We start from the raw sequence: 72,089 nt of genomic DNA on the forward strand, positions 1-72,089 counted from the left end.
TGTATTTCAAAACACTCATGGCCCTGGAAATCCTTTTCCTTCTTCATGGAGTTCTCATGAGTCTTCCATTTCTGCTGGGACCATAAGACGTACCTCTTTAAAGTTCACAGACAGAACACTTCTGCATTAAGAGCCACTGCCTTTCTGCCATCCAGGCATCCTTGTGTGAGTCTTTCCACCTCTATTTTCAGGCATTTACTCTTTTGTCAATCACAGCTACTGAGTCTAATGGATTCTGCTGCAAACACCAGTTGACGAAGAGATCTCTGATAGCTCTAACTTTTCTTTTTAAATCCCTACTTTATGTCTTAGTAACAATTCTAAGACAGAAAGGCAAGGGCTAGGCAATTGAAGTTTAGTGACCTGCCCATCATCACACAGTGAGGAAGCGTCTGAGGTTAGATTTGAACCCAGATCCTCTCAACTCCATGTCGGGCTCTCTACCCATTGAACCACCTACCTACTTCTTTCTTTAACTTTCAAAGTTCACAGGGCCATCACCTGATCAATTCCAACTCAGTTATTCATCCATCTAATATCAGAAAATCATACCTTCCATCCCCAAACAATGGTATGTGTCAAGGGCTCTTATAAGAGGTGACACTTGAGCTATTGCTTGGAAAGAGATGGAAAGTAGTGGTTATCTATAGGAGCTAAGTGATAAAATTCTTTCATGTCCACCTATCTAAATCCTGCTGATTTGCAGCTCTCACCTGCTCCATGACAGCGTACCCAAATAAGTCAGTCTACAATGATCCCTTTTCTTCCTGAACTTTAGACTGTGAGCTCCTTGAGGGCAGAGACTGTTCTTGCTTTTCTTTGTATCTGAAGCACTTACTCTGGTGCTGTGAGGGTGTATAGGGTGCTTAGGGAGGACTAGCAATTCTAGTCTTTTCAGGCTTGCTCATTCACCTTTGGTGTCTACCTGGGGCTCCATGAAGCTATAGCATATGCAGCAGCCACATTCTAGTAAAAGGCCATATTCTAGTCTTGGCTGGCAGGATAAACCAGGTTGAGCCTCAAACCCATTGGTGAATTATTGGAGTATCTACTCTAGGCATGGGAAGACTTCTCCCAACAGAATGGGTGAGTGAGAACAATTTGTTCCAATGACCGTGAAGGCAGCTAAAGCAGGTGCTACAGAATGCTGAGAGCTTGGGCAGGCATTGAAGATACCAAGGTCATTACTGCACCCTAGATTCTAATGACTCTGGAAGAGAGAGTGAGGCTGATGCCTTTGTGCAGCTTTGCCTCACTTAAATACAATTCATGAACAAGTTAAGGCATGATCCTGTCATGGAACATTCATTAATTCTCTTTGGAAAAAAACAAATCCTGCATAACACCAAAAATGTGTTCAATCTGCAATAAAATAAAAACAACTGAGGCAAAGTTCTGAGGCAATAATTGTTTATTAAAGGGATCTAGCCCCCTTCAACAAATATGATCACAGACTTTCCTCATCATCTGTGATCCCAACTTGCATCTGAGTATAGATTTTATGCCCTTCAGGGTCTACATCACAGGCTCTAAACCCTAGACAGTCTAGATACTGTAGTACAACATGAGTATTTTCACTGGTGGAGTGCAAGACCTTAGAACGCTCACTAGGCTCATTACCACAAAGCAACAGCATGGACACAATGGCAACTCGCCTTTTGCTCCCCATTCACATGACAACAACATTTAAGCAGCAGGGTATCGTCTACAGTCTAGATAAGGTTGCCCAGCCCTGGGTCCAGCTCCTGATCTGGACCTCTCTAGGATGGGTCACATCCTAGGAAATGGCAAAGGGTGGAGGGGCTTAAAATATATCTTGGAGACTTTCCACTGAAGCTTATGGCATCTCTATTATGCAGTACTTAAATGATCAAGCGTAGGGTGGAGGCCTTTCTGACTGTGGTCATGAAAAGGCTTGTTTGACAACTTAAAGTTTAACATCAGAAGAAAGAACTATTCATTTGTAAACCTAATCTGATTGCTCTTAATAATATTTGGCATTAATATTAGTTAATTATCTTTAACTGACTAAATGTATATTAATATATTTTAATACAAAAGGAACATCCAGGAAATGATCCCTGCCCCATGGAATCCCATTACACTTGATAATACTGGTTGAAAATAAATATAGGGATACAATTATTGATTAAGGATATTCAGGAATCTACTCAAATAGTGTAGGGGCAGGATTATACAAAACCTTCCTCCTTAGTCTCTCTTCCAGAATCATCAAGGTCCAGGGGCAAGACAAAGATCAGGATGAGAAGGGATGGCCGGGAAAACAGTGACTGACTTTGGCTTCTTTGATGTCTGACCAAGCTCTAAGCACTTCCTCGTCCCTGTTTTAGCTGCCTTTATGGCTGCTGGAACAAATTGCTCTCGTCCTCCCGTTCTGATGAGAGAAGTTTTCATATGCCTGGGTTAGACACCTCACTAATTTACCAACAGGTCCGAGGCTCATCAGTTACCCTGAAGCTGGTTTAGCTTATTCACCCTGATGATTTTACTGGGGTACAGCTTCTTACAGCCACAGGTAAGAGTTGAGTGAAAGTGGACAGGGTACCAAATGTGGATGAGCACCCTTAAAAAGGGCTCAGCAAGGGGAAACTGGGTGGCTCAGTAGATTGAGAGTCAGTCCTAGAAATGGGAGGTCCTAGGTTCAAATGTGACCTCAGACACTTCCCAGCTGTGTGACCCTGGGCAAGTCACTTGACCCCCATTGCCTAGCCCTTACCACTCTTCTGCCTTGGAACCAATACACAGCATTGATTCCAAGACAGAAGGTAAGGGTTAAAAAAAAAAAGGGCTCAGCAAGTCCTCACATCAGAGGTGTTAGTCTTCTTGTACCATCTGGTGCTCCCCCACCCTATCACCTACTTGGACAGGGGATGGAAGTGAACTGGCAGCTTTGTTGCTTACTTCTAAGTCATGTCAGAGAACCAGAGTAAACTGATGGTAGTGGATGGGGTGACCTGTGCTTTCTCCAGCTCCCCAAGAATTCTCCAGCCCTAGGTGTTATACCCTGAAAGGAGCCAAGTGTGTGTGGAGCCAGCAGCAGGAAATGTAACTTAGATATCAGAAGCAGAGTATCTGCCAGACTCTAGCCTAGCCTGACAACTACAGAGAAGAAACCATGGCAGGAATTTCAAACCGAACTTCTGTAACTAAACTAGTAAAGATTTCCAGCTAGGTGACAGTGGCTCCATCCAGCCATCATTGCTTGTTTCTTAGGTTCAAACTCAGGTCAGGAATTTGGAGAGCTTAGACCAGGAAGCTAGATATCAGATCACTTTAGGAACACTAAAGAGTTTGCAGTTCTGGAGTCTAAGCTGATCCTCAGATCCTGGAGCAACACAACATCTAATACACCAATAACATAATATTGTAATAATTAATAAGACCTTCCCTGCCGAAGTGCATGGATTAGCTTCAACAATCAAATCCAAAGTCAGGAAATAGGCTGGAAGAATGAGCAAAGAGAAAAAAGAATCCCACCATGAAAAGCTATTAGGGTGACAAGAACATACATGATAGAAACCAAGAAGAGAATGATTCCAAAACATCTGTAAGAAAAGTCTCAAAGAAAAATATAGCTTGGGCACAAATTCAGCTAGAAATTTCTTGGAAGATATGAAGCAAGAGTTTTTAAAAAGAGGTAATTTTTTTTTGTCAATGAAATGAAACTGCTTGAGGAAAAAAATCAGAAAAGAACTGAAAACTTTGAAAGAAAAAATTGGAAAAGAAATGAGCAGTTTTGTAAAAGAAGTACAAAACATTGCCTAAACCATAAACTCAAAAAATTAGGAAGGAATAAATAATAGATGATTCCATGAGATGCAAAATAGTAAAAACAAAGTCAAAAGACTGAAAAGAAAATGCAGATGTCTCAGCAAAAACAACTTATCTAGAATACAGATTAAGAGGAAAAAATCTATTATTAGACTACCTGAATGCTATGACTAAAACAAGAACCTAGACATTTTATTTTTAAAAAGTTTTAAAACAAAACTTTCTAGATCTCTTAGAAAAATATAGGGAAAAGGAGAAAATAGAAGAAATCAACTGGTTGCTTCCTGAAAGAAATTGCCAAATGAAAACTCTTAGGAATTACATACAAAATTCTATAGAGGTCAAAGAAAAAATGCTGAAAGCAATCAGAAAGAAAGAATTCAGATTTTGAAAAGCCACAGTCAGGATCATGCATGATTTAGCAGCTGCCACTATAAAGAAGTAGAGAACTTAGAATACCATATTATAGATGACAAGAGATACACGCACATACATGCATACATATTTTACTTGTGAGACAAGAAATATTAAAATATTCAAAATACTGAAATATTAAATATATACATATCCATATGTATGCATATACATATGTACATATTTATATTTATGGGACAATAAATATAAAAACAAAGTAAAAAGACAAGTAACATCAAAACAAAGTCATAAGGCTGAAAAATGTAGTCTTTCATATATATATATATATATATATGTCAGTAGTCTAGTTCTGCCCAATTCCCTCTAGTATTAATGGGGGCTGGGGGTCATGCAGAAAAGGCAGGGGGCTTAAATGGCCTTTTTTTGGCACACATACATACATACATACAAATAAGTTTACAGCTAAAAGTGAGCAAAACTGAAAAAAAATCCCATAGGAAAAAAAAAGTATCTTTAATGAAATAGAAGACTTCCAGGCATTCTTGATGAAAGGACCAGGGCTGTGTAAAAACTTAAAAGTTCAAACAAGAGTTAAGAGAAACAGATGCTTTGATTTCATCTTCTTGATATCTCTGTAAACATTAGCATTTAAAAAATGAGAAAACAAACTAAAAAGTACTTAAATGATCAGCCCTGGGTCATGTAGATAATGGGGTTCTGAGGTACTGCTTGAATCAGTCTTCTTGGAGCCAACTTAGCATTCTAGCCACTAGCCACTACCTTTTATATATAGAATGTCAGAGCTGGAAAGGACCATGGAGATCACCTGGGGCTTGATCCTTCTTTTTAGAGATCACAAAATAACTGAATTTGAGAGTTGAAGGAGACCTCAACAGCCATCTAGTTCAACTTGTATTGCCACCCTCAAATCCATAGTAAAACACACCTGACAAATGATCCTCCTGCTTTCACTTATAGACCCCAATGAGGGGGAATCCTTTGAGGCAGTCCATTTCATTTTGGATAGATCTAATTGTTAGGAAGCTTTTCTGACAAAGCCAAAATTTGGCTCTCCAACTTCCACTTCCACTCTCTGGGCTGAACAGAGAAAAAAAAAACTCCAGCCAAAAAAAAAATCCTAATCCTCCTTCCTTGTAACAGTTTTAAATTCTCATACAATAATTAAATAAAGAAATTAAGAAACTTAGTATAAGTTCTCTGATTAAGACCCTCAAATTGACATAGCTTCAAGGTCCTTCACTATCCTGGTTTTCTTCTAGACATTCTTCAGTTTATCACTGTCTCTTAAAAACTATGACACCCAGAATGGAATATAATACTCTAGGTGTGGTTTTACTAGATAAGAATCTAACAAAACAGAAAGACTAATAGCTCTTTCTTAGAAAGTATATCCCTTTTCATTCCTTCCACGATCACATCAACTTTTACTCCAGATACAAAACTCTGCTGACTCATAATGAGTTTACAATTCAGGAAAACTCCCAGATCTTTTTGAGACAAATTGCTGCCTTTTCCTCAGAGGAAGAAACAGGACAGGAGAGGTGATTTAGCTTGCCCAAATCTATAGTTCAGGTTAGTTCTGCCTCTACTACTGCATTTGAATACTATCCCTCAAATCCTATGTCTTTTCCAACACTGTGCTATATAGTCTGTGACAGAAGCAGAGCAGAGAAGTGTTTTTTGGTTTTATTTTTGTCGAGTATTGACTCTATCTCTTTTGCCTCTGGGGCTTTCTCCTTTATGAAAGCCTCTTCCTCCTTTAGTCTTAGGTTTCCTTTAAATTAAGTTGAGTAGTGTCTAACTTGAAGATAATGACTCTGCCAGAGTTAAGGATCTGCAAGGCTATCCAGAGCTTGAGTACATTTCTTATGTGGAGGTGTCTGATACCTGATTTTAAAATTCTAGTTCTCTCTGGTTCCTCTCTAAACACTCATATTTTCAAGCAATAAATAAATATCTTTCTAAATTGACCAGGAGACACTGAAAGTCCTTTATACTCCTGATCCATAATGAAATGACTGACCACTGACACCAGAATACAGAATGGGAAGCCACCTCTTGACCAAGAGTAGCAAAGGTGCAGAAAGACATACATTTTCTGAACAAATGAATGGAGGAATTTGTTTTGCTTGACAAATCTACACTTGTTACAGAGATTTTGCTTTTATTATTACTTTTTCTGCTGGAGGTGGATGGGTAGGCAAAATGGGATAGGGATAGGGGAGTAACGCAAAGAAAAGATGATTAAAGATTAAAGATCATCCCTGTTCAAGAAAAGGGAACAGAAGGAAGACCAGACAAGCAGACAGTCTTTGGAAGCTTTTGACTATCCTGAAATCCTTAAGGAAACAAGCAAATTGTACCAAACACATAAGGGTTTTACATAAAACTTAAAGTTTCTGTAACTGATGTACATTAGATTTGTCAAATATTCTGAATGCTGCTCCATCCAGTTTAAAAGGTAATTGGCAAATCCTTAGCAAAATAAATAAAAATACAATAAATACAGGTAACACCGTGTTTTAATACTAAATCAACATGCAGCCCCCCCCCCCCCCCCCCACTGATTTACAATTTGTTTTTATTTGAGTTTGACACCACTGGTGTGCAAGATAGAGACCTGTAGTTTTACAGAAAGTACTTTTTCTCGTCTAGGTATATACAAGTCTCATTCTCTTTAGGATCCAGAAAAGAAATAAGAATTAATTTTTAAAAAGAAGCTGAAAGTCAAGATGAGACACTCACTATGTGTTAGCCGATGTGTTAGCCGACGGTGGGAAAGAGGAGACATGATAAATCAGGACCGATGTGGGCCTTCACACCCCCCTCTTCCCCAGAGAATGCCAAATATTTCCGTGCCTGGGGCAGGGCTCTGGCTGCTCACAGCAGGAGCGCAAAGGGTGCAAGGTTCTCCCCTCCCACTCCGGGCGTCGGACCAGGGCCCGCACCTCCCATCAAGGCCCAGGCCGGTGGCTGAGCCTAGGGCTCTAGCTCCAGAGCGACCCGTTCGTGCCCGAGCCACCACGAACTGTTCACGCTCCTCCTCTGCCCAGTGCCCCTTCGGCAGCGCGCAGCCTTGGCCTTTCCCTCTGTAGTCATGGGCGCTGCAACTTCATCTACCTTCACGGGGCTTGTCTTCCCCCAGCCCCGCCTCGGCCTAGCGCTCCCAGCCTCCGCACAAACCAGGGCTGTGTGGCGGGTGGCCGTTCTGGGACTGGCTGCCGCCGCCGCGCTGACCGCAGCCGCCTGGAGCACAAGAGGCTGGCGTTGGCGTTGGCGGCGGCAGAGGCAGCGGCAGCGGCTGCAGCAGGTGGGCACCGTGGCTCAACTCTGGATCTACCCCATCAAGTCCTGCAAGGGGGTGCCTGTGAACGAGGCAGAATGCACGACGATGGGGCTGCGCAGCGGACACCTGAGGGACAGGTATCCTCTAGCTCAGGGCGCAGCTGCTCCAGTCCCTGGGATCGAGAGAAGGCGGGGTGGGAAGGGCGGATGAAGGATCCAGGGACCTATGTCCCAGGAGTTTTCTTTTCAGCCAGGAGGGACGAAAAGCACTGATTTGTCATAGATGTGTTGAGAGGTGTGACTCAGGGCTGCTATATTAACATGCAAAATGCAAAAATTTTGACAGTCCTCAGTTGCTGACTGTTTTGTTTTTGCAATCTCCCATGTGGCTGCTGAGGAACTGTGTGTCCTCCGATGGAAATTTCACTTTTATTAAATGTTTATTGAGCGCTTGAAAAATTATCCCAATCCCAAAAGCACCCTACACACACTGTGGTACAATGGATGGAAGACTAGAAAGTCTTGGAGTCCAGAGAATTCAAGTTATGCTGCTCATACGCACTAGGGTGAAGGGTGACCGTGGGCAAGTCACGTTATAACCCCAAGCAACACCGAAAAGGAGCTCGATTTTCTTACAGATTTGTTGAGGATATGCATTGGGGAGGTAGCCCTCAAAGGGAGTTCCTTGCAATGAAAGAGCAGCCAAACAAAGGAAAAAATGAGCACTGGTTGATTTTGTTAAAGTAAGTGGCTCTCCCAATCATACCACCAGCACCCCTGCATATAATTAAATCAATCAATAAGTTAATAAGCTATTGCTTTTCATTCAAATTAGGAGTTACCCCAGACACTTACTAGCTGTGTAACTGACCAAGTTATTAACCTTTTCAGACCTCATTTTCTTCATCTGTAAAATGAAGAGTTGGACTTGGCTCCCAAGGCCCATCCATCTGTTTTACATGCTAGGCATGAAAAGTAATAATAATTTGTAAAGAACCAAAGCAATTCCTGCCTTCAAGGAGCTTATATTCTACAGGGGAATTCAACCTTGATGCCACCTTAAAGCCCCTCTTTTGTACACTGCGCTGCACAGCTATCTTCTAAAATCCAATTATCCTTTTGAATGGAGATTTTATAGTTGAGGATTGGAAAGAGCCTTTATTCAAATTGGTTAAGTTCACAATTAATTCCTAGGCTCCTGAACTTTGTGAAACTTGGGATAATGACAAGTCCATAGATCCAGTTTCTCCTCTTACCCTTTATTTTAAATCTCCCTCACACCTTTGGAATAGGAAAATGGAGAGAGAATTGGTTTCTTCCCCCACCCCCCACTCCCATTCAATTGACTGCTAGAAGAGTGGGAGACTTGAAAAGTATGAAGCCTGGGGAAGAAGGAAAATAATCTGCTCTAGAAAATGATATTTCTGAACTTGAATAATGATTGATTCAGGAAACTGATATGGTGAAGTGGAAGCAACATGTTGGATTTCAAATCAAAGGATTTAGCTTACAATCATGATTCTACCACTGTGTGATCATGGGCAATTTAGTTTTCTCCTCTTGGTCTCAGTTTCCTCAGTAAAATTAGGGGATTGTAATTGTAAATTTAAAATTTGTAATTATAAAATTGTAGATTTGTAATTGTAAAAATTAGAGGATTAGCAGATGATCTCTAGGGCACCTTATGAGATCCTTTGATTATATTTATTTATCTTGGCTATCTGTAGGAACCAAAGGGAGTTTTTGCTGTTCAGCCATTTCAGTCATAAGTCTTCTGTGACTCCATTTGAGGTTTTTGACAGATACTGGAACGGTTTGCTATTTCCTTCTCCAGCTTATTTTACAGATGAAGAAACTGAGGCCAACAGGGTTAAATGATTTGCCCAGGGTCACATAGTGTCTGAGATCAAATTCAAACCCAGGCCCAGAACTCTATCCCCTATGTCACAAGAAATGTTCAAACAACACTAGTAAATATTTTGTTGGGAGACAAAGGGTTTGGATGGAGAGAATTAGGGAAAGGATTATATTCTTTGACCTTTCTGGGAATTATACAAGGCTTATCTTTTAGAATTCTGAATATATTGGCTATGTTTCCATTACATGAGCATTTACATGAGTAGTGTTGTACCAATAGCATTTTACATATTAAATGAGGCTATTTTCATCCAAATTACTTCCTCACATCCTTCTCAGGAATGTGTCCCTACAAATTCCAAGTGGGCAATTTGTATGTTCAGTGAAAATTCTCTCGGTCAATTTCTTCACTTTATTCTGCTTTCTCTACTACTAGGAGTTTTTTGGTCTCAAATGCCCCTCAAGAATAGCAGTGCTTCTTTATTTAAAAGAATAATAAATTCACTGAATTTGTATTACAAAATAGGAAAGTGAGATAAAGGGTATATATTGAATTGGAATGTGTCTTATTAATTTTCACATCTGTAAGTTGGTTTTTTAAAAAATAGACTAATGTGGTTTCTTCTGTGGTCATAATTTTGGAAAAGGCACTGTATATTACTTCTACCTGGAAACTCTATTTAGTAGAAAAACCATGGACAGTTGCCTATGTTTTAGGATATATAGTGAACTGCCCATGCTTGAATGTCTAGTGAGCCTCAGAGAGAGGATCTAAACCAGGTTCCTTTAGTCTCCAGGATCAGTACATTATTTACTGTTTTACACTTTGAAGAAAAAAAAGATTATTATAAGATTTTAATACAGGAAGTACCCACTCAGAGTTTTCTGTGAATTAGAATGTCAGCATTTCTTTAGACTATCTTTGAAAATAGTAAAGTTTTTGTTATTGTACTTGTTTTTGTGAAATTGAAAATTGATTTCTAATTCTATTTTGTTAAGATATAATCAAGCTAGATTTAAAATTTCCCTTAGATGTTCCTTACCCTAGTAATTTCACCCTCCATCCACATTCCAGAAAAACCTGATTTGACCAGAGGTCAAATCTCATCCATTTAAATTTTGCCTAGCAATTGCTATCATCTGCAGACAATCTCATTGCCTGAGGACTACTACCATAACCTGAGAACAGATCTCATCTCCCCATACTGCAATGGGGTAGAACAGAGAAGATGCTTATCCTACCTCTATTGAAATGACCAATGTGGATTGTTTTACTTTTGCCTCGTGACTGAATCATATATCTTGTTTGTGGTCAAGGAGTTGTTTCTTTTTTCTTTTCTTTTCTTTCTTTTCTTTTCTTTTCTTTTCTTTCTTTCTTTCTTTCTTTCTTTCTTTCTTTCTTTCTTTCTTTCTTTCTTTCTTTCTTTCTTTCTTTCTTTCTTTCTTTCTTTCTTTCTTTCTTTCTTTCTTTCTTTCTTTCTTTCTTTCTTTCTTTCTTTCTTTCTTTCTTTCTTTCTTCCTTCCTTCCTTCCTTCCTTCCTTCCTTCCTTCCTTCCTTCCTTCCTTCCTTCCTTCCTTCCTTCCTTCCTTCCTTTCTTTCTTTCTTTCTTTCTTTCTTTCTTTCTTTCTTTCTTTCTTTCTTTCTTTCTTTCTTTCTTTCTTTCTTTCTTTCTTTCTTTCTTTCTTTCTTTCTTTCTTTCTTTCTTTCTTTCTTTCTTTCTTTCTTTCTTTCTTTCTTTCTTTCTTTCTTTTCTTTCTTTTTTGGCAGGAGAGCAGAAACTTTTATTTTTATTTTATTTAATTAGATGATTTAGAATAATTTTCCATGATTACAAGACTCATGTTCCTTCCCTCCCCTCCCTCCAGTATCTGATGCTCACTTCCACTGTGTTTAACATGTGCCATTGATCAAGACCCATTTCCTTATTAATAATATTTGCACTAGGGTGATCTTTTAGAGTCTACTTTCCTAGTCATAGTCCCACTGACCCATGTGATCAAGCAGATGTTTTTCTTCTGTGTTTCTTTTCCCACAGTTCTTCCTCTGGATATGGATAGCGTTCTTTCTCATATGTCCCTCCGAATAATTCTGGATCACTGTATTTCCACTAATGGAGAAGTCCATTACATTTGACTGTACCACAGTGTATCAGTCTCTGTGTACAATGTTCTCCTGGTTCTGCTCCTTTCACTCTGCATCAATTCCTGAAGGTTGTTCCAGTTCACAATGGAATTCCTCCAGTTTATTATTCCTTTGAGCACAGTAGTATTCCATCACCAACATATACCACAATTTGTTCAGCCATTCCCCAATTGAAGGGCATCCCCTCATTTTCCAATTTTTGGCCACCACAAACTGCAGGCCTATGAATATTCTTGTACATGTCTTTTTCCTTATTATCTCTTTGGGGCACAAACCCAGTAGTGCTATGGCTGGATCAAAGGGTCTTTTAGTGCCCTTTGGGCATAGTTCCAAATTGCCCTCCAGAATGGTTGGATCAGTTCACAACTCCACCAGCAATGCATTAATGTCCCAACTTTGCCACATCCCCTCCAGCATTCATTACTTTCTGTTGCTGTCATGTTAGCCAATCTGCTAGGTGTGAGGTGATACCTCAGAGTTGTTTTGATTTGCATCTCTCTGATTATAAAAGATTTAGCATACTTTTTCATGTGCTTGTTAATAGTTTTGATTCCTTTATCTGGAAATTGCCTATTCATTTCCCTTGCCCATTTATCAACTGGGGAATGGCTTGATTTTTTGTATAATTGATTTAGTTCCTTATAAATTTGAGTGATTAGACCTTTGTCAGAGGTTTTTGTTATAAAGATTGTTTCCCAATTGGTTGCTTCCATTCTAATTTTGTTGGCATTGGTTTTGTTTGTACAAAACCTTTTTAATTTAATGTAATCAAAATTATTTATTTTGCATTTTGTAATTTTTTCTAACTCTTGCTTGGTCTTAAAATCTGTCCTTTCTCAAAGATCTGACAAGTATACTATTGTGTGTTCATTTAATTTACTTATTGTTTCCTTCTTTATGTTCAAGTTATTCACCCATTCTGAGTTTTTCTTGGTGTAGTGTGTGAGATGTTGCTCTAAACCTAATCTCCCCCATACTAGTTTCCAATTTTCCCAGCAGTTTTTGTCAAAGATTTTTGTCCCAAAAGCTGGGATCTTTGGGCTTATCATAGACTGTCTTGCTGAGGTCATTTACCCCAAGTCTATTCCACTGATCCTCCCTTCTATCTCTTAGCCAGTGCCATATGGTTTTGATGATCACTGCTTTATAGTACAGTTTAAGATATGGTACTGCTAGGCCACCTTCCTTTGCATTTTTTTCATTATTTCTCAAGGGGTTGTTTCAAAAGGGAAGGTGCAAACAATTTTAATGTCTAGCTGATATCAGGTCTTTACTTTCTGGCCAATCAGAAGAAGACATACTTATGTGGCTCAATATTTTGCTCTGTCCTGTTAATCAACATAAAAGATCCTTCCTTTCTCCAGGCTTTGATTATTGAGAAGGGATAAAGCCAATTTATTGGTTATTGCTAACCTAGCTAATGCAGATGGCTTAGTGGATACAGAACTGAGCCTGGAACCAGGAAAACTTAAGTTTAAATCTGGTCTCAGATACTCCCTTGCTGTGCTGACTCTAAGCAAATCACTTAATCTCGATTTAACTTATTTCTCTCTGGAGAAGGAAATGGTGCACCACTCCAGTATCTTTGCCAAGAAAACAATGATCAGTATTGGTATGCTATGGTTCATGGAATCATGAAGAGGTCACCATAGCTCAACAACAACCTAGCTAACTAATAAATTGATTATGTTCAAAACTTTGTCTCTCAGAATTTCTATCATTTCATGGTTAGGTGTGTCTTAGATGCAGAACTGATCCACTAACTAGAAGGAACTTCCAATGTGGAAATTTCTTCCACCAGTAAGGATTATGTTGTTCATCATTTTAGTCATGTCTGATCCTTTGTGACCCCATTTGGTCTTTCTTGGTAAAGATAATAGAGTGATTTCCCATTTCCTTCTCCAGGTCATTTTACAAATGAGGAAACTGAGGCAAACAGTTAAATGACTTGCCTAGGATCATATAGCCAGTAAGTGGCTGAGGCCAGATTTTAACTCAGCAAGCTAAGTCTTCCTGACTTCAGGAAGATCACTCACAAATCATTTTTACCCATGACTTATAGTTTTAGAATTTACTGCGGAGAACTGAGGGCTTAAGACCTTTTCCTATGGTTGTACATCTAGTATATGTAAGGAAAGAAAAGTATATGAATGCAGATCTTTCCAACTTCCTCAAGTGATTCTCTGCCCTACCATTATATACTGTCTCCATCTTTCAGATTTTCTTGTAATTGAGATAAAATTATACTACCTTTGAATTTCCATAACCTCAATGAGCTTGTAGTGCTTTATAATGATCTATCCATTAATGTATAATCATTAGGCCTTGAAATCTAAGGGATAAATTCAGCATTTCTGTATGGTACCTTATACTTTCTCTTCCTCCCTCATTCTTATCTTCTCTCTGCCTCTGTCTCTGCTTCTTCCTCCTCCTCCCTCCCTCCCTCTTTCTTCCTCCTTCTTGTTCTTCTTCTTCTATCTTCTTCTTCTCCTCCTTCTCCTCCTCCTCTTTCTCCTCTTCCTCCTCTTCTTCCTCCTCCTCCTCTTCTTCTTCCTCCTCCTCTTTCTTTCTTCTTTCTCCTTTCTCCCTTCTTCTTCTTCTTCTTCTTCTTCTTCTTCTTCTTCTTCTTCTTCTTCTTCTTCTTCTTCTTCTTCTTCTTCTTCTTCTTCTTCTTCTTCTTCTTCTTCTTCTTCTTCTTCTTCTTCTTCTTCTTCTTCTTCTTCTTTTTTTCTTCTTCTTCTTCTTCCTTCTCTTTCTAGCTCACATACACTGAAAGGGTTAAATTAGGAGTTTTGACAAAATAAGAGAGCAGCTTTTAATAACTTAAGCTTTAATGAGAATATAGTAGAGTTGTAAATTAATATTATCCCTTTAAGCCAGAGAAAAGAAAACTTCTAGCAGGAAAAGAAAAGTTCTAGCAGCTTTTAACAATTAACAATTTAGTTTTATTAAAATAGAGATAATAACAGAATATAGTAAAATGAATATAGTAAATGAGAGAAATATAGGAAAGAGGTAGAGAAAGAAATTGCCCAATATCTAACTAGCTATATCCTATATCTGACTATAACTGCTGTTAGAGAAAGTCCAGCTGATCATCCTTCAGCTCAGCTCACCAGGCAGAATAGATATATACACATATATGTATATCCCAACAACCAATCACCAACCCACACCACCAACAACTACCAACAACCAATGACCAATGACCAATGACCAATGACCAACTACCAATCACCTCCCAACCCCCAAAAGGTCAAAAAGCCCCTCTCAGTTTTTACACTGGCTTTTTATGTCCCCTTCTTACCTCACTTCCTGTCTCTCTGGTTTCTACTTCTTTTCACTGTGGGCTGGTATGTCTTTACATATCTCTATGGTAAAAGGACCTCCAGGTCCCTAGGTAAATTAGAAGAAAGGGATTAAGAATTCCCTTTCTAGCTCTCTGTCTCTGTCTCTGTCTCTGTCTCTCTCTGTCTCTCTCTGTCTCTCTGTCTCTCTGTCTCTGTCTCTGTCTCTGTCTCTCTGTCTCTGTCTCTGTCTCTGTCTCTCTGTCTCTCTCTGTCTCTCTCTGTCTCTCTGTCTCTCTGTCTCTGTCTCTGTCTCTCTGTCTCTGTCTCTCTCTCTGTCTCTCTCTCTGTCTCTGTCTGTCTGTCTGTCTGTCTGTCTGTCTCTGTCTCTGTCTGTCTGTCTCTCTCTCTCTCTCTCTCTCTCTCTCTCTCTCTCTCTCTCTCTCTCTCCAGGAAAATGAAACATAGCCCAGGGCTCAGTGCTCACGTGCTCTGATTATCACACTGTTCCTCTCATTGCTGTGCTCTGATAATTGCAGGTTTTGGCTCATCATAAAAGAAGATGGGAACATGGTCACTGCTCGACAGGAGCCCCGCCTGGTGCTGATTTCCCTAACCTGTGAAAATGACTCCTTGACCCTCAGTGCAGCCTATACTCAGGACCTGATTCTGCCCGTCAAAGCCCCCACCTCCAATGTGGTACGCAAGTGCAGGTAAGGAGGGAGGCCATTTTAATGTTCTTTCTTAGGGGAATTTATTTTGGATGTATATAATCAATTAGAAACTTTAGAAAAGGGAGATCACTGAAGCCCTTTTTGTATGCCTTTAGTAGGTAGAAGAAACACACTATCATCTCCAGACATAGCTAAAAAGGTTAACAGATAACATGTACCATAAAACAGTTTCTTTGGATTTTAAAGATTTGGAAAGCTGAGGTTAGTAGCTTCCTGAAGCAATATTATTGCTTCTCAAAAACAACAACAACATAGTTTAGGCACAGAAGTTCCTTTGGAACTGTTTTAAATGAAATCTGACCTCCAATAGCCCCTTTGTACAGGAAATCTTCTGGTTCTACATGGTCTCATGTAAACTTTTTGACCTGAAAGGTTAAACATTTATAAGCAGTCAAATGTTAAGACTAAGGATTTCTGTCAACACACAACTGCTTTGGACAAAGGTTGAATTTGTTCTCAATGGGTAAAACCATTCTTCCTCTAAAGGATTTGTAACATGAGTCCACACATAATTTCCTAAAGATTTTTAGTTAATTCATAAAGCTTGTGGGTATTCTTTTTGAGGTCACAGTCACTTCTGGCTTTGCCCCAATATTCTTTGTGTTCTTGTCTGGGAATTCCAAAGGAAATACTGCTTTCTAGTTACTTTTGCCCTACAATCATGTCTTTGCTACCCAAAAGATGTGGAACTCTAAATCCCAAATTTTTTAAATTCAAACTTTTTTTCCCCCTTTATTTTGGTGGTGGTGGCGGCACTGGGTGTTGTAGGACCTTGGGTACAATTGATTGAGTACTCAGCCTGGAGGAAGGAAAACCTGGTTTTAAATCCTGCTTCAGATATTTATTAACATTGTGAACCTAGGCAAGTCATTTAATCTTTCTGAGCCTCAGTTTACTCATTTATAAAATAATATTTACCTCACTGAATTTAAATGTTGGAGGAGACTTCAGTGGGTATCTGGTCCAATCCAAAACCCCCAAAGAAATCCTTACTATTACAATAAAATTATCTTGAGATACTGATTTTTGGGTGAGAACAGACGTTTATTGATTATATTGGGTCAATTGGTTGGGCCAGCATCATAGCTGATGAAATGCTATTGGTCTCCATGGCACTCCTATGACCAGGGACGACCTAAGCTGGGCCAGGCAGCTTAATACATAGATTTTTATGAGCTTATTACTCAGCCCCTCCCTTGAACATCCCAAGACATTTCTAACTGGGAGGTTAGCTACCATTATTATTATGATGATTATCATCACTATCATATATTATGGATATATTACATATATCATAGCCTTGACTTAATTTTTTTCTTTGCTAATGAAGTGTTGCTCTCCAACAACATAGCCAAGCTAGGGTAGAAGGCAGTCCTAATTGAGAGGATAGAATCTGTGTTCATTTTCTATATTCTGGTTGGCCCAGTTCCAGATGTTTTTTTAAGCTCGTGGTCCTATTTGCAGACCTCTTGGCATGTTTGTTCTATTTGGGGAAGTTTTATTTGTCGAAATCCTTCCTAATGATCAGAGTGGTCCAGTTGTAGTCCAGAGGTAGTAGTGATTTCCCCCAAATGAAGGATATTTAAGAAGAAATTGGATGACTATTCATCATGGATGTTGTGGAGGAGTTCCTTTTCTGGAATGTTCACTAAGTGGCATATGAAATTCCCTTTATCTCGAAGATTCTTTGATCCCCTAATTGAATCTACATTTGATTCATTTTACACTTGAGTTGGAGTTTGTTCATCAATCTCATTTCATTATGTCTGTATGAAAACAACAGGTGCCTACAAAGTGGTTACTATGGTTACCATTGACAAGTGGAGGGACTAGAAATTCTTCTCATTTCCCCCCTATTTACTCAAAATGAATGCACATCCTGCCAATGCAATTTTCTGCTGTCATTTCTACATTGCTTAATTACCCTTCCTAAATTACTCTGGTTCCCTTCCTATTCTCCCAAATCCTCTTTCTCCTCAAAATGAAGCTGCCCATTAATGCTCATTAATAGGTTGACATTTCATTGGCCAAGACAGTGATAGTTAGCCTCTTTGTCTTCTTTTTAAAAAATATGCTTTATCTTCTGACTTAGAAACAAAACTGAGTATCTGTTCAAAGACATAAGAGTGTTAAGGGTTAGGTAATTGAGGTTAAATGACTTGGCCAGGTTCACAGAGCTGGGATGTATCTGAGGTCAGTTTTGTCTCCAGGCCTGGCTCTCTATCCACTGAGCTATCTAGATGCCCCCCAATTTTAATTTTCTGAGGCAAAGAATAACATGGCCAATCAGCCTTGTGCTTTAAGAATAGATGGTTGCAAGAGATGTTGTGGGGGTAGAAATAAATGCCAAACACAGTTTCTGGCATATAGTATGTCCTGATATATACTTGTTGGTTATCAATCAGTATTTTATCCTCTCATTTTACAGATCAGGAAAATGATGCATAAAATAGTACTTGTGTAATGTGATGTGTTGTTCAACAGAAATTTAGGGTCAAAGTCAGGATTAAAATTTAGGTCTTCTGAATCCCCACTTGACCTCTCTGGATTATGAAGTTACTATTTTGAGGTCAGAGGATATAGTCAATAATCATAATAATAAAGAAAGCATCTTTGTTCATTATATTATATCTGTTTTTTTAAAGTACGTATTCTTAATTTAGAATTCTCATTTTTCCCTTCTATTGCCTTCTTTAGAATTCGTGGCTTGGATATTGAAGGAAGGGATTGTGGCGATGAGGCAGCCCAATGGATTACCAGCTTTCTGAAGACACAGCCCTATCGGCTGGTGCATTTTGAACCTCACATGCAGCCAAGAAATTCCAAACAAATAGAGGCTGCTTTCCGGTCTATAGATAAGGTTAGATGAGAATGGCTCTCTTTTGATATGTCAGTTTGTAAATTATTTTTCTTCAAGGTTCCTGAAATGAATGGTATATAATTTCCATTTATCCATTAAACCACTATTATGCCCAGGACCGAAGTTTGCTAAAGAAGCAGCTTTGCCTCTGTAGTAATTGGGGTTTATAGGAAATGGGTCAAAAATGTAATTTTTGTCATATTAGCACTGATAGCCATTTTGTATTTTGAACACCTCAAATTTTGTCTTCCTTAAAGCATCATTCCTGTTAGAGTTGTGATAATGATGTGGTTTAAAGACAAAGAAACTGGTCTTGTTTGACCTGTCAATGTTTTTTGTTCTTTGGTATTGGATACAGTTCCACCCAGAAGGTGAGGAGGAGTTGGACGGGAAAGAGAAGAGGGAGGGAAGAAACATTTATATGGTACCTATGATATACAAAATACTGTACTAAGCCTTATAAATATTATCTTATCTGGTCCTCAGCCGCCTTCCTTTCACCCCATACCAGAATATCTCTTTGGTAACAAAATTCTAATGCTGTGGTTGCATAAAACATGTGTTTTATATAGTTGTTGATGTGGAGGCTGAAAAAGTCACTGATCCTCAGGGAATAAGGCTGAAAGCAAATACAAAATGTAATACATAAAATTGAACTGGGGAAATTCCATGTGCTTGTCACTACAGATCGTTGCAATGTCTTGACTATTGGAAAAGATGTTGGACATTTTTCAAGCTGTTTATATATGTATATATATATATATATATGTGATGCTCTGACAAATTTTTAGAATGTTAGAGCTATAGATGACCTTAAAGATTACTTAGTCTAGAGGATTTGGGGTCCTTGGACAGATTTCAGGGGAGTCTGTGAACTTGAATGGGAAACAATTACATCTTTATTCTCACTAATCTCTAATTTAAATTGAGCATTTTCTTCAATTATTTTTTTTAAAAAACCCAAATATTATTATTATTATTCTGTAGGATGAATCAGACTGCCATTAAGGGTCCATGAAATAAAAATAGGTTAAGAACCCTTGATAGAGTCCAACACCCTTAGTTTAAAGATGAAGAAATAGCAGCTCAGAGAAGCTAGCTAATTTTCTCAGAGTCATGTTAGTGGCAGATTAAAAAGCGGTTCTTCTAGAAAAGCTTTTCTTTCTAGAAAGCTTTTCTTATTTTCTTATAGGATCTATAGAAGTAAATAAATAAATAAATATATAATTAGCTTTTACATGAACACTTGGGTGTTGTTGCTGTTCGGTAGTTTTAGTCTTGTTCAACCCTATTTGGGGTTTTCTCAGTAAAGATACTAAAAACCTGTGGTTTGCCATTTCCTTTTCCAGCTTATTTTATAGATGAGGAAATCAAGGCACACAGGGTTAAGTGATTTGCCCAGGGCCACACAGCTAATAAGTGTCTGAGTCTGGATTTGAACTCAGGTCTTCCTGACATTCCTGGCATTCTACCCACTGCACCACCTAGCTGTCCAACAAACACTGGTACTTTTGTGATAATTGTGTTCAAATTTGGGGCAGTTTATTTTTGAGCCATTCAGACTAATTTTTTTTTCTTCATTGTGCAGGTGGCTTATCCTGATGCCAGCCCTTTCTTGATTATCTCTGAGGCATCCTTGGCAGATCTCAATTCCAGGCTTGAGAAGAAAGTTAAAGCAAACAACTTCCGACCAAATATAGTGATTTCAGGATGTGGAGTTTTTGAGGAGGTAAAGATAAAATGCACCTTACTTGCCCTTTGACTTTCATCATCTGTTTGTTGTTATAGATCTCCCACTCTGAAGTGTTTGATTATATTATTCTGACTGGCATAACTTAGGGAGTGTTTTTTGTTTGTTTGCTTGCTTGCTTTTTGGTGCATTATCTCATTTGAGCTATACAACAACTTGGCAAGGCAGGTAAAGGGGAAGAAAGGGAATAAACATCTACTAAGCTTCTACTTTGTCAGGTGCTAACCCAGGGTGGTATCTCGATGGGAAGATAACTTGTAGCCTCAGCTTTTTTTCCCTTATCCATGTCTCCTAACTTCCAAAATTGTAGGAATATAGATTAATAGGAAGAGCCCTCACAGGCCATCTGTTTAAAACTACCATTTATTGCAGCTGAGTAAACAGCCTGAGAGACAAGGTTAAGTGACTTACCCAAGATCTTCTAAGCAATAAATGGCATAGAGGAATTCAAAATCAAGTCTTCTGACCTTTGCCATTGACTGCTTCTGCCCAAGTGTTTTAGGAAATTATTATTGTTATCATTTGCCTTTGGATACATGAAAAAGCTAACTTTGTCTCCAAGAGTACCTGCAACTTATTCTTTCATTTAAGCTGAAACTTCCTTTTGTCTTTGGGTTTCAACTATTTGGCAGCTGGATGGTATAGTACAGTGATGGGAAACCTATGACTTGGGTGCCAAAGATGGCACACAGAGCCCTCTCTGTGGGCACTCCCTCCCTCCCCACCTCTCATTCCCAGAGTTCATTACTAGAAAGGCAGAGGGACTCAGGAAGAGCTGCTCTCCTCCCCCTCTCCACCATGCCTGATGACATTTTTTTCACATCACTCATCCCTCTGCCCAGCAGCAAAATGGGAGTGCTTCCTCCTTCCTCTGTCTGGAATAAAGAGGGGGTCAGGGGTGAGGTGAGGGAGGTGAGGTACAGCACTTGGTCTCTGGTGGGGCAGGGCATGGCACTCAGTTTCTGGGGGAATAGACATGGCACTTGATCTGGAGGGCAGGGTGGAAGCAGGACCTGGCATTCCATCTCTAAAAGGTTCACCATCACTGGTATAGTAGATAGAGTGCTGGGTCTAAAGTCAAGAAGATGAGTCTTTCTGAGTTCAAATCTAGCCTTAGATATTTCCTAGGTTTCTTAATTTATAAAATGAGCTGGAAAAGGAAATGGCAAACCCTTTCAATATCTTTTTTTTAGTTTAATAAAAATATTAAATATTTTATTGTAAATAAGAGCAATGAAATTTTCACTTTGTAACCATCTTACTCTGACACATTAGTAATTGTGGAATTCCTTCCCAGGAGACTTTAAAAAAATTTATTTAGTCAATTGAGAACATTATTCCTTGGTTGCAAGAATCATATTCTTTCCTTCCCTCCCCTCCCCCCACTCTTTCCATAGCCAATGTGTAATTCCACTGGGTATTACACGTGTCCTTGATCAGAACCTATTTCCATGTTGTTGATGTTTGCACTAAGATGTTCATTTAGAGTCTACATCCCCAACCATGTCCCCCTTGACCCATGTAATCAAGCAGTTGTTTTTCTTCCGTGTTTCTACTCCCACAGTTCTTCCTCTGAATGTAGGTAGTGTTCTTTCTCATAGATCCCTCCAGGTTGTTCAGGATCACTGAATTGACACTAATGGAGAAGTCCATTACATTTGACTGTACCACAGTGTATCAGTGTCTATGTACATTGTTCTCCTGGTTCTGCTCCTTTCACTCTGCATCAATTCCTGGAGGTTGTTCCAGTTCACATGGAATTCCTCCAGTTTATTATTCCTTTGAGCACAATAGTATTCCATCACCAACATATACCACAATTTGTTCAGCCATTCCCCAATTGAAGGGCATCCCCTCATTTTCCAATTTTTTGCCACCACAAAGAGCTCAGCTATGAATATTTTTGTACATGTCTTTTTCCTTATTATCTTGGGGTACAAACCCAGCAGTGCTATGGCTGGATCAAAGGGCAGACAGTCTTTTATCACCCTTTGGGCATAGTTCCAAATTGCCCTCCAGAATGATTGAATCAATTCACAACTACACCAGCAATGCATTAATGTCCCAACTTTGCCACATCCCCTCCAGCATTTATTACTTTCTGTTGTTGTCATGTTAACCAATCTGCTAGGTGTGAGGTAATATCTCAGAGTTGTTTTGATTTGCATCTCTCTGATTATGAGATTTAGAACACTTTTCATGTGTTTATTAATAGTTTTGATTTATTTATCTGAAAATTGCCTATTCATGTCTCTTGCCCATTTATCAATTGGAGAATGGCTTGATTTTTTGTACAATTGATTCAGCTCTTTATAAATTTGAGTAATTAGACCTTTGTCAGAGATTTTTATTATGAAGATTGTTTCCCAGTTTGTTGCTTCCCTTCTAATTTTGGTTGCATTGGTTTTGTTTGTACAAAACCTTTTTTTTTGTTTTTTTTTTTAAATATATTTTATTTGATCATTTCCAAGCATTATTCGTTAAAGACATAGATAATTTTCTTTTCCTCCCCCCTCCACCCCCCATAGCCAACGCATAAGTCCACTGGGCATTAGATGTTTTCTTGATTTGAACCCATTGCTTTGTTGATAGTATTTGCATTAGAGTGTTCATTTAGAGTCTATCCTCTGTCATGTCCCCTCAACCTCTGTATTCAGGCAGTTGCTTTTTCTCGGTGTTTCCACTCCCATAGTTTATCCTTTGCTTATGAATGGTGTTTTTTTCTCCTGGATCCCTACAAGTTGTTCAGGGACATTACACCGCCACTAATGGAGAAGTCCATTACGTTCGATTATACCACAGTGTATTAGTCTCTGTGTACAATGTTCTCCTGGTTCTGCTCCTCTCGCTCTGCATCACTTCCTGGAGGTTGTTCCAGTCTCCATGGAACTTCTCCACTTTATTATTCCTTTTAGCACAATAGTATTCCATCACCAACATATACCACAGTTTGTTCAGCCATTCCCCAATTGATGGGCATCCCCTCGTTTTCCAGTTTTGGGCCACCACAAAGAGCGCAGCTATGAATATTTTTGTACAAGTCTTTGTGTCCATTATCTCTTTGGGTGTACAAAACCTTTTTAATTTGATGTAATCAAAATTATTTATTTTATATTTTGTGATTTTTTTCTAACTCTTGCTTGGTTTTAAAATCTTTCCTTTCCCAAAGATCTGACATGTATATTATTCTGTGTTCACCTAATTTACTTATAGTTTCCTTCTTTATATTCAAGTCATTTACCCATTCTGAATTTACCTTGGTGTAGGGTGTGAGATGTTGATCCAAACCTAATCTCTCCCATACTGTCTTCCAATTTTCCCAGAAGGTTTTTTTTTTTTTTTTATCAAATAGTGGGTTTTGTTCCCAACATCTGGGATCTTTGGGCTTATCATAGACTGTCTTGCTGAGGTCATTTACCCCAAGTCTATTCCACTGATCCTCCTTTGTGTCTCTTAGCCAGTACCAAATTGTTTTGATGACCACTGCTTTATAGTATAGTTTGAGGTCTGGGACTGCAAGGCCACCTTCCTTCGCATTTTTTTTTTCATGATTTCCCGGAATATCCTTGATCTTTTGTTCTTCCAAATGAACTTTGTTGTGTATTTTTTCTAATCCAGTAAATCAGTATCTTTTTTAAGAAAACTCTGAATAGAATCATGAAAAGTTGGATATGACTGAAATGAATGAACAACAAAATTTCAATTAGAGCAAAAAGTTCAATATTGACATGCCTATATTCTTCTAGTGTCATATCTACTTCATGAGAGGACAATGATCTCATAGTTAGGTAACAATAGATAAATTAAATGCTTATTAATGATCTAAAAGTTATGCAACAATTTTTAGCACCTTCTAGTTGTCCTGTTTGGTTATTCTGTCACTACCCCTGCAGAAATAGAAGCAGACTGCACAGACTTGAAGGCCATTCTACAAAGTCCTCACTCAATTCTTCATTGTGGCTTGGAGGTGATGTTAGATTTTTTTTTTAACCCTTACCTTCCATCTTGGAATCAATACTGTGTATTGGTTCCAAGGCAGAAGAGTGGTACGGGCTAGGCAATGGGGGTCAAGTGACTTGCCCAGGGTCACACAGCTGGGAAATGTCTGAGGCCAGATTTCAACCTAGGACCTCCTGTGTCCAGGCCTGGCTCTCAATCCACTGAGCTACCCAGCCACCCCCATGATATTAGATTCTTGAAGGCTGTGCCACTGGCACATAAATTCTAGTATCTTAGAAGATAAGGAAAAGCTTTAATACAGTACAAACAATAAATTGTGTTTATTTTTCAAAGTCCAGCCTTATTAAATAGAGAGGCTCATAATTAGTAGATTAGCTAATTGTTAACATTATTGACAATTTCTTTGGCCATGGCAATCTAGGAAAGAAATGAAGAAAAATATGTAATACAAACTGCTTCTACTAAGGAAATCTAAAGTCAACATTGGGCAGCCAAGTGGCACAGTGAATAGATTGCAAAGCCTGGAATCATGAAGATTCATCTTCCAAATTGAAATCTGGCCTCAGATACTTACTAACTGTATGGCCCTGGGCAAGTCACTCATTCCTGTTTCGACCTTAATTTCCTCTTCTGTAAAATGAACTGGAGAAGGAAATGGAAAACAACACTGGTATCTTTGTCAAGAAAACCCTAAATGGAATCTTGAAGAGTTGGACATGACTGAAAATGACTAAACAACAACAAAATCAACATTAGCTTTTTTAGTTGTCCATCATTGTTGATTAATATTGGTTTTGCTAATCACACTAACTCTCCTTGGATTTACATATATTATCACCTCACAGAATAGCTAAAAACAGCTGAAGGGAAAAGGAATCTCCAAAGAGTTTGGCTTTAAGGCATATTAACCATATAAAGCATTTTTGATAACACCAGCAGGACAACAAATAGACATGAAATAAGACAAATCTCCAAGTTTTTCTATAATGATCACCTCTTATCATTGAAAATTATAGCACCACTTCATTAGTACTCTCTCTCTCTCTATGTATATATAGTATATATGTCTTTATGATAATGGTGTATGCATATATCAAGTGTTAAAGGAATGTGGGAGAGATATATTTTCACAGTCATAAAATGGACTAATCACAAAATTGATTGATATTTAGATGATACAAAATCTGTGCCTTGTTCTTGATTTCAAAAAATGTATTTTACTTAAGAGAACCAAAAGGCAATCTTAAAGGTTTTCCTCAAATAAGATATCCCATGTATATGTTATTATGATACATATAATATAAGCTATTCATGTCTATAAAATTCTATGATAGATACAAACATGAAGAGAACATTGTTCAATAATCTACTAAATATCATCATCACAGAGGGAGATGCATTTTGCCAAGCGTGTTCTCCAGGGCCTTGAAAGGTTTCCTGTTTGCAAAGTCCAAGTAGAGTAAGCATTCTCTATTAGTGATGAGACTCTTCAAATGATGTCTTTTGTAAGTAACATTGTTTAATTGCATCTACAATGAAAAGTTGGCCAATAAAATCCACAGTCACTCAAAAGAGATTGGCTTGACCATCCACACAGGAAAAAGAATATCTATTTGTTCAGATGACTGTGGTTGTACAGGCAGCCTTTCATGTTAATTGATTACTAACAAGTGGACATTGCAGCTACTGCAGATGGACAATAAGTTGCCCCAATATTGAAGGAGAAGAGCGCAATGGGTTGGATTGCATTGGGAAACTGCAGCGCACTCTCAGTCATCCCAAGTTGCTCCTTGCTACAGTAATCAATTCAATTTAAATCAATATTTGTTTTTCTTTTGATAGTTATTTTTATTATAAATTTAACACAATCAAATTGTTTCTATATTCATAGGAAAATAGAAAAAAGATTATAAATGACACTGTGGCTCTCTCTTACATGCAGTTTGCTTTCCTTTTTAGTTATATAATAAATCTAACATATAGCTTTCTAAGCTGACTTGCTTGTCTGGGATTCTTTCTTGTCTTCCATCCACTTTCTTTTTCTGTGAATTTTTTAAAAAGATGCCCATCTTTTCCTTCTTTTTCTCTATTTTTATGTTGTTTTATTCCTAACTTCCCTCTTTCTCCCATTAGAAAAAAAAGGAAAAATTATTTGTAACATCTCAGTCAAGCCAATCAAATCTCCATATTAGCCATGTCCAAACATATAAAATGTATTATTTCATCTATTATGTATACAATATATATGTACTGCATATATGGGTATATATGTATACATATACATATGTATCTCACCTCTGTCTTAACAAGTGGGTATCATGCTTCATTATCAGTCTTTAAGGAGCTTATATCCATTGGCGCTATCCAGCTATTAATCATGAAGCACTATAATTCCAGAAAAATTAGAATTGCAGGTGGAGCAGAAGCAATGCAAACATCCATGGTAGGTAGGAGTTGGCTTTAAGATATTGCAAGATGACTTGCATTTGAGATAAGGCATAAATGACATCAACCAGGGATGTGCTTAACTAGAAAAAAGAGGGAAGATAGTCATGTAGGAATTAAAAAAGAATACTTTGATTCCTATATTACTACTTCCCCCCAATAGCAATATTAGAAGAACCACAGGAAGCCTTCCAAATCATAGGTAGATCCTCTCTGCAGGGTTTATGGAAAAATACAGTCAAGGATCAAACCAAGTCAAAACAACAAGCATTTATTATGTGTCAGGCATTGTGCTAAGTTAGTGGTAGTCTCTTGGTGACCGAGAATGACTATTGTCTTTGTGCATTATCCTCTATTGATGTACCCTCATGTGGCTTTGGAGTCCAAAGGCTGAGGTGCAGAGTTTGTGGCACATGGAGCATGGGACGCCAGTTGTTACGGGAGGTGTGGTTGTGGCCTGGTGTCGGTGTTCACACGCAGCGGCAAGACGTCGACGTCGCTCATCTTCAAAGGTGGTGGCGGCATGGTTAATGTAGGTTCACCAGCTGCTTCTGTCAGAGGCAGCGAGTTCTAGTTGCTTTGGTGTCATGCCAGCCTACTTCAAGTTTGACTTTAGCTGATCCTTGAATCTTTTCTTTGGTCGACCTTATTTCCTGAGTCCAGCTGACAGTTCACCATAGAATGTCTGTCTTGGTATTCGCTGTGAGTCCATGAGGATGACGTGTCCAGACCATCGTAGCTGGGTTTTGAGGACCATGACTTCAATGCTGGTGGAGTTGGCTCTGTTGAGGACTTCCTGATTGGTGATTCGGTCCTGCCATTGGATCCTCATGATGGACTGGAGAGAGCGTTGGTGGAATTGCTCCAGCTGTTTCATGTGCTTCCAGTACAGTGTCCATGTCTCACAACCGTACAGGAGCGAGCTGAGGACCACTGCGTTATACACTTTGAGCTTTGTCGCAGTGCTTACACCTCTGTGTTGGAGGACTTTGAAGCGCAGCCGCCTAAGTGCCTGACTGGCCTTTTGGATCCTGGCATTGATCTCATGGTCTAGGGACCCGTCGTTGGCGATGGTGCTGCCCAGGTACTTGAAAGTGTTGACGTTAGAAAGCTGCGTGCCGTCGATTGTAATGCACAGCTGGTTAGTTGGCCTCCCTGGTGCAGGTTGGAACAGCACCTCTATTTTGCTGAGGCTGATAGTCAGGCCAAACAGTTTTGTTGCAGTGGAGAACCTGTCCACAATGGTTTGGAGATGATTTTCTTGGTGGTCCATGAGAGCACAGTCATCTGCCAAGAGAGCTTCCAGGATGAGTCTCTCTGTTGTCTTTTTTTTTGCAGTCAGGCGGTGCAGGTCGAATAGTGAGCCATCCAGTCGGTATTTGATGTAGACGCCCAGGTCTAGATCCATCACAGCATGTCATAATACTTGGGTGAAGTATAGGTTGAATAGTACCAGAGCGAGGACACAGCCTTGTTTCACGCCATTGGAGATGTTGAAGCGATCGGAAGACTCTCCACCAGATAGGACTTCCCCTGTCATGTCAACATGAAAGAGCTGGATCAGTTTGATGAATTTTGCTGGGCAACCAAGCTTGCTGAGGATCACCCACAATGCATTCCTGTTCACTGTGTTGAATGCCTTTGTCAGGTCTATAAAGACAATGTAGAGACTTAGGTTTTGCTCAAGGCATTTTTCATGCATTTGCCTCACTGTGAATACCATGTCGATGGTGCTGCGATCTGGTCGGAAGCCACATTGTGATTCAGGCAGGTTCTGCTCTGAAAAAGATGACAGGAGTCTGTTGTACGGGCGAGGATCTTTCCAGCAGTGGAGAGTAGTAAGATGCCTCTGTAGTTGTCACAGGCTGCTCATGAGCCTTTGTTCTTGTATAGGGCTACGATGGAGGCATCTCTGAGTTCTGGGGGCATGTCTTGCTCTTCCCATATGCTGGTCAGCACTATGTGGAATGCCTGGAGCGCCTTTCCATTTAAGGCCTTGTACACCTTGGTTGGGATCCTGTCTTTACCGGGTTTAATGGCTTTTTGGACTTCCTCTATTGAAGGAGGGATGTCAAGTTGTTCAATGGTGCGGTTTTGGGGGATTTGGTCAAGGGTGCTTTGGTCGACTGAAGAGGATCGGTTAAGAAGCTGACTGAAGTGTTCTTTCCACCTGTTGATGATGTCTTTTTTATCTTTTATGAGAGTGTCATGGTCAGAGGATAGCAAGAGAGTGGTGGTGGGTTTTAATGGCCCATAGACAGTCTTGAAGGCACTGAAAAATTGTTTGTAGTTTTTCGTATCAGCAAAATGCTGGATTTCTTCTGCCTTTTTCTCCCACCATCGGTCTTGCATCTTCCTGATCTCACGCTGCGCCGTGGCTTGGAGAGACTTGAATCTGTCCTTTTTAGGAGCAGAGTTTGAGTTATTTTGCCACTCCATAAAGGCTTTGTTCTTTTTGCTCAATAGGTCTTCAATAGCAGTGTTGTTCTCATTGAACCAGTCCTGGTGGTTGCGTTGTTTTGGGCCTAGGACTGCCTTTGATGTTTCCTTCACTGCATCTCTGAACTGGTTCCATTTCTCAGTTGAGCTTCCAGTGAGTGGTCCCTTGGCAGACAGCTTGTCGTCCAGGCAAGACTGTAGTGTTTGCAAATAAGATGGATCTCTAAGACGACTCACGTTGTAAAATGCGCGAACTGTCTGGGCACGTTTTGGATGGCGAGGCGCAATGTGCATTTGAAGAGTCGGTGGTCTGTCCAGCATTCAGCTCCTCTCATGGCTCTGATGATCTTTACATACTGGATGTCTCACCAGTGTACAATGATGTAGTCAACAAGATGCCACTGTTTTGATCGTGGGTGCATCCACGTTGTTTTATATTTGTTTGCCATTCTGAACACAGTGTTCGTGATGGTGAGTTCGAACTCTGAGCATTTGCTGAGTAGTAGTAGGCCATTGTTGTTCATTTTGCCCACACTGTGTTTGCCGAGCACTCCTTTCCATCTTTCATGGTCCTGGCCAACGCGGGCATTGAAGTCTCCCAGTAGTATCAGCTTGTCATTTGTGGGCACTGAGTGCAGGACGGCACTCAGGTCAGAGTAGAACTGCTTGATGGTCTCCTCTGTGCTGGTCAGTGTTGGGACATATGCGCTGATGATTGTGGCATATCGGTCTTTGCTGAGAGGCAAAAGGATCTTCATGAGCCTCTCGCTGATGCCCACAGGCAAGTCTGGCAGCCGTTTGAGCAAACTGGTCTTGATAGCCAGGCCAACACTGTGAATTGTCTTCACTTGTGGCTCTACCTTTCCAGAAGAAGGTGTATCCAGTGGTGGGTTCGCTGAGTGATCCCTCTTCTGGTAAGCGTGTTTCACTTAATGCTGCGATGTCGATGTTATATCGTGCCAGTTCTTTACCGATTAGAGCTGTTCTTCTCTCAGGTCTTGGGGTATTCTCCCTGTCAAGTAATGTCCTGATGTTCCATGCTCCTAGCATGAGTTTATTTGTATTATGTTTCTTTTGATTTCGACCGCTTAAAGGGATGACCCGCCAGCCGCGGTGTGCTGACCGGGTGTTTGTAGGGCAGGCAATGTTTGGGACACCTTTTCTTGTCCCCTCCCTTGATTAGGGTGAGCAGTGCTGTCCTAGAGAGGGCTGCTCAGTCGCCCAGGATGCTGCCGAACGTCCCTGCTGCCCTACAGGGCCGAGCAACCACTGGTCCTTGGGTCGCCTACATGCAGGATCGTGACTACAACTGCCAGTGGTCACCTCCACCTATTGCGTCGCCACTTCCCCATCACCGCAGGTCTTGAAGAGGGTGGATGGGGTCAGGATAGATGAGTGTGCACAAAGATACTTGTGCGTGAAGGAGATTTAAGTGGAAAAGTCAATGCACAGAGACAGTCCCACTCTCTCCGCGTTGGAAGCCTGGGTCCAATGGCACGAAAAATTGTTACGTCTGGAGACTTCCTCAGCTGCATTGGATGGCTGTGTTGTCTTTTGTGCTCCAACACACCCTAAGCACTCCACAGTGCTTTGCTGTGTTGCCCTCTCAGCCGTTGAACCTTCTTGTTGGTTTCTTCCATCTGTTTGGCCGAAGCAGTCTTCACATGCTGGGTGAGCAAAGCCCTGGTTCACCAGGGGTTGATGAAGACCCGATGGCTACCCTCACAAGGTTTAGCCGGCCTGTCGAAGCTGTTGCCCGGGGTGTGGCCGCTGCCACATGCTAGCAGCTACTGGGAGCCACAAGTGAGAGCTAGGGGTCAGGTGAGGGTCAGAGGCTGGAGAGCTACCCTAGGAGGGCACGACAAGCCCTCCACACCAGAGATACTACTCCTCCCATAAATACAAGCAGAAAAAAAAAAAGATATACCCTGCCCTCAAGGAGCTTACATTTCTAATATGGGAAGAGAACACATAAAAGGATGCTGAAAAGGGGAACACAAAATGCTTTTATAAAGAGGCATGCTAGATAATGTCTGAAGGTTCAGAAGGAGAGCCGAGAGAGGAATGAAGACATGGTGGCCTGGAGGAAAAAGCTAATGAGAGGAAGGAGCTAACAAGAGTGGACTGTGCTACTAGGGTGAAAAAACTTCTGTGGCATGGTAAATAATGTCCTAGAAAGTGAGGAGTGTATCCTGGAGAGAAATGATTCACAGCCATTCTAACATCCAACCCTGGCCCCTCAAAAAGGACTCTGAGAAGGCACCCTTCTGCTTCTTTACAGAGTGGATCATGGTTGTGGAATAGAGTAAAATACTGAACTTTTTTTAATATGGTGCTTAAATTTTCTGAGCTTTTTTTCTTCTTTTTTAAAAAAGAATAGCAGCAAGTGCTTAGTGACTCAAACTTTTTAAATGAAATTAAAGCAAAGTTTCCACCAAGAATGAACAAAACAGGGTTTTGCTGTCTTCAGGCAGGGAAGCTTCATTTCAGAAGAGCTGAATTTTTATTCAGATGTAGTTTTCATTTTCATTTTGAAGAGTTCTACTTAGGCCAGAACACTTTCTATTCAATCAGATGTGAAAAGAGCTGAATGGAGAACTTGAAGTTGCATTTTGGAAGTTATGTCAGGAATATTAGGAATCTTCTTTCTACCAGTCATTACTGTGCAAAGATTTTTAGGATTATGAGACTCTCATCTGGTTTCTTTTTTGATCTTACTTTCTGCTTCATAATGAACCTTTGACATATTAAGCCCTATTTGTAGTAATTTTAAGAAAATTTTCTCAGTCTTCTTAAGTTCGTCCATAGTCCAGTGTGATTTTCACTTTCATTGTCCTTCATTACCAAATACCTCAGCAAATTTAATCGAGCCATAATCCTGTCTGAATTTTGGAGTAGATCTGTTTCTACTCCTTCAGGAAGCAAGAATATCAAATTGAGAAATGAGATCAACTATGGTCCTATAAACCAGTTATTTTCCTCTATTCTCTCTCTCTCTCTCTCTCTCTCTCTCTCTCTCTCTCTCTCTCTCTCTCTCTCTCTCTCTCTCTCTCTCTCTCTCTGTCTCTCTCTCTCTCTCTCTGTCTCTCTCTCTCAAAACCCTTAACCTTCTATCTTGGAATCATACAACATACAATACTGTGTATTGGTTCCAAGGCAGAAGAGTGGTAAGGGGCTAGGCAATGGGGGTTAAGTGACATGCCTAGGGTCACACAGCTAGGAAGTGTCTGAGGCCAGATTTAAATCCAGGACCTGCTCTCAATCCACTGAGTCACCTAGTTGCCTCCTCTGCTCTCTTTAATGTCATATTGATCTGATATTTTTATATTCTGAATGATAGAGCCTTCTATACACACATGATTACTTGTCTTCATAAAATACCTAAATGATCTATTTTTGCCTTGTAAATCCAGTGTGTCTATATCCAGCTATAGCATTTTAAACTCTTTTTTTCCCTCAATGTCTCAATGGGGCAAAGGGCCATTACTTTCACCAGCTTCTGAGGCACAATGAGGAAACTCCTGATTTCTAAGTAATGGTGTGGTAGACTGTTGTTTTCCATCCATAACAAACTGTTCTCCAATAGATCTTTTTCAAGAGAAAGTCTACATAATGGGCTCAAGACAAATGGAAACTAGTCAGTACTGATACGTTGCACAAACACAAGATAAATGAGCAAAATTATGGAATGTACTAACTGGCTATCATCTTCTTCCTCCAAATCAAGGTTTCCCAGCACATTTCCTTCCCTCCATGCTGAACAATCACCTTTGGCACAGAATCTCCAACCAGTTTTATACAAACTTGTATTTTAGATGCAAAAGATTTTAAAGGATCTTCTTCATTTTTTTTCAAGCACTTCAGTGAGCTGTGCTTGTCAGCAAGGGATATTTCAAACTTTTGAATCACATTTTTAGCCATTCTGTCTTCGGGTCTTCCTTGCTGTTTTCCAGGAGTGACTTTTTTTTTAAACCCTTACTTTCTGTCTTAGAATCAATACTGTGTATTGGCTCCAAGGCAGAAGAGTGGTAAGGGCTGGGCAATGCGGGTTAAGTGACTTGCCCAGGGTCACACAGCTAGGAAATGTCAGAGGCCAGATTTGAACCTAGGACCTCCCATCTCTAGGCCTGGCTCTCAATCCACTGAGCTACCCAGCTGCCCCCCAAATAAGCCTTCTTGCTCTGAAGTTTCTGAATCACTGTCTGTAATGGCTCAAGCAAGAGAAGAATTTCAGCTCTCTATATTCCAGAAGCCTGCCTCAATCAGTCTGAGCAAATCCAAAAGTAATTCCTTTGAATAGAAGAGCTTTTCCAGCAAATCAAGCATTTTCAAATATTTTTCTCTTTTATCAACTTTCTATTTATGATATAAAAAGCATCTATCAACTGAGCCAACAAGATTCCAATCCATACGCCTGAAAAGAGATGGCTCTCTGGGATGGTGAGGGGAGAGCAGGAAATGTAGGTGATAGAAAAACAAAACATATTAATAAATTTTAAAAATAGGATAATAGTGGGGATTGTGTTACAAGCAATACTCTTATTGGTGTAAGGGTTAAAATAAAAAGGTTGAAGAAAAATATATAAAAATGTGGTTGCCGAAATTATTACTCAAGTTAGAAGGACTTTTTATGATAGTTTATTTACAAAAGGAGAAAGAATGAAAGTAAGGAAATGAGAGAGAGAGAGTAGAGAATTACTCTGGCCTGGTCTGAACCAGACAGAGCTTCTTCAGAGGCCCCAGCAATGGGGGGCCCAGAGGTAAATTAAACAACAGTTCTATCCATGAGGCTTACTCCAAGACAAGGGGCCTCTCCAGAGGCTACTGCTTCCAGAAAAGCCAGAAAAGGAGTCATCCTTTTTCACTCATTCATGTGATAGTTTTAAGGGAAAATCCAAGAGCAGTTTCAAAGGTTCCAAGCTGGAGTTCCTCCAGGGTCAAGTTCCAAGCTGAAAAAGTTGTTCACAGGAAGTTTCTCCTACTTTTAAAGACCCTTCCTTTCATCACTTCCTGTGTCTTCCTTCCACTTTATGTGGACCAATGACAGCTATAGCTTTGCTTAGGACTTCCCAAGGGGCAGTCAGTTGATTCTGATTCATCACCCACTATAGCACATGTGGGTCACAGACCTCCCCATACTTAAGGATAAATGGGGTGTATATGCTTCTGGTGATTAAATCTAAAAGTAGGGGAGGGAGAGTTAATCCCATCTTCACAGAGGGAATACCATCTATCACACTATCCTTAGAAAGTCAGTATAGAAAGAACATTGATGTTGTAGTGAGGGAAGCTGGATTTAAAAACTGGTTTTTCCACTGAGGATCATTGTGACTTAGTGAATAGCATGCTACCCAACATTAGCAAGACATTTTGACTCTGACACTAGCTAATTAACCATACTCAAGCTAAGTGCCTTTTTTTTTCTTGAACCTCAGTTTCCACATCCATAAACTGAGGAGGTTGGAAACAGTTTAAAGTCCTTTTAAACTCTAAATCTGTTAAAATCTAAATATTTAGGCCACAAAACTTCTCTTCCTCATCTCTAAAATGGAGACATTTCAAATTATGCTGCTTATGTGGAAGAACTTGCTGTTAGATCTTTGTGCACTGTATGAAGCTGTATCAGTGTGAGTTGTTACAGGAGCTCTTGCTCTGAGCCAGCTGTCAAAGAAAGCAGTCTTCCAAAGGCAGGCTGATTGCTTAATGTGTATTGGGACAGGTATGGGCATTTCAGTTTTTTTTTAAGTTAGATAAACTTTTTTTCTAAGCCCCCCCCCCTTTTTTTTTACACCATAAATACCCTGAGCTGGGATGACTCAGGATTTTTCATCATGATGATAAAGTATCTTCAACTCTGTCTGGCACCACAGAGGTGATTCTGACCTCTTCTCCCATAGTATGCCACACCATAAATACCCCTGTGATATCTAGGTGAAAGAAAAGGGCATCTGAGGATTTCGACTGTTAAATAACAAATAATAACATTGTTTTTCAGTCCATTCAGGTCCTCGGTCACCTGAATTTCTAGATGCTGTAATTTGTGGGCAGGTGAAGTAGGCAGTGTTGTGGGAGCAGAAAAAGCAATGGATTTGGATTCAGAGGACTTAAGTTTGAATTCTAGTTTTGCCACTTACTACCTGTGTAACATTACATTTGATACCAGGGGCTCAGTTTCCTCATCTGTAAAATGAGGGCATTGAACCAGATGACCTCTGGAAGGAGTCCCTTCCAATTTGAAATCTGATCTTATGATCCCATATTAAATTCAATCTTTTATAAGCTCTTGCTGGTAATGTAGCTTCTTGTTTCAAGGGCTTTCTTGAGTGTTTATTAGTAAAAAGGAAAGCAGTCATGAAGTTTAATTTTAATATCAGATTTCTCAAGCTCCAGTTTCTTCATTTGTAAAATGGGTATAACAGGATCTGTTTTGTCTCTCCCCCCCCTCCCGTGTTTTGATAGGGGTTATTAGGTAATGAAAACAAATTTCTCACTAACAATGCCCATTCCTGTAGTCTTCATTCATTACCGCTCAACCACCACCACTTTCTGGATCTGTGTCTCAGTAAGCACTTGATTTATACCTTATTATCATTTCCCCTTCCATTATCTAATAGTAATAACACAAGCTAACCTTTGCATAGTAATTTAACATTTTTACAACACTTTATATATTGGATCTTGGATCTTCACAGCTTTGAAGTAGGGCACAGAAGTTGTTATTAACTACAGGTTACAGAGGAAGAAATTGAGACTTAGAATTCAGGAGGTGACCTGATAGCTATCATCAAAAGCAGGATTTGAACTCATTTCTTTCTGGATTCTAAACCTAGCACTCTTTCCACCATAACTGTTCATCAAGGTAACTCTAAGCATAGAAATTTTAAAGAAATGAAACTTCTAGATTAGATTGGAAGTTAAATATTATACAGTGATAACACTGGGACTGGGTGTATCTCTCTCTTTCTCACACACACACATACACGCACATATCATCTCTAAAAATCTGTTTATAATACACATACTTACATATACATACATGTTTACAAATATCTTTTTTCTCTTTCTCGATATAATTTCTATAAAACATCTCTCTAACCATACATATATACACATATAAAAAATCTCTCTCTCTCCCTCTCTCTCTCATCTTCATTGAATTATGCCATTAATTCCTAGTTACCTACACTAATGGAGGAGAAAAGAAACTTTGATAAGTTTATTCCAAAATGGATAATTCTACTCCTCAGTTGTTCACTACATATACTTATTTATTCCTGGTCATTTGGGACTTGACTGGGTTGCAGTCCAGGTAGCCCATGAATACTTGAAAGTGAATAGTATATTTCCCACCAAAACTACCCTTCTTGCTGCTTCTTTGCTTTGCAACATTCTCCTTCACCCCATGTCTTGGCCTATTAGAAGTCCTTCTGTGCAAATATTAGATAATAACATTTCTCACTAATTTGTATGTGGTCTAAATTAACTTGGTATATGAGTGAGAGGTACCACTGTTGTAGAACACAAATGTGGAGTTTCCGGTTTCAAGCTGGGCATTAATATAGCACCATGATTGACTCATCCTTGTTTTATGTTTATAAATGAGTATTTCTTTTCCTTGTGGAAAGAGAACACAACTGATGTGCCTGAGGCTGCCTCCATGAGTGGTCCCATTTCTAGTCTTCCATGGGAAATAGAATAGGGCAGAACTATCCCTTTGTAGAGATGATGTAGAGAATGGGATTTAGGTGATAGGCAGAGAGGTGATTGAAGAATTGAGAAGTCATGGTGTCTGAGGGAAGCTCAACATATATGTTCTCTAGTATAAGAGTAGGAGTTTGGATGGAGAGGAAATCTACAAGCCAGGTACTGAATTCCCTGAGAAAGGAGGGAGAATGACTTGATGGCTGGCATATAGGTGATACTAGGTCTGGATTGAGTGATAAATGGGAAAGATCTAAACTCACATAGTAGACCCAGTCATCTCAGTTACATAATTTCTTCTATTTCCACTTACTATATGAAGGGTTGGAGTAAGCTAGATAGTACAGTAGATAGAGTGCTGGTCCTGGAGTCAAAAAGGCTTGAGTTTAAATCCTGTCTCAGATATTAGCTGTGTGACCCTGGGCAAGTCACTAAACCCTATTGCCCCAGTTTCCTTTTCTGTAAAACATGCTGCAGAAGGAAATTGCAAACCACTTTGATGTCTTTGCCAAGAAAAACCCAAATGCGGTCACAAAGAGTTGGACAAGACTGTAATGAGTGAACAATAATAATAAGGATCATTTAGTCCATTTTCCTGATTATAGAGCCAGGGAAATTGGAGGCAACAGAGATTTAGTTACTTAGGACCATAGGATCATAGATCTAGCACAGGAGGTGACTTTGGGGGCTTTGCAGTCTAACTTTTTATTTTATAAATGAGAAACCTGAGGCTCAGGAATGTTAAATGAGCTCCCACAGGGAGTGGCAGAACCATCCTTCAAACCTATTCTAGTTCAAAATCTATTCTACTTTAAACGGTTTATTTCTTCCTTTTACTACTCAAATGTGGAGATCACCCAAGGTTCTACCCTTTGCCTTGCCTTCTCTCTTGATGTTCTCTATGATTTCCAGGACTTTCAATGCAAATAGCTCCCAGATCTTTATTTCCAGTCACTTCCTTCCACCCCTGACCCACCCCAGCCTCCATCCTATATTCAATTGCTCAATCTTTGGCTCATTAGCCCACCTATTTGCCCCCAAAACTGCACCAACTTTTGCCTTTCTTCTTTTTTTTAATTATAAAGATATATATGTTGCATATTAAATGTAATACATTTCTCCATAAGTTTTCCTAAATTACATGATCCATATTGTCCCTCCTCCCTCTCAGAGCTGGCAGGCAATTCGATCTGGATTATAAATTAATTATCATGTAAAACATACTTCCATATTGATCATTTTTGCCTTCCTTCTGTTGCTTTATTCATATATTTCCCCTTAGATCATGATTTAAAATACTATACTAAATTAAATTAGTGAATTTATAGTAAAAATGGAGGCATATTTTGGATCTATCAATTCACCTTGCCAGAAAAAAACACATTTGATCTGGTACCCATTTCTTCTGGTGCTGGTGATAGCTAGGTGCCTCAATGGATAGAATGGTGGAGCTAGAGTCAGACTGTCTTGAGTTCAAATTTGGCCTCAGATATTTACTAGATGGTCAACCCTGGGCTAGTCAATTTAACTTCTGTTTCAGTTTTCTCAACTATAAAATGGAGATAATAGTAACAAAACCCATTTTCCAGGATTGTTGTAAGGATTAAATGACAGAACATGTGTAAAACACTTAACACAGTGTCTGGCACATAGTAGTTACATGTAAATTCTTGTTTCTACTTTCCTTTCCCTCCCAGTCACAGACTTCCCCACCAAAGTCTGGTTCATGGAGCCAAAGGATTCAGTAATACTTGGTCTTACTTTTACTCTTCTTGGACCTAGAGAGGCATAGTTTAAACTCAGAATAAGTGTTGTCACTTGAAACCTGAAGGACTCCTGCTTTCTACTTCTGCCTTCCACAGAGGCATCTTGAAGTCTCTTTTCCATATCACTATGGTCTCCTCACTCCATTAGCCTCCACCCTTGAAAATTTGCCTGTCCTTGAAGCTTGTGGTTTCAATAGAAAAAGTTAAATAGGTTTACTCAAGGCTACTGTGAGAGGAAACATGTTACAGTTGAAAGAATAGTGAATTAGGAAACAGAGGATCTGAGTTCAAATCCTGCCTTTGATACATAGATCTTCTGTGATCTTGAATAAGTCCTTAATGTCTTTGGAATATTTGGCCTCAAAAGTCCCTTCTAGTTCCAAATCTATGCTACTGTGTCACTATATTCATAACGAATGAAATGAAGCCTCTATGTAATTTTGTTTTTTAGAAAAAAGTTATAGGATCATAGAGCTGGAGAAGACCCTTGAGGTCATCTAGACCAACTCCTTCATTTTACTAATGAGGAAACTGGGGCTCAGAAAAATGCAGAGAAATCACTGAACTCACACAAGTAGTGAGTATAGAGCTTGTTGGCTTGATCTGGGATTAAACCTCAGGATCCATGACTACAAATTCAATTGCTCTGTCCATTTCGCCTTGTAATTGGTTTTTCATCTTCAAGATAAAATCCAGAGTCTTCAATCCAACAAATCACCTGTCATGCCACCAGCTTCTGCAATTCAGCTTGTCTAAAACTGAATTGAATTTTTATGAAACGTTTGCCCTCATGTGGTCAAATTTATATAGCATATCATAGGTCAGTTTCAGTTATGTCTAAATCTTCATGACTCCATTTTGGGTTTTCATGGCAAAGATACTGGAGCGATTTGCCATTTCTTTCTCCAGCTTATTTTAGAGATGAGGAAACTGAGGAAAGTGGAATTATGTGATTTGCCCAGCCATGAATGTCTGAGGCCAGATTTAAACTCAGGAAGATGAGCCTTCCTGACTCCAGGTCTGGCACTGTAGCCTTTGTACCACTTACCCAAAAGTCATCACTGAAATGCTTATTTGTGGTACTTGTACAACCTGTTCCCTCTGTTTTCAAGTCTTTCTACAATATGGCCCTAGGGTCTCAATCTTATCTTCAAGGTTCATCTCTCCCACTATTTTACTACATAAATCTTACTCTGCAGGAAAACTTAAACTTTTTTGTGATCTTCGCTATTGCTTTCCTTATACTCCACCCCTCTTACTCCCCCACTTTGCCAGCTGAAAATCTAGGCTTAGCTCTCATTTGCTCCCTTTCCTGAGGGAGCTGATTGCTCCAGCCGGAAGTGATAGTGATTACTGCCTATGCTGAGTGCTGGTTATGTTTTTTTCATGCCTCTCTTATGGCACTTACCACAGTCTAGGTTGAATTATAGTTATTTTTGCATTTAGAAACTAGGTTTTAGAAATCATAGGTACTTAATAAATACTTATTTAATTTATATAATATAAAATAATAAAATAAAATTTGATGTAATAAATAACTTCACTTCCTTACTTGAAGAGCAGCTAGGTGGTATCAGTGCTAAATCTGGCCTCAGACATAGACTAGCTTTGTGATCCTGGGCAAGTCACTTAATACTACTTGCCTCTGTTTCCTTATCTATAAAATGAAAGAGAAGGAAATGGCAAACCATTTCAGTATCCTTGGCAAGAAAACTTTAAATGGGGTCATGAAAAGTTGGACACAAATGAAATGACTGATCGACAATGATCCCTTCTTGAGTATTACAAGTTGTGCTGGACCACAGGGACCAAAGATACGGGTAACAGGGATTTATAAATAGAAATTTGGAATTAATTAATTTCATTTTATTCCCCTTGGCTAGACTAGCATTTCTGTCTTTGTGGAAAGTAGGAAGATGGCCATCACTGGTGATCACTCCTTTGATTTCCTGTCTTTAAAAGGAATACCAGATTAGAATTGTATCTATTAGATATGTTTTTTATCTAGTGGTTTTGGATTTTATCTGGTTGCTCTGGATGGAAAGTAGTTCTACCTCCTAATCTGGGTTTAATCTTAGTCATTTTAGCTCCCCTTCAACAAAATGCTTGTTACAGAAAAGATAATACCAGATAACAGAAGAATGTGTTTATTATAGCAAGCAATGTAAAAAGAAATGGAAGGAAATACTGAAGATTAGGTGATAGACTAGTAGTAGTCTCTCGGTAACCGAGGATGCGTCTTTGTGCGTTTTCATCTATGGTGTATAGATGAGTGTGCACAAAAACACTTGTGCGTGAAAGAGATTTAAGTGGAAAAGTTGATGCACAGAGACACTCCCACTCTTGGCGTTGGAAGCCTGGGTCCAGTGGCACGTAAAGTCGTTACACCTGGAGACTTCCTCAGCTGCATTGGATGGCCGTGTTGTCCTTTGTGCTCCAACACGCCCTAAGCACTCCACAGTGCTTTGCTGCGTCGCCATCTTAGGCGTTGAACCTTCTTGTTGGTTTCTTCCAACTGTTCTGCCGAAGCAGTTTTCACATGCTGGGTGAGCAAAGCCCTGGTTCACCAGGGGTCGACGACCTGATGGCTACCCTCACAAGGTTTAGCCAGCCTGTCGAAGCCTTTGCCCGGGGTGTGGCCACTGCCGGCCGCATGCTAGCAGCTACTGGGAGCCACAAGTGAGAGCTGGGTGTCAGGTGGGGGTCAGAGGCTGGAGAGCTGCCCTAGGAGGGCACGACAAGCCCTCCATACCAGAGATACTACCCCTCCCTGAGCACCCCATTATCACATTAGGTTATAGACTACTGAAGATTAAAGGGGTTCTTTGATTCAAGAGCTATGAATGATCTCAATATGTAATCAAGGAGAGAATGATGTTACCTGAGAATTTTCATCTGGGCTGTCTCTGGGAGTGCAGCTGTTGGGAAGGGAGGGACATGTTTGGGAACTGGCTTTTACCACTGTCCTTCCTCTGATTCTGGAGAGGTCTCCCATCTGCCATTCAAAGTCCAGGTCTTTTTTCTCATTTATCTCTTCTTTCTTCTCTTAACTTTCCTCAATCAGAAATCTCATTACATACCTAGGTCACTTTTCCCTCTGAGCATGCAGCAGTCAGCCTATAGCATCACAAAACTGTCCTTCTGAGAAACAGCCAAACTTACCTGGTTGGAGAGATGTGTGAGTAAAGAAATCTTGAGAGCAAGGACTATGCTTTTAAAAAATGTGCAAAGTAAGCTTTACGTAATTATATCTCATATGGGCAATAAATGAAGAACACTGGCCTTTGAGTCAGAGAACCATGGACAAATTACTTAAATTTTTGGTGTCAATTTCATCATCCATAAAATAAAGATGTTAAGACAAAGGACAAACCCCTGTCAAGCTCTACATTTATAATCCAACAATTTTGTTGGAGAAGTGGAGGAGTGTACTTGGTCAAAAGCTAGCCTTGGAACCAAGACCTCGATTCAAATTCTATCTCTCATACATACTGGCCGTGTTCAAGTTGATTAATTTCTTAGTGCTTTAGATGATTCTCTAACACAATAAGGTACAAAGAAAGTATTTATCTGAATTGATCGATTTTCCTCCATCAGGTGTTCCCCCTATGAATAAAAGCAGGGACCCAATTTCTCCCTGTGATTTTATTACTTTCTTGCTACAGCTTTTAGATGTTGCTTTTTTTTTTTTAATAACCACAATGCCCCCTTGTGTTAAAATCCTATATAGAGCAGATCTTTGCTAAACAGTTGCTCACTTGACGGGTATAAAGAAGTCAGAGAAAGAAACAGTTGTACTAATTTTTCCTCCTCCAGTACAGCAACATACACATCAATAAAATGCATGCTAGCTCAATTAAGACTGTTTTGGGGGGAAAGTTTCCTGTCTCATGGCTTCAGACTGATAAAGGATGGATATATAGGAAGTAAAATACCTGGTTGAACATTTAAATCACTTGCCTCTCCCCATCACACTTGTTCAATTATTTCAGTCATGTCCAGCTTTTCATGACCCCATTTAGGATTTACTTGGCAAAGATAATGACATGGTTTGCCATTTCCTTCTCCAGTTCATTTGACAGACAAGGAAACTGAGGCCACTAGGGTTAAATTACTTGCCCAAGGTCACACAGCTAGTAAATTTCTGAGGCCAGATTTTAATTCAGGAAGGGGGATCTTCCTGAGTTCAGGTCTGGCATACTATGCCACCCAGCTGTCCTTTCCATTACACTAAATGCATACAATACCCATCACTAATGGTCTCTGCAGTATACAGTTAGCTGTCCTTTATCTCCCTATTATATTTTTGATTTCTGTTAAACATATTTAGAATTTTTCTAGTATCTTCTAATATCCCTATTTTTCTTATTCTTTTGGTCTATTTACATTTTACCTATCTTTCTTTAAAAATGTATTGAAGCCTTTTGTTTTAATTATAATAATAGCTAGCATTTACATAGTGCCTTAAAGTACTTCATTTAGCAAATAACCAAGGACTGAGTACTTGTGACTATTGTCTTGAAATGTTCCTTTTCATTCTTAACTTTTTATAAACCTGTGTAAGAATTTTTCACATGGACTGTAAACTCTTTGGAGGAGGGAATTGTCGTTTATATTTCTTTATAATCCCCTTGGTTCTGAGGACAGTTCCTTCTGAATAACAAGTGCCCAAGAAATACTTGCTGGTTTCATGTGTTTGGAAATGTAGGCCCTTCTTGACTTAAGAAATGTACTCAAGAAATATTATCAATGACAATGTGTACAGGAGAAGAAGCATTCAAAAACTTTATTGAAGACCTGACTGCAAAAGGAGTTGGCCCGTAATGGCAACAGATGGGCAGCCTGATCACAGCCGTGAATTTCCCCAAATAACCAAAAGAACAAGGACATCCTTATGGGGATAACTTTATATGGAGAATTTATGGGGAAATGGGCCCTGAGTCATGCAGAATGAGAAGATAGGAGTACAGTCAATATTGGTTGGCAGAATATCCTCATCAATAAAACAGGTTCACCATTTCACAAATTATTGGACCTGGAAGGAACTTTAGAGATCATTTAGTCCAAGATGAGGAAATTGAGGTCCAGAGAGAGTAAGTGAACTGTCAGAGATCACTTAGGAAACAAGCATTTTTAAGCACCTACTATGTGTTAAGCACTTTACAAATATCTCCTTTAATCATAGTAAATTTGAAGAAGAGTTATGATACGAACCCTGGACTCCTGTCTCCTAGTCTAGTGCTCAGTTTTTCTCTACCCAACACAACTACAGATTATCTCATGGGATAATTGAACATAGCCCAAGATATGAGTTTTAAAGGAATACAGATTAAAGAGATAACCTGATAGGCTATCAGGGAAGGTTTCATGGAGGAGGTGAGTTTTAAGTCAGGTTGTGGAAATATTGTAGATAAATTAAAAGAAGGGAGAGGGAGCAGATAGGACAGGATGAATGGCAATAACAATGAGACTATTGATGCATTCCATTCTCCCAGAAAAGGCAGCAGGGTATACTTGAAAGAATTTTGAACTAAGAATCAGGAACCCTGAATCTGAGTCCTGAATTCTCTGCTTATAAACTCTGGTTATAAGCAAATCTCTCTCTCTCTCTCTTTCCCTCTCTCTCTCTCCCCCTTTCCCTCCCCTTACCTTCTGTCTTATTAAGTATTAGTTCAAAGACAGAGCAGTGGTAAGGGCTAGGTAATTGGGTTTAAGTGACTTGCCCAGGGTCACACAGCTAGAAAATATATGATGCTAGATTTGAACCCAGGAACTTCCATCTCCAGGACTGGCTCTCTATATGCTGCCCTTCATGAACAAAATCTCTTAACTTCTTTGAGCCTCAGTTGCTTCATTTGTAAGAGGGAAATAATGATATTTGCATCCATCAAATTATTTCAAAGATCAAATGAAGGTACCATATATGAAATTACTTTGTCATTATTAGGTGCCATATAGAGGTAAATTGTGGTTGGGGTTAGCATCATTCTCATATTGTCATTTTGTGCTAAATAATTTAGAAGCAATTTTTATATTTTGTGCTTAAGACAAATACTTTAGGATCCATGGCATAAATGTGAATTTTGCCTATTTCCTAGGATTCTTGGAATGAAATTCTCATTGGTGATGTGGAAATGAAAAGGATAATGGCTTGCGGCCGGTAAGTGTTACGTATCTATTGGAAGAAAAAGGCATTGTTACTCATTTCCAGCTATTGTTTAATATTTGCCATATTTTGTTTAGGTGCATTTTGACAACGGTAGATACAGACACTGGCATCATGAATAGGAAGGAGCCCCTGGAAACCCTCAGGAGGTATGGCAAAACAAAAAGCCATCTGACACTTAGATTTGTGTATCCAGGATAGGCAGGCTCTTAGAGACTAACCTCTCCCCCCACCTCCTCTCTCCTCTCTGATGGCCTCTTGTTCTCCAAGTGGCTGCCATATTGGTGCTGGATTTATTGTGGACACCAAATTATCTCAGAACTCAACCAATCCCCCAGCTTCAACCTCCCCTCCCTAGTAGTAGGGATTATAGGTAAATACTACCATATTCTCCCTGCTATGCTTAAATGGAAGTAGAAAGAAATTCTGTGCACATAATCTTTTGCCCAAGGGGGTTATTTTGAAGTATGTCTTTTGAAAAGAATTTTCCCCATCAAGCTCCTTTGTACTGAAGAGGCCTCCAAACTTCTGTAATCCAAACACATCCCTGAAACTCTAGAGAGGCCAAAGGAAGGGTTGAGAGGTCAGAGCACACTGCCAGCATGGTACAAGTGTTAAATAATAGTAAACACTGGGATTTTCCTTGTCTTCCATATACCAAGAAGAGTCACATAACAAAAGCATTTGGGGGTAGTATAAAGACTCCTTGGATTTGGAGTCAGGCAGTCTGGGTTTGAATCTCAGGTCTGCTCCTCATGAGCTGTGTCCTTGGGAAAACCATTTAACCTCTTTAGGGTTCATTTTCCCCATTTTCAAAATATGGGATATCGTAGATTAGGTGACAATGTCTAAAGTACCTTCCAACCCTAAATCTTATGAATCTATAATTTAGAAGAAGTTAGGTGGCTCAGTACATAACAAACTAGAGTCAAGAAGATCCGAGTTCAAATCTCATTTTTGACACTAGCTATATAACCTTGGACAAGTCACTTTAACCTCTGTCTGTGTCCTTTTAGTCATTTGTAAATGGGAATAATGAAAGCATTTCCTCTCAGGGTTGAGGTGAGGATAAAATGAAATAATAGTGCTTTTCAAACCTTAAAGTGCTGTATAAATTCCAACTGATACTTTAGTTTCATTTGCTCACCACTGATCTGCCCCTTCAGTCAGATTATCCTGGGAGCTTAAAGCTTTATCCTGAGGAGTCTTGTGAAATGTTCAGCCATAACAAAGCAAGTCCATATTTGAATAGTATGCAGAGCAGCATTGTGGGAAAAGCATGAGGAGCTGCAAAAACTCAAGCAGTTTCTAAAACTCAGGTCTCCCTGACTCCAGCATTTATAGAGGTTAATTGATTTGTCTAAGGACAAAGCTCATGAATAGCAGAACTGGATTCAAACTCAGATCCCTTAACTCCCAACTAGAGATTCTTTCTACTACTATCCTACTGCCACTACTGCCACTACCACCACTAATACTACCACCACTACTACTACTGCTACTACCACTACTACCACCACCACCACCACCACCACTACTACTACTACTACCACCACCACTACTCCCAGCACTACCACCAGCACCAGCACTACTACTACTTCTACTGCTACTATCACCACCAGCACCAGCACTACTACTACTTCTACTGCCACCACCAGCACCACCACCACTACTACTACTACTACCACCACCACCACTACTACTACTACTACCACCACTACTACTACTAGAACCACCACGACTACTACTTCTAATACTACTACCACCACCACCACTACCACCACTACCACTACTACTACTACTACTATTACTACTACTACTACTACTACTACTACTGCTGCTGCTGCTGATGCTGCTACTGCTACCACTACTACCACTACTACTACTACTACTACTACTACTACTACTACTACTACTGATTCTATAGCTAGGTGGGTCAGTGGATAGATTGCTGAGCTTGGAGTCAGAAAGACTCATTTTCCTGAGTTCAAATATGGTCCCAGACACTTACTAGCTATGTGATTCTGGGAAAGCCACTTAGCCCCATTTGCCTCAGTTTCCTTTTCTTTAAAATCATCTAGAGAAAAAAAGGGCAAAATATCTTTGCCACAAAAACTTTAAATGGGATCACATTTAAATGGACTAAACTAAACATTTTACATTTAATATCTCATTTGATCCTCACAACAATTCTGGGAGGTAGGAGCTGTTATCCCAAGTTTACAGATGAGGAAATGAAGGCAAACAGAGATTAAGTAACTTGTCCAGGGTCACACAGCTGGTTAAGTTCCTGAGGTCATATTTGAACTCATTTTCCTGACTTCAAGCCTGGTTCTCTATCCACTGTATCACTTAGCTCCCTCTGTTATGTGACTCCCAAAGAGTCTCAGTAGCTGGGTCCTTTAAACATAAAACCACTAGCCCCTTTACATTTCCCTGCTGTTTAGGACACATGAATCATCTAAGCTACTTTGGGATCTTGCTGTTGTTGGATTTAAATGTCTCCTCCTCTCTTGGACTTTAAAACAGTCTCCTTTGCTCCCTAGTGTGAGAAAGGTCACTGTGATGCATGGTTCTGGAGGGCTTCCAGAGCCTTCCATGTAATACCCCTATTTTCCACTTCTCCATTTGTGAGTGTGTGCTTGTAGGAGGGGAATAATTGACTCCAAGCACAAAGGTAAACACAATAAGAATGTGTAATCAGGAGCTGATGCCCCTGTGCTGATCTCTTACAAGTGTTCATATATCCCAGCAATGTGGGCCTAATTGCCTCTAATGCTCTGTGAGACAGTGCAGCCAACCTAGGTGTCTCTTCCTTATCTCTTACTGAGATTTAAATTGTCATAAGCATAATTTATAAACTTCCCCAAGACAGGTGGTCATAAATTGGGAGGGGAAAGAGCCCTGTAGGCTCACATAAATTATGGAGAAGCTAAGTCAACATTAGAGCCAGAAAATAGCCCCTCTGTTTTTGCAGCCAGGAGCCTGGTGCTCCAACCCTTTGTGTCTGAGTTATTTAGGAAATGACACTTTCAGAATCTCATAACTGAGCTGGCTAGCCTCTCTACTTGACAATAGCAATTGAGATTTGCTAGCAAGTGATGTCTTGTGGGTCAAAGATTAAGAATGCCAAAAATAATAATGGCTAACTGATTTTTGCAAAGGGATTTTAGATTTGCAAAGTGCCTTACAGATACTCTCTCACTTGATTCTCACAATCACCTTGTGTCATAGGGACATACATAGGGATTTCCCATTTTATAGATGGGAAAACAGGCTGAGAGGGATTGAATGACTTGCCCACAGTCACCCATCTAGTAAATGTCAGAGAAGAAAATGGAACATAAGTGTTAACTGACTCTAAGTTAAGTGAAAAAGGCAGAGATGAATAGAGTTTTGTTAACATAACTTGATGGTCATAGCAAATACACTTTTTCAATAATTCAAAAGATGATCCTATACATGATTGTCAATAGCAAAATAGTATTGATTATATACATAGCAGCCAAATGTTGAGAAGCTCTGTACTCTAAGTTAAAACAAGACCTGGAGTTGACTGTGGCTTAAGTCATGAGCTTCTTATTGCAAACTTTAGAGAAATTGAAGAAAGTAGGGAAAACCATCAAGCAGTATTGGAAAAAATATCCTGTAAGAATATGAAGTGGAAGTGATAAGAATATGCCTAGGTGATCAGGACAGAAGTTTGAAATGGTGTATAAGAGGTAGCAACAAATGATGTTCCCCCACCAAAAGAAGAGCAAGAAAGCAAAATGGCTATCAGATGAGACTTTACAATAGCTGAGGGAAGAAGGAAAGGGAAAGCAAAAAGAGAAAAGGAACTGAATGCAGAGTTCCAGAGAATAGCAAGGAAAGATAAAATGGTTTTCTTACACGAGCAATACAAATAAGTAGAAGAATACAATAGAATGGGAAAGATAAGAGATATCTTCAAGAAAATTAGACATTGAGGGAATATTTCATGCAAAAATGGGCATGATGAAAGACAAAAATGTTAGGAACTTAACAGAAGTAGAAAAGGTTAGAAGAGGTAGTGAGAGTATATAAAAGGACTCTACAATAAAGATCTTAACCTCTTTGATACCCACCGTGATGTGGTTACTGATCTAGAGCCAGATATCCTGGAGAAATGGACCTTGAGAAGCACTACTAACAGTAAGACTTGGGAATATGATTGAACTCCAGCTGAGCTATTTAAAATTCTAAAAGATGATACTGTTAAAGTGATACACTCAATAGCCAGCAAATTTGGAAAACTCAGTGGTGGTCAATGAATTGGAAATGATCAATTTGTCCCAAACTGATTTCTTAAGGAAGAGTGATGCAAAAGAATATTCAAATTACTGAACAATAGCACTCATTTAACATGTTACCAAGATTATGTTTAAGATTCTGTAAGCTAGGCTTCAGCAACACATGAACCACGAATTACCAGAAGAGCATGTTGGTTTTCAGAGAGGTAGAGGAACTAGAGACCAAATTGCCAACATTAGCTAGATTATAGAAAGAGCAAGGGAGTTCCAGAAAAAAAAAACAACACAAAAAACTTCTACTACTTATCCTTTAACTACACTAATGCCTTTGACTATGTGGATCACAACAAAATGTGGTAATTCTGCAAAAACGTTGGAGTACTAGATCATCTTCCTTGTTTCCTGAAACAACAGTTAGAACCAAACATGCAACAACTTATTGTTTTAAGATTGGAAAAAGAGTATGGCAGGGCTATATATTGTCACCTTATTCACTTAATTTATATGCAGAGTTCAACACATGAAATGCCAGGCTGGATAAATCAAAAGCTGGAATTAAATTTTCTGGGAGAAATATCAACAATCTCAGAATTGCAGACAATACTGCTTTGATGATAGAAAGTAAAGAATTAAGAAGCCTCTTGAAGAGAGTGAAAGAGGAGAAATGGCATATAAAAAGATGGCCTCTGAGCGAGAAGGCTCTGGAAGTTCTACTTCTGGGGAACAGAAGGAAGATCAGAAAGAAGGGAAGCAATCATGTCACCAGTTGACCTTGACTGGAGCAGAAATCAGGAAAACATTTGTGAAGCTTAGGAACAGAGGTCACAAGGACCTTCCTGAGCAGAAATGGGCAAACTCCAGTCTTACTGTGTTTTTGCAGTATTCTATATATAATTTCCTTAATGTATAAATTCTAGTGAGTGTATTAGCTAATTATCGTTTGACAGGTAATTCAGATAATACAAAGTTCTAAATGTTCATCCCCAGCCTATCTTTATTTTTCAGCTTCATGTAAAGGGGGGGGTGGGGTGGGGAGATTCACTGATCATTCCAAGGAGTGAAACAAAACCATGTCACAAAATTGAGGGTAGGGGACCATGGTCCTTAAAAGATTCAGTAAGGATAGGTCTGTCTAGTTAGCCAAGAACTGATTTGTGACTGGTGGACTTCCTTATCCATAGCCCATGTATGACCAGCTGCATTGCTAGAGAAGGAGAAACTAGACTGAAAGAGATGGGTCTACTTTGTTTTATCTAGAACTATTCCTTTTGAAGCAAGGTGATTAATGAGACTCTTCAACTTGCTTAAAGCATCCTGTTTTCTCCACCTTGCCTTTGCTTTGGGTACTTATTTCCTTGATAATTGTTCTTTTGATACATTCTAGATTTTTTAAGAAAAATAAATATGAAAAGAAAAATAAAAAGCTAGCTTAAAACTTAACAACAACAACAAAAAAACCAACCCTGGTCCCACCATTTCTTGGCAAATAGAGGAAGAAGAACTGCAAACAGTGTCTGATTTTATATTCCTGGACTCAAAGATCACTGCAGAGTATAATGGAAACCATCAAAATAAAAACCCTTGCTCCTTGGAAGGAAAGCTATAGCAAATGGATTTTTATAGTCAAAGCTATAGTTTTCCCATTAGCAATGTATGTCTATGAGACTTGGACTATAAGAAAATTGAGTACCCAGAGTCAATGCACTGGAGAAACTTTTGAGAGTCCCTTGGGCAATAAGGTAATCAAATCAGTTAGTACTTAAAGAAATTAATTCTGGAAGGTCAAATACTGAAGCTGAAGCCTAAATGCTTTGGCCATATAATAAGAAGATAGGACTCATTGGAAAAGACCCGAATGTTGGGAAAGATTGAAGGTAAAGGGAGAAGGGGATGGCAGAGAATGAGTTGGATAGATAAGACCATGGAAACAATGAACATGAGCTTGAACAGACTTAGAGAGATAGTGGAGGATAGAAGGGCCTGGCATGTTATGGTTCATCGAATCACGAAGAGTCAGATATGAATGGATGACTAAAAAACAAGTTAAGTGAACTTTCTGATAGGCCACAAAATCTCTTTGACATTGTGGAGTTTGCCTGCCGTTAACAAGATACTGGATGAGAAGGCATGAGAGATCTCTTCTTAAGTTGTAAGAGTGCAATAAGATAGGGTAGGTGGTGCTAAATTAATGAATTAACAGGTATAAAACAAAAGACAGTGTAGTACAAAGAGTAAACATTTAATAAATTCTCATTGAAGAAATGAGTGATTTGGTAATGAGCCAGCCTTAGAAATAATCTCCTACATACTCACATACATAGAGTGAGTATGACTGTGAGGCAATATGTTATAGTGGAAAGAATACTGAACTAAGAGTCAGAAGCCCTAGCTAGGGTCTAGCTGGGGCTTGACTAGTTAGTAGAGGCATGTCCTCAGGCAAGTTACAATCACTCTGAGCCTTCATTTCCTCATCTCTATAATGAGGATAAACAATATTACTTGCCCTACCCATCACATAGCTGTGCTATGAAGATAGTGGGAGAATGGGGAAAATGATATATAATCTTAAAATGCTCTACAAATAAAGGTATTATTATAATCAGGCTGAAGAATGTTGTTTTTGGAGTCACACTTTCTGAGGGAAGATGGAGACTTCCTCTATTCCAGGTTGTGTTTAATGAGATTCAGCTATTACCAGTACATTGGCTAAATAGAAGACTCACATTATTTTGGAATTGTGGTTAATCCTTCCCATGTAGATATGTGGTGCCATGGAATCTCCAACCCTATCATAAAAATAGGATTAGAGCAACTAACTGAGTGACTGTGGATGGGGTAGTGGCAGAATCACTGACTGTTCTAGGAGGGCCCACTCTAAAACCATAGAATTGACTTGGAGAAAGCAAACATTATCACATGAAGGGTTGACTTTCAGCTACTTCCCTGTTTCAGGGAAGATAACCCCGAAGCCCATGAGCTTATAGACTTAGAACTGGAAGGAACCTTAAAGTCTATCTAGCCCAAACTTTATTTTTATATATGAGAAAACCGAGACCCAGAAAGGATAAATGATTTGCCAGGTTTTGAACTTATGCTTCGACTCCAAATCCAGTCCTCTTTCCTTTCATGTCAGTTCTTCTGTGGGAGCTGTGAGAGAGGATGCAAAAGCCTTAGCTGTTCTGATAGGTGAATGAGGTAGTGCTTCCCTATCAATGCACCTCAGTTTTTCTCACTGTTTGTATCAATTGGACTTCCCTCACTCCAGGCACTTGTACCTTTATTATAGGCACCTAAGTTCCATGGAAATAGCTAAAAGTTAAAGTGGCATTTAATAGGGCTTTCTGAGAGGGTGGAGCAGAAGGAAGAGAAATTCTCATGAGTATTACAGAATACTATACTACAGTAGGGTCCCTGTATCCTCAGGGGATACGTTCAAAACCTACTTTTGATGGTTGAATCCAGGGATCTGAGCAAAAATTTGCTGATTCTTGTATAGGTGTCTTCTCTCTCCCTGCTCCTGCCCCTCAACTTAGTGCTGAGGCTGGGAAGAAAGAAAGAAAGAAAGAAAGAAAGAAAGAAAGAAAGAAAGAAAGAAAGAAAGAAAGAAAGAAAGAAAGAAAGAAAGAAAGAAAGAAAGAAAGAAAGAGAAAAAGAAAGAAAGAAAGAGAAAAAGAAAGAAAGAAAGAAAGAAAGAAAGAAAGAAAGGAAAGAAGGAAGGAAGAGAAAAAAGAAAGAAGGAAGGAAGAAAAAGAAAGAGAAAGAAAGAAGGAAGGAAGAAATTGAAAGTGGGGGAAAAATGAGAATAAAAGCAGAAGAGACTTTCACTAGAGGCAGATTATTGTTGACTGACCTGCTGCTGCTCTTGGCAGACAGTGGATGTTATCAAAATTTTGGAAAAGGGGGCCCTACTCTACTCTCTGTGACTATAAGTTACAGAAAATTTGCTTATCTGCATTGGAAGAAGGCTTTTCTTCATGTGACTCCTATAAGAATGAAGTTATAGATGCAGTCAAGAAAAAAATTAATTATAGATTAGGAATGGTTGTGTATTGATGGGAGAGTAAATTAGGGTTTGAATTAGTGTATATGGATTGGCTTTTGGGCACTGAAAAAATAAGAGGTGAAAATTCTAAGAAACAAAACTTTTCCTTTTAAGTGAATTAAAAAATTCAAACTGTTCTCTAGCCATTGTTCTCCCCCTTAGAAGGGACTTCTAAGAATGTCCTTAGAAGGGACTGGAGAGAAGTTGCTGGCTTGTTCACTTGTAATCAGTCAATAGGGAGGACAAAACTAAAGGGAGTGTCTGAGACTTAGGCCTCTGACCATTTATCAGCAATGATACTTTTCCTGGAAATATACAAGGTTACTACTTTTTTCATCACATAGAAATAGAAACCCAAAAAGCATTTATTTAGTGTTTTAAGATTTGCAAAGCACTTTAAAATATTATCTCTTTTGATTCTCAAAAAAGCCCTGGGAAGTAAGTCCAATTATTATTCCCATTTTTTACATGAAGAATCTAAGGGAAACAGAGATGGTTATACACTTGGGAAGTGTCAGGCTGGATTTGAATTCAAGCCTTTTTGTCTTTGCAGGCCAGCTAGGTAGTGCAGTGGATAGAACACTGAGATTGAAATCAGGAAGTCTCATCTTCATGTGTTCAAATCTAGCAACAAACACTAGCTGAGTGATTCCTGAGCAAGTAGCCTACCTCTGCTTGCCTCTGTTTCCTCATCTGTAAAATGAGCTAGAAAAGGAAATGGCAAACCACTCTAGTATCTTTGCTAAGAAAATTCCAAATGGATCATGAAAAGCCAAACACAACTGAAATGACTGAACAATAACAAAAAATTCCTGTCTCTAGGCCTAGCACTCTGCCACCTAGTTAGTGATGTTTCTAATTACTCATATAGCTAGCAAGGGGAAATGTTAAGGTTAGAATTCAGGTCTCCTAACTGCTAGTCTTCTTTTATCTTCACTAAGGAGAGCAAGTGATCTCAAAGCCTATAGGATTTGACTTGTCAGGAGAATTCTAAAATAAGAACTAAAAGGAGAGGGGCTCTGCCTCTGGGTCTGGGCCTCAAAGTGACAGATGCCTAGAATATCCTTGCTTAGTCATCCTACTGACAGGTGAGGCAGACCCTTATAGACTTTCAGGCCCCACAGACTGTTAAAGATCTTAACAGAAATTATTGTTGGACTATGATATTATCATGAAACAGACTAGATAGACCAAGTTAATTGCTCTTGGCATATGGGATTTATTCAAGTCAGGTAGCTTTGGGGTGTACTTAGTCTTCTCATTAAAATGTTTAGATTTGAAGATGAAAATTAGGAACAAGTTCCTTCAACATTCCTCTCCCTACCTCTTCCCTCCTAGTCCCTACCCCCCTATCTTAAAGGGTATAGTCACACGGCATGAGTGTTGGTTTATTGGCCCAATATCCATGGGGAGCTATGATCATTGCTATGTATAAATAATTTTCTTTAAGAAAGTGGATTTGAATTTGAATTGGAGTGAAAATTGAAGGAGAGAATTTCACTTTGTTTCTCACCTCTCTCTCCCCCTCCATCTCTCTCTCTCCTCTCTCTCTCTCAGTCTCTCCTTCTCTCTCTCTCTCTCTCTCTCTCTCTCTCTCCCTCTCTCTCTCTCTCTCTCTCTCTCTCTCTCTCTCTCTCTCTCTCTCTCTCACACACACACTCCTCATACCCGTCTTTGTATCTTTCCCTTTTCTTGTTATATCACTTCTACCAGACCTTTTTCATTCTCATTTTCTCTCTAGTTTAATTTTTTGTAATGTTTAACTTCATTATTTATTCATTCAATAGATATTTGTTGAACATATGCTATATACAAAGCATTGTACCAGAAACTATGGGAGATCTAAAGATGGTCAAAGCACTCTCTCTGCATTTAAGTAGCTTACAGCCAATAGGGAAGATAAGTTTAGGGAGTAGAAAAACAAAGAAACTTGTGACAAGTGCCATGTGAGTAGTGTAAAGTGATATAGGCATTCGGAGGATGGACTTCCAGCTGTAGGGGAAACACTTCATGGAGGCAGTGACATACGATCTAGGCCTTTAAAGAAAGATAGTATGGATGTTAGTTGACTGGAAAGGGGGAATAGATGGTTGGAGATTGGTTGTAATGGGATTGCCATGAAGATATAAAAATAAGAACATGTAAGGCATGTATAGCAAAGCAAGGCAAGTAAACTACTTTGGTTGGAGCTCACACTCTGTGTGTGGGAATAGGAGAAGACTGGTCTGTAAAAGTGGGGTGGAGCCAGATTGGGGAAGATTCTGAATGCTAGCATAATGGATTTCCAGGTAAAGAGACCTCACCTGAACCCTCTGGTATTGGATGGACAGTTTATGTACTAGAACAGAATCACATCAATTCCTACCCCTCACTTCCTGCTTACTGCTTCATTTATTTAATAGTTTTCTTCCTGGGTTCTAAGAAGAATTCATTCAGTTCTAAGAAATTCTCTTGAATGTGTCACTTCACAAAAAAAAAGAGTTGAACTCTTATAGTCCTCATACAGACTCTTCCCCAGAAGACCAGCTATACTTTTTAACTCCATTATAATCCCAGTCTCTCACATCTTTAAATCCCCTGGGTCTCAATCTCTCACAAAATGACAGCCAGCTCTTAGTCCGCTCACATTCTCTTTACAGATGACAGTTAACTCTTTTTTTTTCCCCCTGGGGAAAATGTCAATTTAATTTTAATTCCCCTCCCCCCATTCAGATTCCTTGTACCATTGCATTTAACCCTGAATTCTCTCCTATTCTCTTACTTCTAAAAATACAGTAATAATATTCATGGTGTCTGCAAGAAGGGATTTTGAGGGTGGTATACCATTTCCATTCATAGTCAAAATGTTTAAGTCCCTGGAACAAAACATTCTGCAGACATCAAATACACATGAATAGTAAATGTAACACAATGAGGAATACCATTTGATAGACTGCTTCCTGGACTGTCAAAAAATATACAAAACATCATACATTTAAACATTGTAACAGTATGTGTATAATAGGGTTAGAGATAACAATGTTCATGTTGACTGGGTGGGGTGTGGTAAACTATTCTAGTCAACAACCACACCAACCCTCCCTATTGGAAAAAAGTATCTTCTGTTTGGGAAACTGCTTCCACTTCATTCATGATCATAATAAACTGTTTTCTCTTTGCAGTTATCGGCAATGTGATCCTTCAGACCAAAAGGTGTATGGCAAGGCACCTCTCTTTGGACAGTATTTTGTCTTAGAAGATCCAGGAACTATCAAAGTGGGAGATCCAGTGTACCTCTTGGACCAGTAACAGTAGCATTATTTTCTTGGGTGGCAGATCCCTTTTGTGTTCTTGCTGGGAAATAACTACTTTTAAGCACAGTTTTTGGCAATGAATAGCCTTATAATCTCTTCTGATCTAAATGTTCCAAGTTTTTCATCTCTAAGGCTTCCTTGTATCTTCCAGTGTCCCAGAACACCAAGAGAAGAAATGAGCCCTTCATAACACCACTAGAACTTCTGAGAGTCACCTAAATGATAAGGCAGACTTTGGATAGTTCCCATTTTTAATAGGGAGTATTAGGGTGGGTGAATAAGGGTGGGCAATGGGCAAGGAAAACACTCATTTAAGACTGTTGAGGAATGGAGAATGAGATGTAATGATCTCTTCTTTCTTGCTCTACCTTTGCATCACTACTACCCTTGGGGGAGAGAGGAAAAGGAAAAAGAAAAGGCAGTAAGGTAAAAAGAACAGACAATACTTTGGAGAGTGCCTTTTATTGTTGTTCATTCACTTTTAGTTGTGTCTGACTCTTTGTGATGCCTTTTGGGGTTTTCTTGGCAAAGATACTGGAGTGGTTTGCCATTTTCTTTTCTAGTTAATTTTAAAGATGAGGAAACTGAGCCAGATGGGGTCAAGTGACTTAAGTCCTACAGTTAGTAAATGTCTAAGACCAGATTTGAACTCAGGAAGATGAACCTTCCTGACTTCATGTCTAGCACTATATATCCACTGTACCACCAGTGAGCTTACATCTCTATTTGAGAGAAGTTGAATAACAATTAAATCATACCTTAAAGAGATACTGGAATTCTTTCTTATTTCTTTTGGAGAGCCAATGTAACATGGTAGAGTAGTGGACTCGTACTCAAGAAAATTGAGTTCGTATTCTAATTTGACACGTATCTATGTAACCATGAGTAAATCAATGAATCTTTCTGAGCCTCAGTTTCCCTCTTATAAAATGAGAATAGTAATGTCTAGAGGAAATTGTTTTGAGGATCAAATGGGATAATATATATAAGGCACTTTGGAAAGCTTAAAGTGCTTTGTAAATGTTTGTTATTATTATCTTATTCTATGATCTGGGGCTTTAAAAAAAAGTACAAATTTGCTGTTCCTAAATGGGCTTGGCACAACTGGTTTCTTAGATGGGATTGGTTAGGGTCTAAATGATGTTTCCTTGCCCCAGATCCTGCCATCTCTGTGCTAGCATCAGCATGACAGTCAGATAAAAGTCACCAGCTATCAAATTGTGATGAAATTGAGGACAAACTAGCAGGTGTGTTTAAGTATAAAACTAAAACAAATGTTAACCCATACCTTGTGTCTTAGAATTGATACTATTGGTTCTAAAGCAGAAGAGCAGTAAGGGTGAGGCAGTTGGGATCAAGTGACTTACCTAGGGTCACACAGTTAGAAAGAGTCTGAGGTCAGATTTAAACTCAGGACCTCCTACCTCCAAGTCTGGCTTTCTAGCTACTGAGCTACCTAGCTATCATATAACTTTAAATCTTTAACTGTTTTTAAGTTGCATCAGTGGCTTGGGTAAGGGCCCAGAGAAATGAAAATGCCCTCAGATTTCATGGACTTGATAAATGGTGAACTTTAAGGGACTGGCAGGTGAGCTCAGAATGTCTAGGGGACTGGAAGATAGTACATGTGTGACTTGGTCATTTTGTCATTGGAGAATTGAAAAAGGGAGGAGTGCATCTCAGGATCTTACTTTGGGATGCTGCCTTCCGTGTGCATGTTAAATTTCTATCTAAACCATTAAAGTCACTCTAAACTGCTGTCACAAGTACCCAGATAGTCTCTAACCCAATACCACCAACTCTTTTCTTAAGCCCACCAGTTGTGTAACTGGGGGAGGTCTTGTCACCAGACCTGCAGCTTTAATCATCTAATATTGAAAGTCTCTGGAGTGTGTGTGTGGGGGGGGCAGAAATAGAAATGTGGCAGTGTGATTTTAAAGTGGCCAACTGCTGAAGCAACTTTTAAAGGAAGCAAGAAGAGAATCTTGTTTCTAAACAGAGAAATGTCTTATTTTTCTACTTATTAAATTACTGTTCTTAAATATAATGAATTCATTAGAATTATCTCTCTTGTATTCCTCATTTTATTTCTTTGTGGCAGGAGCCTGATTAAAATGTTTAAATGTTTTTGAGCTACAAATACATGGAAATGAATTTTACTTGTTAAAGCTTTCCCTTCCCCCTCTCTCCCTCTCGCTTCCTGGCAAGAAGTATAACCCAAAGAATGATTGTTGTGGACTGTTTAAATAACAATTTGATTCAATTCATCAATCATTTATTAAGCACTTACTACATACGGGGCATTATGTTAGGGCTAGAAATAAGAGGGCAATAGAACAATCTCTGCCCTCAGTGAGTTTGTATTCTAAACTCAAATGAGAAAGAGTGTGGCTAACAACTTTGTAACCTTTAAAGTGATACTACATGATGGTAAAACCTCAAATATCCTCATTGTTATTAGGCTTTGCCACATAAGTAAATCTGTTATCTCATAGAAAATGGGCAAAAAATTGTTTTCTTTCTTAAAGTAGGCAGGTGTCACATAGAGGATTAGCTATAGTTATTTTACTGTGATTATAATGAAAAAGTTATCAATAAAAAGTGACTAATAAAAAATGGACTTTATTTTCATCTCTGAAGTAGAGTTACAGGAGAACTGGGAGAAGTACAAAGATGTCCCCTCTGCTATATGTGTTGCCATTGGATATCTACACATTGGGAGTGAAGTGGAAAATTGAAACAATGATCCAGATATCTTTACTTTTGCCTTAAATAATCTAAATAATTAATACATGTTTTGTTTATCTGAAAAATTATCTAGAAAAATATAGTTGGCATTAGGGGCATAGAAGTAGTCCCAGTACCTTTCTCCTTATAATAACAATGATAACAGGAATGATTATAGCTGTTATTCATATAGTGACTCTTAAAGCTCTTTATATATATTAACTCATGATCATGTATTTCATAAAAGTAATTTTACCACGCATATCATTAAAAGTTTCTCCTAGAACCTAGGATTTTACATTTTCAAAGCAGTGCTCATGACTTTTCCCTGTATGTAGAAGTAATTTGCAGCCATATCCAGGGCCAGGCATCTGGCACGGGATCTGCACCCATTCTATCTCTCCACTGGAGTGTATGGGGTGCTCAAGGAGAACTAGCTCCTCTGGTGTGAGGGCTTGCTGAGCCCTTTTCAGGGCTGCTCATTCACCTTTAGTTTTTACCTTTCATCCAATACTTACCTGTGGTTCTAAGAAATGAGAGGGGTCATGAGCGGAGGCCATGCCCTAGTAAAATCATCTCAACAGCTATGTAAACACAGGTTGAGAATAGAAGAGCTCTCAAACCCATTGATGAGTTAGGGAATGATTATCTCAAGCATGCAAAGCCTTCCCCTGGTGGAATGGGTGAATGAAAACAATTCCGATATCCATGAAGCAAGTACTGTGGAGTACTTAGTGCATGGTCTTAAAGCAAAGATGGCCAGGTCATCCACTGCATCCTGGACCAACACTTGGCATCCTGACTTTTGTCTTGCCCCTGGATTTTGATGACTGGAAAAGAGAGGATGGCTAACAACTTTGGACAACTCTGCCTCTCTTAAATCCAATTCATTCCCAAATCAAGATATCAACCTGTAATGCCATTGATCTATGAAAATGAAGGATGCACAACAATCCATCTACCCAATTGCAAATAGTCTGCTGAAAGTGATCCATTTCCCAGCACGCTCTGCCTTTGATGATGTGGATAAAAGCTGCCATTTCTAGATCTTTTAGTATAGATGCCCATAGATGATCCTTAGTTCAGTTAGGATTTTCCAGGGGTCTTATGCTGATGCTAATGGCCTTTATACCATTTGAAATTCAGACTATGTTTGCCCTGGCCCTTCACTATTCCCCTGTGCTGATTCAAAGGTCCGGGTAATACTTCGCCTAAATGTATTTTGGTCATCTGCCCTATTACTTTGGTCTCTATTAATGTCTGCCAAGGACAGTGGTCCCACTGGCGTAGGGTAGGGGCACTGATTATAGGGAGGCACTACAGAGATTATTACCAGTCATTGTGATAATTTGCATGGATACATCACTGATATGCCTCAAGGCAGTCAGTGGTATAGTGGATAGAATGATAGGCTTGGAGTAGGAGCAGAATTTGACTGCTACTATAGACATTCAATGACTGAGTGACCCTGGACCAGTTACTTAGCATCCATCATTCTCAGTTTCCTCATCTGTAACATGGAAATATTAACAGCACTTCTATCAAAAGGTTGCTATAAGGTTCAGGTGAAATAATATTTTTAAAGCTTTTTGCATACCTGAATGCACTATATAAATGCTAACTATGATGATTATTCTCAGAACTCTGAGTTACTTCACTTTCTTTTATCATATTTTAACCAGAAAAGTGGAGAGGATGGAATGTTGCTGTATAGAAGACAGGGATATGTGTGTGTGTGTGTGTGTGTGTGTGTGTGTGTGTATGTGTGTGACAATGATGTCTGGATATGTTTCTGGAAGTGCTTTGGACTGAAAAACTGGTTGGGGAGGTGGGCCAGGGAGGGTTTTTAAACTACATTTTGTGAATTCATTGAAATAAACATAAATTCAGATTCCCCATAATGCTCTTCCAGATCAATCCAATTTAGCCTTTGACATTGATGTTGATAATCATGGTTTCAAATATAGAATTAATTATGAGAACTCAGTACCACAATGTATATGTATATGCACATATACATATAAAACACACATGAATATGCATATATATAATGTGTGTGTGTATAAAACACATCTATGCAGGGGGTGGAAAGGATGAAAATGTCCTTTCAGGCAAATTGAGAAGGGAGAGTTTGCTTCAAGTAGGATCACAAGTGCATGTTCATAGCTGTTCTTGAGGATCTTATCAGGACTGGATATAGTTCTGGCTCTCCTTCAGCTTGGAGACCATCTGTGTTCCTCTCTGCCACTTCAGAGCACCCACAAAAGTCAAATTTGATGCTTTCTACAAGGCCCTAAGATAAAGCATCTTCAATTGTTTGAGTGGGACGTATCTATGGAATTACTGAAGATGGAGAAGTAATGATAACACTATGTCAACCAGCCAACATCAAAGTGACAGGTTGTGATTGGCTTTGTAATTGTAGATCCATGCTATTTAGGACTAGATGGTGGAGTCATAGCCAGGAATTGTGTGTCTGGAGACAGGGGCATGAAAGCTGCTCTCAGTTGGAGGGACAGGCAAATCTCACCCAGTGGAGGAAGGGAAAACCCAAGATGCTAAAAGGTTACCCTAGGTGGGGAAAAAGCACACCACCTTATAGAATCCTATTTGAACTAATTATTCTTAATAACTAGGTGCTAAAGTCAGGTTCCCTCTGCCACATCCCTACCCAACACTTGACATCCAAGAAGTCTGATTATGGAGGGTAGAGTAGTAACCTCTACAGCAAACCCATAGATTCTTCTGAGGAGGAGGCTAAAAGAGGGCTTAAAAACAAACCCTCTCTTCTCAAATCCTCTAAGTATCATGACGATATTAGATCTCTAAAGGATTGTAAAGATCATTTAGTCCAACTCCTTAGGATCATTAATTTAGAGCTCAAAGGGATGTCAGAGGCCATCTATTCCAATTTCCTTGTCTGATAGATGAAGAGACTGGTGCCAGAAGCAGTTGTCACTTGCCCAGGTTTGTATGTCTAGAAAGTGAGAATTTTGCAGATTTTCCTTATTCCAAGAGCAGTCTTCTATTCATTACACCACCCCACTTCTGCTTTGTTTTACAGAGAAGGGAACTGAGGCACCACGGAGGGGAAGAGGCTTCCCCAAGTTTGCAGAGCAAGGCTTATTCAATTTTTACTGAAATTAAGGCTGATGTGAGGTGGTCATGGAGCCTAAATCAACAAAGACAGAATTGAAACAAGCCTAAAAGTACTTTGTCCAACTCCTTCATTTTTGTAGAAAATGAAACAGATAACCAGAGTTAGTTATATTAGCGACTGGAATCTGAGTTTTCCAGCTTCTCCTTTCAGTGATATTTTAACTTTTTTAGTGATTTTTAAAAGCCATATTTTCAGGTTATTGAAATTTGGCCAAGACTCACTTAGAGGCATTGGAATTTCTCAAGCACCAGCATCAGTCTCATGACTCAGGAACAACATCTGAATTAGAAGTGTTCCCCCTTAGTCCTTCTTTGGTACATTCTAGCCTCCAATTTCATCACCCAAATCCATTAGCCTCCCTCAGGGGGAGTAGGGGACTGGGCCAGCCCCCAGCTCTGTGAATGAAGGTAATGGGGCAGGGATGGAGCAGGATGGAGAGATAGTTGGCAGATGGTCTGCATATATATCCATGATCCCTGCCTTTCATCTTCCATTGCATCATTATCATCCCTGAAGGGATGAGTTGTCATGGGAGGGGGCTACAATGAGTCTCCCTCTTATATTCCTAAATCTAACTAGAGCTTTGTTTTCTTATTTGGGGCCATGTAGTACTCTTTTCCCTTTCCTCCTTAACCCCCTGAAAATGAGCCAGAGTTTCAAATGAGCTGCTATTTTGATCCCTAGTAGGAATCTGCTTCCACAGAGCTCTTAAGATTTCTGGTGCATCATCACCCCACTAAAGCTCCACCTTGCCATAAGGTTTGCCTTCCCCCTTCCTTAGAGGGATAAAAGCACTGTTTGTACCCTCTCAGTTTTTACCCCGGGGCAAAAGTTCTTATAGCTTCACCTTAATATCATCTTCCTTCCACCATCCCTATGCTGGGAGGAACTTTAGAAATCATCTTGCCCTGTGTCCCCATTTATCTTCCTTGTCACTCTGGCTCTGCAAAACTGGGGGCCCTAGTTCTCTACAGCAATGTATATTCTATAACTCTCCTTTCTCTGCTGCTCATAGTTGGACTTTGTGTGAAGAATTATTCTCCAGTCACCTCTAGGATCTAGGAATTCCTGCCAATGTTTTTCCTAGCTCATAACTGTTTAAAACCCATAACTTTTGTTTATTTTTCATGTCTAATGAGTTGTTTAATGCCAGAGGCAGTGTTGATGTACCATTTGTTCCAGGTACTGAACATCTGCCCCTAATTCCACTTGAAATATGGCATCAGCAATATGTAACAAAGAAATTTCTCAGATCTCCTTACAGCAGGGAATATATTAACATGACAAACCAAACTGAACCCTCCACCTTTTCCTTGGAGTTCCTTTCCCATGGTTGCTCATTATACTAGTCATGTCGGTCAAATGCAAATGAATTGAAATTTTGGAAAAGAAGGGTCTGGGCAACGTAACCCTAGAGTCCCACTTTTATGACTGAAAATAAGATGAAAACTGCTGAAATCTTTGTTTTGGATCCATTGACTGAAGAGGAGAGGTGTGTGCCTAGTGAAGGGGAGAGAGAGGGTACAGTAGATGCAGACTTTGGTCGAAGATGTAAACTAAGGGCAAGCAAATCCTTAATCAATTTGGGAGGTATGAAGTGGTTCGATCCTTGAATGGAATCCCACATCATCACACAGGAAATATTTTATGAATGGTTGGAGAGAATCAGTCATATCCTGTGGGCTCTGTACACCATACCCAGAAGCTGAGAAATGGGAAATCTGGCAGTGATGCTACCAAGTTTCTGGACCTTCTAGGCTCAGGAGTCTTGAGGAGGCAGATCCCTGTGTCTGTATTAGAAGGTAGGAAGGAGTGAAAGAGAAGTGATGGCAAGAAGAAGAAATGAGGGCAGGAAGGGGAGAAGTGAGGAAAAAGTGAGTTAGCCCAGAGGGAGTATTATCTTCTCCCCAACTCCATTATCCATATATCAGAGAGACTACACCAGAAAGAGAAAACAAATCTAACTGAAATCAGAGAGACGTATGCCAAAGACAAACATGGTCAAAGAACTATGAGAGTGTTGATGTAGTTGGAATGAGAATAGTAAAAATAATAGTAAATTAGAATAGTAAAATATATAAAAAATATATTAAAGTAAATTAGTAAAATTAATGAAAATAAAGGGGAGCCAAATGATAGGTGAAAACTACTTACAAGGCTATATCATATCATGGAAAGTCTCTCAGATCTATGTGAAACTTCTTTTGAAAAATTAGTTTTATTGATATCTTTTGTTTTATTGGTGTAGGACAACTTAGTGCAGTGGAAGAAGGGATGACTTTCAGATCAGGGAACAGGGTTTCAAGGCATGGTTCTGTCATTTCTGCCTTCATAATTCTGGCAAGCTTTTTCATCAACCTTTTCATCAACCTTTTGTTTCCTAATCTATAAAATGAAAGAGTTGACCTCATAGATCTTTAACATCCCTTCCAGCTCTAAATCAAAGATCCTCTTGCCTATATTTCAATTTTATCCTTTCTTATTTCTCTATCCAGAGGGTCAATAACAAATAATAGAAAATAAAAAGGAGGGGAAAGCCCCCCAAATTGTTCAACAAAACTAATCAACAAATCAACCTAGTCTGATAATATAGCCAATGTGATGAGTTGGGGTAACAAAAAACTTACACCAATGGAGCATTTTGCTTAAAAATGAAGTAGTCAGTGTTGTGAGCCCTAAAATCTATATATACCACAATATTTTAATGAATGGTAATGGGAAGAATAACAGTGAAGATGTCAATAACTCATTGATAAATGGAGAGAAGGAAAAACATTTGCACTGGATATTTTGACAAGTGGAGAAGAGATGTGGCATTTTTTAATGAAGTCCTTAAGTCTATGTTTAATGGGATTATTAACAGAATTGGAATGTTCTTTTTATTAGCATTTATGTAGCACATGAGGGTGTTTTGCAAATATTATCTCATTTTATTCTCACAACAAACCTGGGAGACAATTTCAATTATTAACTCCATTTTACAGATGGGGACACTGAAGCATATTGATGTGAAATGACTTGTCCAGGGTCACATTCCTAGTATATATCTGAGGCTGGATTTGATCTTGGAACTTCCTGACTCAAGGCTCAGCACTCTGTCCATTGAGCCATTTAGCTATCTGGTCCATAGTAAATATCAAATGAATGCTTATTGACTGACTGATCACCTCCACAAGTACTCTACATTTATGCCTAGTTATTTAACCTGCTTGCTAAAGACTATTCAATTCAGTCAATTTAAGCAGGAATTTAATTATTCTAGCCGCATGTTATTTGTTTAATGATGGGGCAATCAAATTGAATAAGAGTGCCAACATGACTTGGAAAGTACATGTAAATTTTGATTTTAGAGATGATAGCATTTCTGTAGTAGGAAGGATTTTTTAAAAGAAGAAAAGCTCCTTTGGGAGTTTTTTTCAATGGAGGAAAGGAGAATTGTGGAGAAGAGGAGAGCCAAAAGTAAAAAGGTTTTTAAAGCTGTAAAAAGAACAAAGAAAAAAAGCATAAATTAAAATCAATTTTAAATTAATTTTAATTATGTTTGTCTTTTTTACTTTTAAATTAAAATGTAAAATTATCACTAATCAATTATTTAAATTTTTAAAAAGCATTATTTTTGAAAATGCACAGAAAAGAACAAAACAAATTTGGAGAGAGATACAGATCAGTATACAGAACACCTTTGGAAGTAACATGGTAAATTTGTTATATACTTTAAAATATCAAAATATATATAATAGAGACTCACTATTTAATATAGCATTCTCTTTCTCTTTTATTTGGAAAACTTTATGCTTGTTTGTGTATGTCACGTTAAGAAGAATGAAGCATATTTATTGTTTATAAAACACCTTTGAACAATAACAATACAAATACATATGAAGGCTAGTAAGAAGTTGTAGAACGGGGAACAAGACAGTGAATCATGAAGAATGTTATAAAAGTAACTCTAATGATATATTCAGAGTGAGAGTTAAAAAAAGTCAACAAAGCAAAACTAGTCTCAACTTTCTCTCTCTCTCTCTCTCTCTCTCTCTCTCTCTCTCTCTCTCTCTCTCTCTCTCTCTCTCTCTCTTCCCCCCTTTCTCTCATTTTAAGGTTTAATTTTTTTTTTGTTTGTTCTGCAAATAGTTACTTAAGCATTAAAGTGTCAGGGCAAAATAACTAAAACAACTAGATTGTGGGCCAGAAGTCTGGGACCTTGTCTCATTAGGTCATTGAAAGTTTCCAGATCTTCCTTTTGTCTCATGAATCTTCTCCAACAGAGCTGATCTAATAATAATAGGATAGAAACAGAATTGGAGATACTACAGATAATAAAAAATTAAGCCCATAAATAGCCTGAAGAGCAAGGTAGAATTATATTCCTGTTCTTTTGCTTATTTAACAAATATTTGAGTACCCACTATGTGCTTGCTCCCCCAGATTCTTCCACTTTTCTTTGTGTTTTAGTTTACTCTCTTTCCTGAACCTTTCTTCTCCCTCTCTAATTCACAATACCCCATCGTTCCTCAGTCTCTTCTTTTTCTTTCCTCTCCTACTTTGTTCATTTACTTATTTATCTTTCTCTTCCCCCCCCCCCCCCTAGGAATAGGGAGGAATGGTCAGGATTGGTAAGAATTAATTCAATTTTTAGATTTAGTGTTATGAGGGTCCTCAGATGTTATAAGAAAGAAACTAAGCCCCAAAGAGGTTAAAAGACTTTTCTGGATAATGGGTGGTAGAGGAAGGATTTAATCCAAAGTCTATTAATTCTAAATTCATCCCTCTTTCCTCTGTCACACTAATAATGGATGAAGGCCATTATTCCAGATCCTTTCCTTAATCCCTCCCATTCTAGTTAAAGATTTGCCTAGAAATAATGCATAAAAATTCTCTTTTGTGAAATACTTAATTTAGATGAATTCTGGATAGCCAGATTGGGGAAGATTTGATATCAAGTGACCAATATTTTCCCAATATCTAAGCAACTGCCCATGGAAGTTATGCTCACTCAGGCAGCTAAATTCACCCAGTTCATGACAGAATGTACCTTTGTGTACCCCTTTTCTATAAAGCTGTCCTTGGTGAAGCAGAATTCAGTCAGTTAGTAAAATATTAAGTGCCTACTATCTGGAGATATGAAAAAAAGGCAAAAGGTAATCCCTGACCTCAAAATGGTTGAAAGGGAGAGAAGTTGATATCAACAGAAATGAAATACTATGGTATGGTAGACAGAACCCTGGATTGAGAAATCAAGAGAGACATGTGTTTGAATCCCACCTGTGACAGTTATCAGCCATGTGACTACAGGTGAGTCACTTAATACACACAGTTCCTATTTATATAGCACTCTAGAAGTACTTTCACATGAGTTATCTCATTTAATCCTATGAAGTAGGTGATATTATTATTCTCATTCTACATATAGGGAAACTGAAGCTGAGAGAGGTTTATGTGTCTGACATCACCTAGTTGTCCTCATCTCTGAGTCTCAGTCTTCCCAACCATAAAAATGGGACCGTGTGGTGCTTCTCTCACAAGATATTTCCTGGGGATCAAATGAGATTCTCTATATAACTTGCTTTGCATATTTTATATAAAAGTTACCTTCTTCCTCTACTATGATTGTACATATATATTCTTTCTTTGTCATCTGAGATTATTCTTTGTCATTGAACAGTACCAGATAAGCATCTCATGATATGCTACTAATACTTTTCCTAAGTAGTGACCTAAATGCAGTGAGACAGTTTTCAATGTACCTAGGGCAGAATGAAGATAGAAATCTGTTCTAGCATCATTTGAGAATGAGATGATAAAAGATATGTACTTTGAGGGGCAGTTAGGTGGTGCAGTGGATGCAGGTCTGGATTCAGAAAGATGAATTCTAATATGGTCTCACAGGCTTCCTGGCTGTGTGGCCCTGGACAAGCCACTTTATCCTGTTTGCCTCAGTTTCTTCATCTGTAAAATGAGCTAGAGAAGAAAATAGCAAACCACTTCAGGATCTTTGTCAAGAAAACACCAAAGGGGATCATGATGAGTCAGATATGATTAGAAAGCAACTAATCAACAAAATCAAGAAAAATGCATTGTTTTGGATTATAGAATTTTATTTCATCATTCTAGATGATGGACTTGGAAGTGGTTAGAGTGGAAGATGGACTAAGTGGTTAGAGCCGCAGACACTGGAATGCCAAGAATTTTGGGTGTTCTGCCAAACTCAGCCACTGATTTGTTCTACTGAAACCAAGGTTGGGGACCTGTCTTTGGGATAGCTCCTTTTGGAAAGTCACAAGCTGGGCCACTGGCCTGGTTCAAGGCAGAGTGAGTGGTTTCAAAACAAGGAAATGGGTCCTCAATTTCTTTTGCCTTCACCCTTACAAAAGGTGGAATACTTTTTACCTATTTATCCCATTTTTAATTATGACTGTGAAGTCTTCCTATCCCTTGGCTTTCATAGCCAGCATTTGTTTGTCTTTACAACATCTCTGGGCTTGTTATTAATTTCTTTATCTCTTCTGAAAATCCAACAGTCCTTATGCCTTTCCTTTCAGTCCTTTTTCTTTATTCCTTTTTCCATTCCAGTACCTGCATTGTCATGAATAATTTGGGTTTTGACAGGCTTCCAAGTCAATTTCCCCAATTCCCACCTCCTCCTCTCAGTCTAAGAATGGCTGTTTTAAGTGAAGGCCAGAGGCCGGTGCCAAAGAATCATTGTCAATGTCATTTCTGATGAATATTTTTACACCTGATAAAGTTCGAGATAGAGTGGGTCTAATTGGATGGGGGTGGGGGTATTCCAGATTACTGACCCAGCAATTAAGTAAGCTTGTTAGTCTGTGAGCCTGGGACAGCTGGAGTGCTCTTCTTTTCTAGCAGCTCTGGTTAACATCAGTGGGGAAAGCTCTCAGTAAACAATCTGATGGTTGATCGTCCAGCCTTCCCATCGCTACCGCGCTCCTGAGCCCATATGACTCATTTGCAAGCCATGCCTGTCGTCTGGATGCCATAACATGGGAGAAATGATGACCGTTTTTTGGAGGTTCTTCTGTGGTCAGAGTTGCCAAGACCAAAGCTGTAATGGTTTGTTATGATGACCTTTGTTATTCCATTAGGCTCAATTGCTTTAAAAAATGATGTGTGCATACTTTAGGAAAGTTTTTACCCTTTACATTGACCTGACATCATGGTTTATACTACAAAATGTATTAATGACAAAGGAGTGTTTTCATGTCCTGAGGACAAACTTTAACAACTATAATCTGCCCTGAGTCATAATAAATATAAATGTATTGGTAAAACAGATCTCATTAATGTGGCCAAGACAAATGCAAGATGATATTTTAAATCAGTTGACGTCCTGGGTAATATGCTTAGAGCTTTTTGTAGAACTGAAAAATGCTGTGTGCTTCTTATTGGAGAGCTCAGAAAAATGCCTGCTTTTTCTGGTTTTGAGTTAAATGGGAATGTCTCAGGGGAAATTGTTGTTCAAGTAGTTTTTTGGGGGGGAGGTTGTTGGGAGTGATGCATCTTTCTATTTCAAAATTATCTTGTTTACTAATCTGTTTAAATGTTATATCTTCCCTCTCCCCAATCTTTAGTAGAGCACAAATTCCCCTAAGACAGGAATTGTTTGGATTTTGGCTTTGTATCCCCAGCACCCAGAAAAGTGTTTGAAACTTTGTAGGTAATTAATAAATGTTTTGTTCAATTGAATTTTATCCCAAATTATAATAGCATACTTTTCATGATGCACCATTGTTTACAGAGGTCTGGCAAAATGATAGACTTAAGTGTTGTTAATTTGAGTTATATTAATCTTTTTAAAAACACCATGTTAATATGAAGAATACAGAGAAGCATGAGAAGACTTACGTGAACTGGCACAAAATAAGGTAAGCAGAACTAGGAAATCAATACACACAATGGATACCACAATGTAAATGGAAAAGGAAAAAAAAGAAACAAACAGAAAGACATGTAATAAAAAAAAAAATCTTTACCTTCTGCTTAGAATCAAGACCAACTATCTGTCCCAAGGCAGACGAGCTAGCCAATTGGGGTTAAGTGATTTGCCCAGGGTCACACAACTAGGAAGTGTCTGAGGACAGATTTGAACTCCGGACCTCCAATAGCCCAATAACTGCCCCAAATGTCATGTAATTTCAATAACCATACATGACCCTAATATATATCTATATATATCTATATATATATCTATATATCTATATATATATATATCTTTCCTCTTTGCAGAGATGAAGCACTGTGGCAATGGAACAATGAATACCTTGCCAGATTCAATTAATGTGTTCGTTAGTTTTTCTGCACTACCTTTTTCTCTCTTTTCTATTTGTTATAAGTTATGGTTCTCTAGAAAGGGAGGAAAGATGGATTAATTAGAAATAAAAGTGATGTAAAAACAGAATTTATCCATAATATTTTTTTTAAAAGTGAATAAAATGGTAGCATACAGAAACTCTGGGCCTATTCTAGCAAACCCTACTCACAATAGCCAGTTGGGTCCAAGAGGGAGGTTAATCTTTCTCCTCCCTCCCTTAAAGTATTCTAATTGGTTGTCTCCAGTGCTATTTTCATGATCCTTTAGCTGGTATGCTCCCACCAGTATCCATCACCCAGTTATTGTTCCAATATCATCTAACCATGACTAGCAACCAATACCATTTTGACCAATTATCTCCTTAATATCATTACTAACCAATACCTTTTATAAAGAGTATTTACTGAGAAAATTTAGCAAAGACAGAAGGATGAACAAATCCCAAACTGAAGCAAGGAATAGATCCTTTCGTTAAACATTATCACATATTTCCAAAAGTAGACCCATCAACCATTATGCAGATATACATCTAGAATATGCTCTAGCAGAGCATATTCAGTACTAGATAGAGACTTCATTACTCATGCCCTCCTTGTTTCTAAGCTTCATGAATAGAAACAGTGAGAACTGGAAACTTTAGTGAAAAAAGGTCCTGGCAAAGGATTCAACCCGTTAAAATTAGTATTTCCTGCATATTATCAATTTACCCAGTGATTAACACCTCATATATCATTTAACCAATTGACATCAATTACCTGTTACAAGAGAACATTTATTAAGAAGGCAGAGCACTAAAGGACGTTATGAATAAACTCCCTTCCCAGAATCAGGGGTAGACTTATATCTCCTTCTATTATTTAGGTTCCTGAGGACAGTGGGTTCATGGCACTACAAAGCATTCGCTCCACCAAGTTGTAAATTCTTTGGCATAGCCAAGAGAAGAGTTATTTCCTCTTGTAGGACCTGGAATCTCGGTTGTGGGATTGCTTAGCTGTCCAGTCACTTCTTGGTTTGGAAGACTGGACTCAGCTGACCACAGTCTCTGGCATGCACTTCTATCACCCGACCTCTGCTCCTCTCGCTTTTCAAAACTCTCAAGTTTGTAGACATACCCAATACCCCTTCCCATAAAAAGCAGGGAAGTACAAATGCAAAAAGCCAAAGAGCCGAGGCATCATGTATTCACAGGACATGTGTGTGTACGTACATACGTGTATGGGCTAGTTGGGGAAGGGAAGTTGGGATAAGGTATCAGAGGCTCCTTTCCCTAAAGCCATATAGTGAAAGCAGTCAGGAGAAACTCAAGTTGCCTCTGAATCAGAGGACTTCTTTTTGCCACAAAGAAGCAGGTTTACATAGCATCCTCCTGGAAAGAAAAGACTGTACGTGATTGAAGAATGGAACTCCCATTGGCCAGTTGCCCCCCAAACCCCAATGTGCTTACATTAGGAAATACCTGACTGGAAGCATTGCCTTTTCCTGAAGTATCCAGTTCAGATATCTCCTCTATTAGACAGCAAGCTCCACAGGGGCAAGAGACCAAGTTTTATTCATATTTGTATCCCTCTCAGTGCCCAGCATTATACTTTCCACAGAGTAATCACTTCATAAATGTTTGTTGAATGAATGAATACATGACATAGATTATTATTAGGACAGGCCAGAACTTGGGAATACTGGCCCAGATTT

At 39.1% G+C, this 72,089-nt stretch overlaps 1 protein-coding gene across 1 annotated transcript; it reads left to right on the forward strand.

The window, feature by feature from the left end:
* Positions 1–7,285: 7,285 nt before the first annotated feature.
* LOC100024619 (mitochondrial amidoxime-reducing component 1) lies at positions 7,286–58,327 on the forward strand. Its single transcript, XM_001375794.4, has 7 exons — positions 7,286–7,611; positions 15,300–15,473; positions 18,192–18,354; positions 19,943–20,083; positions 44,514–44,575; positions 44,659–44,730; positions 56,056–58,327. Exons 1-7 carry the CDS (start codon positions 7,286–7,288, stop codon positions 56,180–56,182), a joined length of 1,065 nt encoding a protein of 354 aa, XP_001375831.1. The 3' UTR covers positions 56,183–58,327.
* Positions 58,328–72,089: the final 13,762 nt, after the last annotated feature.

This window comes from Monodelphis domestica, chromosome 2, assembly GCF_027887165.1.
Source record: "Monodelphis domestica isolate mMonDom1 chromosome 2, mMonDom1.pri, whole genome shotgun sequence".
NCBI classification, from domain to species: domain Eukaryota; kingdom Metazoa; phylum Chordata; class Mammalia; order Didelphimorphia; family Didelphidae; genus Monodelphis; species Monodelphis domestica.

Excerpts from the sequence above, each read along its gene's own strand:
- LOC100024619 (XM_001375794.4), top strand. The coding sequence starts at position 7,286 with ATGGGCGCTGCAACTTCATCTACCTTCACGGGGCTTGTCTTCCCCCAG. Across the intron at positions 15,474-18,191 it reads AATGTGGTACGCAAGTGCAG|AATTCGTGGCTTGGATATTG; the intron begins GTAAGGAGGGAG and ends TGCCTTCTTTAG. Across the intron at positions 44,731-56,055 it reads CCCCTGGAAACCCTCAGGAG|TTATCGGCAATGTGATCCTT; the intron begins GTATGGCAAAAC and ends TTCTCTTTGCAG.